Here is a 72089-nt window from a genome sequence, read left to right as displayed (position 1 = left end):
GCGCTCAAAAAAATGAAGAAGATCTAAAATAAACTGATCTTAAATATAACTGTGATAACAGGTGAATGCTGAGAATATATTAAACAATATAAGTGACACAAAGATGAAAGTGAAAAAAAGGAAAAGTCCCACTGCGTTAAATGAATGAAGAAACATAAAAAATAAAAAAAATAAAAAACGGTCCTTATGGAGTTTATCAGTCCTTATGGGGGTTAATCCAAGTGGGCACCCAAAGGAGAGGTTGAAAGATAGAGAAAACTTCATCCACCAGGAAGGCACCCTGAAGTGGTAATGTAGTCTCCTTACCCTATCTATGTGACCACCGTTACAGTGGTCTTAGCAAACATGGGGATTTTTTGTCTCCCTCCGGACCCTCTATGGAATGTCTGAGGTGGTATCTGTTATCTCAAGGATGAGTTAAAAACTCATAGAAAAGATCTTGTATTCAAATCCTCCTGATTTCTTTCTTTTTTTCGGCTTATTGATGGTAAGAATCTTATGCTCCTTAGACTGCCTGTTTACGCTGATGGCTTGACTACAGCTGATTCCAGGGAACACCCTCCTTCACGCTCTCACTCTGGTCCAGCTCCTCCACAGTGACTAATGTTTTCTCACAGACTCGGCTTCTCCCCTTTATTCGCGATTCACCCTCTCATTGGGCTTCCTAAAATTGAAAAACTAGAAATTCCGATACACGAGTAGGATTTTGACTCTGTGGGAATATCAGAAACATGGTTTATCATGACTGGCTTGCGCCTATCCAAGGTACTCCCTGTATCAGCAGGACAGGGTAGTGACAGGAGCGACTTGATAGTGAATAAGAGGGAAAACATTTCTGACGGGGCTAGTGATGAGGTGAAGTCTTGGTGGTTGGAGTTTCAAAGGGACGTAATCAGGGGTCAAGTCCTGGGGAAAAAAGTGTGGGAACTCCCACCCAAGATCCACTCCCCCACCAAAAAAAAAAAAAAAGATACGTTCATATGCATAATTACTAAACCGCATGTTTTTTTTTTCCGATCCACTGTACCTTAGTAATCCTTTATGTTACTGGCCGCTTCCTGTATATGGATTCATTGTGTAGTGTGCGGGTATTCCTTCACTTCCTCGATGCTGCAATGTCTCCTGGGAGCTTTTGACATTGCAGCATCGAGGAAGTGACGGAATACCTGCACACTACCTGATGAATCCATATACAGAAAGCGGCCAGTAACATAAAGGATTACTAAGGTTCGCCTGCCCCTGACAGTGACTCGAGCTGGGCATCACCGCTTAGTGAAGGATTGGCTCTGGCGGCTTGGCTGCTCTCGGCTGCTCTAGTCCTGCAAAGGGAACTGAGTTCCTGCTGTGAAAAAAGTGCAGGAACTCAGTTCCCACGTGTTCCCGCAGGACTTGAGCCCTGGACGTAATAAATAGTAAATTTATTGTGGATGTATTGGCTCTTCTAAGGATGAAGAGGAGACCCATCTGCTTTCACAGTTAGTGATGCCTTGGAGGCAGGGCAATGTTATATGGGGACTTCAATTATACTGACATTCATTGGACAGATGGAACTGTACACTCTTATAAGGCTGGCCAGAGAGGAGTCTTTTGTTTTTTCATTCAATCTGCTGAATTGACCAAGTTTCAATCCATGTATGGACAGCTTAAAGTATCGCCATTTCTTGAACATAATGCAGGAAAAGTAAGAAATAATTTAGGAACCAGTGATCACAGTGTAATTATGTTTGGCAAAAATTATAGGAAAAGGAGACACAAGGGTAGGACAAGAATTCTAAATTTCAAAAGAACCAACTTTGCTAAGCTGCTCCCCATATTACACAACGCTGAATAGGATTAGATTCTTGCAACATAGAACACAGAAGAAAAATTGGAAGGCTTTACAGACATATTAAACAATGGCATTCATCTGTGCATTCCATTGGACAACACATATAAAAGAACAAAAGTTAAACAAAAGTTGCTAAATACTAACTAATATTAACAAGAAGAAACGGGTCCCCAATAAATTTAAGGCCGAAGGGTTACCATCATCATTCCAAAACTACAAAGAATGCAATAAGAAAGGCAAGAGTGCAATCAGAGCAGCTAAAATAGATTACAAGAGACACAATGATGAGGAGAGTTAAAAAAAGATTTTCAAATACATTAATAGCATAAAATCTAGGTCAGAACATATTGGATTCAGAAAAGATGATCACTAAAAGTTGGTCACAAGTGACTGGGAGAAGGTGACTGTATTAAATATATTCTTCTTAGTTTACACAAGCAAAAAGGAGGAATATAATAAATAAAACAGTACCATTAATAACATTATATTGAATGTACTCTTGTGGCTGACAGAAACCAGTGTCTAGAAAGACTAGAAAAACTTATCGTGAATAAATCAATAGGACTGGATGGCATACACACAAGCGTTCTCAAAATACATAGCCATGTCTTAGTCAGATCATTATTCCCAATTTTTAAGAAAAGCTTACTGATTGGAATGTTACCAGCAGATTGGTGAAAAGAAAACATTGTACCAATATTCAAAAAAGGGCCAGTCAGCCTACCTATATTAGCATGTAAACTATTGGAAGGAATAAAGAGGGCTCATATCCAAGAATTTGCTGTTAAAAATAGTATAGTAACCAACATGAATTTATGAAAGACTGTTCTTGCCAGACCAACCTTTTAACATTCTATGAGGTGGTGAGCTGTAATCTGGATACAGGAAGGCCTGTGGATGTAATGTATGTAGATTTTACTAAGGCATTTGAAACAATTCCCCTAGAAATGCATTTATAAATTAGGGCAGGAGCACATCCGGAGAGTAGTGATTAATCACATATTTTGTAATTGTCTGGAATTGTAAGTGGGGTTCCCCAGGGCTCTGTCCTGAGACCAATTCTGTTTAACTTGTTCATAAATGATACAGAGGATGGAATAAATAGTTTAATCTCAGTGTTTGCTGGTGATACAAAGCTAAGAAAGGAAATAACTTAACAACAGGATATAGTAACTTTACAAGAAGATCTAGTTAAAATAGAGGGGTGGGCATCTATATGGCAGATGAGCTTTAATATAATGCACTTGAGAGCTAAAAGTAAGAAGGAAAGTTACTCACTAGGGGGAGAACCTCTGGGGGAATTGAGGACGAAAAAGGATCTGAAGGTCCTGGTGGATCACATGCATGCAATGCCAAGCCAAGTCGCAGCAAGCAAGGTTAACAGACTATAAGCATGAGATACAAAGGGTGTTTGTTTACACTCAAGAGATAAAAATTCTATCACTTTACAAAACTCTGGTTCGGCCACATCTTGAGAATGCCATCCACGAACTATGAGTATGTCCTCAAGAAGGATGTCTTTGAACCGAAGAGAGTTCAGAGAAGGGCAAGAAAGCTGGAGGACCTCAGTTATAAGGAACATCTACAAACATGAAGTTTATTCTTCCTAGAGAAGAGATGCTTAAGAGGGACTATGTTTGCAATATACAATTCTTTAAATGATGACTCTGGCATGGTGAGAAAACATTTTAAAGTAGACATGTGGCCATGTTGGTCGAGAAGTGGTTCATTCTTAAACTGCGTAAGGGATTCTTTACTGTTAAAGCAGTAAGGATGTTGCACTAACTTGCACAGTTGGTGGTGTCAGTGGGCTTAGAAAAGGTCAAACAACTTTCAGATGTGTTTCTTAATGAACACAATTAGCCAGATTCAGAGAGACTTAGGCTGGCGTATCAGTAGATAATAATAATAATAATTTGCATCAGCGCTAATTTAAGCATATTCTGGTAACCAGATACGCTTAAATTAGGCTCAGATACGAGCGGCGTAAGTGTCTTACACCCTTGTATCCTAAAGTGTAATTTTTAGGCTGGCCGCTAGGTGGCGCTTCCATTGCGGTCGGCGTAGAATATGTAAATCAGTAGATACGCCTATTCACGAATGTACGCCCGGCCGACGCAGTACAGATACGCCGTTTACGTAACGCATTAGCGGCCTAAAGTTATTCCATCAAATAGATGGAATAGTAATGTTAAGTATGGCCGCCGTTCCCGCTTCGAAATTCGAAAATTTTACGTCGTTTGCGTAAATCGTCCGTGAATAGGGATTTACGTCGTTTACGTCCACATCGAAATCAATAGGCCCGTGCGGTGGACTTAGCCGCAATGCACACTGGGAAATGTAGGCGCACGCTGCATACGCAGTAAAAAAAAACGTCAATCACGTCGGGTCAAGCCTTATTATCATAAAATACGCCCCCTCAGACAAATTTGAATTAGGCGCCCTTACGCCCGCCCGCTTTAGGCTACGCCGCCGTAACTTAGCAGGCAAGTACATTGTGAATCATGTACTTGCCTCGCTAACTTACGGCGGCGTAGCTTAAATGCCTTAAGCTACGCCGCCGCAAGTATACGCTCGCCATCCTGAATCTAGCTATATGTACAGCAATATGAAAAATGTAGTTACATACAACCACACACAGGTTGAACTGGATGAACTTTTTTTACCAATCCTTACCATATATGTAATTTGAAATTGAATGCCACCCCTGAAACTTCCAGAGGGCTGCAAATTATCAGTGTGTTTTTGTGCATTAAGGTGTAAGGTTGCGTAGATTCACACCTATGCATTTTTTGTGCTTTTTGCATTTTGCACTACAGAATGTGTTCCATAGGAAACCATGTAAAATGGACTGTAGTCCAAATCTACAAAATGCAAAAAGCACTAAAAATGCATAGGTGTGAATCCAGCCTTAGGCAGTGAATAGGCTATAATGCACCCCAACTCTCAAAAAGTTTGGTCCTGATGCACATTTTGCAGTGTATTGCAATGCACACTGAAGAAATTGGAGTACAATAACCCCCAACACTGGTATCAGTGGCAGTAATAACCCCCAGCACTGGAATCGGTGGAAGTAATAACCCCCAGCACTGGTGTTATGGGATGCAATAAGAACCCTAAAATTCTGGATGAACCCTCTGCACACTGCCATACTGCCTTTCTACTTTGCATAAAAACAGGGGTTTTTACTTCACATGCATTGCAATACATGTTTAATCCCTCTCTGGCCAGTCCCTACTCTACTCTACAAAATGCAAAACACTTACCGCAACTTCCATAAAGCATATTTCATAATGCCAATATGGGGCAAATAGATACAAGTTGCAGGAGAGTTACAGGTCTATGCAATAGAAACATACCTGTGCTCAAATTCAAATAGCTTATATACTGTACAGTGCATTCATAAAGATCCCCTTCACTTTATTACAATTTTGTTTTGTTGCAGCCTGATACTACAGTTGTTTAAATTATTTTTTTTCTCATTAATCTACACTCAATACCCCATAATGACAAAGTAAAACAGAATTTAAGAAATATTTGCAAATGTATGAAAAAGGAAATATCAGTATTCAGACCCTTTTAATAACAATTAATAACTTGAAATTTAGCTCAGGTCCCTCCCATTTCTCTTGATTGTTGCTAAAATGTTTCTGCACTTTGATTGGAGTCCACCTGTGGTAAATTAAATTGATTGGACGTGATTTGGAAATAGGGTTGCCACCTTTTCTTCAAGTCAAACCCGAACACTTCAGCGTCGCAATTTTCTTTTCATAGATAAACTATGCATAGATGTTGCTATTAAATAACATTTCTAAAAATATGAAATTAATCACAAGAGTCCCCCTTTATATCAGAGGCCACAGAGTTCCCCTTTTACACTCTCAGGGTTCCCTTTTACTGTAAGGGGGGACTCTGCAGACTCTGATGTAGGGGAGAACTCTGCGGACTCTAACACAAGGGATGCTCTGATGTACGGAGAGGATTCTGATGTAAGGGGGAACACTGTGGCCTCTGGTGTAAAGGGGAGCTCTGATGTAATGATCGTGATCTGAGATACCTGATTTACCCTAGTGTACTCACTTAGAGGCAGGAGGGAGAAGGGGAAGAGGGGGGAGACTTCCGTTACAGACAGGGATGGATGGTTATCTCACTCAACCCTTGGCAGTCAGCACCTCTCATCCAGATGTATCTGAGGCTGCTGGGCTTCAAATTTCCTGTCCCCGCTTTCCTTTTCTGAGTTATAGTGCTGGTTATTGGAGTGTGGGCAGACACAGAGGGGTAGGGGCAGGAGGAAGTGGTGCAGATCGAGCCCTCTCTCCTTTCCCATCTGTGTGTGTGTTTGGGGGGGGGGGGGGGGAATTTATAGTGCTGGCTTTGAGCAGTGTGAAAAAAAGAGTGTAACGGACACTCTGGGGCATATTCTTATACATCTAAGGCGGCGGAACGTATGTCCTTTACGTTACGCCGCCGCAAGTTTAAGTGGAAAGTGCCTGATTCCCAAACCACTTACCTGTAAACTTGCGGCGGCGTCGCGTAAAGTCCACCCGCGCAAGCCCTCCTAATTCAAATGATCCTGGTAGGGGGCGTGGATCATTTAAATTAGGCGCGCTCCCGCGCCGATCGTAATGCGCATGCTCCGTCGGGTAAATTACCCGACGTGCATTGCGCTAAATGACATCTCACGGACGTCATTTGTTTTGACTGTAACGTAAATGGCGTCCAGCGCCATTCACAAACGACTTACGCAAACGACGTTAAATTTTCAAATTTTGACGCGGGATCGACGGCCATACTTAACATTGAGTACGCCACCTAGGGGGCATGTTTATCTTTATGCCGCGTATCGCTTACGGAAACGACGTTAAAACACTACGGCGGGCAAGCGTACGTTAGAGAATCGGCGTGACTAGTCATTTGCATATTCTACGCTGACCGCCACCTAGCGGTCAGCGTAAACATTGCAGCCTAAGATACAACGGCGCAGGCCGTCGTATCTTAGGCATGTTTAAGTGTATCTCAGTTTGAGAATACACTTAATCATAGGATCTGACTTACGTCGGCGTATCTGCTGATACGCCGGCGTATCTGCTGATACGCCGGCGTAAATTATTTGAGAATATGGCCCTCTCAGCTTAGACAACTGCAGCCAGAAACCCTGCTGGGAAGCCATAGTCCAGTCTGAATAATGTGTCCGGCTCCCATAAAGACAAAGTTGATTTATGGGTTGAATATGGGTAAAGGTGGTGTTCAGTATGCACACAACAAAAAACAAAAATGCCCTTGGGACTTTTAAAAAGCACACCTCGAGTAAAAAGTATAAATGATTTATTTAACAAACATTTAAAAACAACAATTGATACAGAAAATAAATCACATTAAATGTCCACATATAAATTAATATTGCATTTTTGTAATAGACCTTTACATGAGATCTGATTAGGTCATGCAGAAGTCTAGGATGACTGTGCTAGGTCTTGACACGTTTCGCGAGAGGAGTCTCGCTTCTTCAGGAGAAGCACAGATAGATGCCTGGAGATCAAAGGTAAAAATAAATAAATATGTATAAAATTACCCAAGGAATCTTCTTTTTTTTTTTTTTTATTCACTCACGGATGGAAAATTCCTGGCCTGTTAGCTGGTATGAATCACTCTTTTTAAAAAAAAAAAATAAGTGTATACATTAGTATATAAACAAATGGGCAAGATACAATATACTTATAAAGAAAGATTTAAAAAAATGTAATAAACTGTCCGTAAAAATGAATGGATGAATGCATACACTGCCACCCATGCCACAAAGCTGATCTCACCCCCGGGAGCTGAGTGGGGAGATGGAACCAGTGGTAAACTGCAAAACCAAACTGGGAAAGCGCACACGTGTCCAATCAAGAAAAATGAACCATGAAATGAAAACCTGGCGTAATAAATGAACAATTCAATGGTGAAAAATGCTTAAGGCCCCTTTTACACTGGGGCGTTTTTCAAGCGTTATTCGAGCGTTATTTGAGCGAAGCCTCATCTGCAATCCCAATGTGAAAGCCAGAGTGCTTTTAGAGCCCTTTCACACTGCCAGCCCCGAAAAACGCTGATAAAGCACCGCTAAGACCCTAACATTTTAGGGCGTTTTTGCAGTGCCTCAGTGTGAAAGGGTAAGGCGTTTTTACAGCTCTTTTAATTCATTTCAATGGAGAGGGGCGTTTTTGGAGCGTTTTTTTCAGCGCCCAAAAGCTGCTCCAAAGATGCTGCTTGCAGTGTGAAAGGGTCCATTGAGATGCATGGAGAGCGCTTTATGAGCGTTTTAATAGCGCTATTTTAAACGCTAAAACGCTGTAAAAACGCTTCAGTGTGAAAGGGGTCTAACTGTTGTGTGATAAATGCTAGTATGTTCACATATACAGGCTAATGTCATAGCTAGTTTAATAGATCAATCTAATCCCAAAAACATTGTCTGTTCTATATAGCCCAGGACATGGTGGTCCGGATTCAGAGACGAGTTACGACGGCGTATCTCCGCATACGCCATCGTAACTCTGAGTGTGTGGGGTCGTATATATGCGCCTGATTCATAGAATCAGTTACGCATAGATTTCCCTAAGATCCGGCTGGCGTAAGTCTCTTACACCGTCGTATCTTAGGCTGCATATTTACGTTGGCCGCTAGGTGGCGCTTCCGTAGATTTACGCGAGGAATATGCAAATTAGGTAGATACGCCGATTCAGAAACGTACGTCCGCCCGGCGCATTTTTTTTACGTCGTTTGCGTAAGGCTTTTTCCGGCGTAAAGTTACCCCTCATAAAGCAGGGGTAAGTCATGTTAGGTATGGACGTCGAAAACACACGAACAGCGTCGTATTTTACATCGTTTACGTAAGTCGTTCGCGAATAGGGCTGTACGTAAGTTACGTTCACGTCGAAAGCATTGACAGTTTGCGGCGTAATTTGGAGCATGCGCACTTGAAAACGTTCATGGACGGCGCATGCGCCGTTCGTAAAAAACGTCAAATACGTGGGGTCACAAGTAATTTATATAAAACATGCCCACATCATCCACATTTTAATTAGGCGGGCTTACGCCGACACATTTACACTACGCCGCCGTAACTTAGGGCGCAAGTTCTTTCTGAATACGGAACTTGCGCCCTAAGTTACAGCGGCGTAATGTATCTGAGATACGTAACGCCCGCCGATAGATACGCAATTGTATCTGAATCCGGGCCGCTGTGTTTCCAGTGTAGCCGGCCATATACCAGTCACTGTTGGGTTTGTCGCCTCCCTCACAGGGTAAGCTCTTTTCATATCCTAACAGGTTTTTGATACACCTTTCAACATGAAGAGTGATGCCTGGATCCATGCTGGAGCAGTCGGTGGTGATGTTGATGTTTTGGCGTATTTAACCACCTACAATCTAGTGGTCCAATTGTGAGGATAAGAGGCTTGGCTCACTGTGGTGTTGGTGGAAGATTACTGTTCTTCACCTTTTAATCAAGATCAGTTCACCTATTGGGTGCCTCTCGGGATTGATGGACTTTTTTTTTTTGTTACCAAGGACATTTAAACGCAGCATTTCTCTATTTCATACTTGTACATTGTTGCCCACAATTTTCGCTAGTGGCTGTCCGCCTGTTTTTTTTTAACCTGAGTGCAGTATTATTTATTTTTATATTGTATGGTCTTCAGTAACACTGCAGAGAATAATGCAGAGCAGGTTATGGTATTTGTGATCTGTGATAAATTGGCCACATACTGTAGTGTATGTACAGACACTGACAGGGCTTTTTTTCAGCAAGAACATGGTGGAACGCAGTTCCAGCACCTCCAGTACTGAATGTATGTCATGGTAAGGGGTGATGGTGTGCAGGGTCGGCCTTAGGTTATCAGGCACCCTGTGCAAGCTAATCCTGTGGCGCCCCCCCATCTTCACCCCTCACCCCCTGGTCACCTAAACATACACAAAGAGGAAAAAAATATTTGTAACAAATAATTTGTTTTAATTTAACTTTACATTACACAGCACCCTGCATCTCTGGACCCCTTTTCATTATACAGCCCCCTCCACCCCTTTACATTACACAGCACCCTGCGCCTCTGGACCTCTTTACATTACACAGCACCCTGCACCTCTGGACCCCTTTACATTACACAGCACCCTGCACCTCTGGACCTCTTTACATTACACAGCACCCTGCACCTCTGGACCTCTTTACATTACACAGCACCCTGCACCTCTGGACCCCTTTACATTACACAGCACCCTGCACCTCTGGACCCCTTTACATTACACAGCACCCTGCGCCTCTGGACCCCTTTACATTACACAGCACCCTGCACCTCTGGACCCCTTTACATTACACAGCACCCTGCACCTCTGGACCCCTTTACATTACACAGCACCCTGCACCTCTGGACCCCTTTACATTACACAGCACCCTGCACCTCTGGACCCCTTTACATTACACAGCACCCTGCACCTCTGGACCCCTTTACATTACACAGCACCCTGCGCCTCTGGACCCCTTTACATTACACAGAACCCTGCACCTCTGGACCCAAATACATTACACAGCACCCTGCACCTCTGGACCCCTTTACATTACACAGCACCATGCATCACTGGACCCCTTTATATTACACAGAACCCTGCATGTTACACAGACCCCCCTTCAGTGTATCCACCCCTTCAATGCACCCCTTTAACCCCCCCTTCAGAGTAGCCTCCCCTGTTCAGTGTAACCCCCCCCCCTCCGTTCAGTGTAGCCCCCCTCATTCAGTGCAGCCCCCCTCGTTCAGTGTAGCCCCCTCGTTCAGTGTAGCCCCTCCGTTCAGTGCAGCCCCCCTTCAGTACCTCAGATCAGCGCAGCGGCACATGCACAGGAGGTCCCCTCCCCCTGTTTACACATAAACAGAGAGGAGGGGGAGGCAACTTCACTCGGCTGTGCCTGTGTGACATCTGGGATCGCACAGACAGGTAGCCCGTGGCCGCAAGAGGAGGGGATGGTAGGTGCAGCGGTGTCACCCTGCACCCCCCCGCACACCCTCTCCCCCTCGCCACTGTAGCTTGCCTCTCCCTGCCTGTGCCAGTGTGCTGCTGCCTATAACCGCGGCGCTGCCACCGCGGGTGTAATACAATCGCGGAGGGGGGTGCCGGTCTGACACCCCCCCAGTGCCCAGTGTGTGGTACTCGGGGGTGGCCCGCCCCCCCTTAGTACGCCTCTGGATGGCCGCACGGCGCCCCTGTTGCCCATGGCGCCCTGTGCGGCCGCACAGCTCGCACACCCCAAAGGCCGGCCCTGATGGTGTGTGCCGAATGGTCTGTTGATGCTGGGGGATCTATTGGCGTTGGAGGAGATCAATTTTTTTGTGTGGGGGTCTGTTGTTATTCGGTGGTATTTTGTTGCAGGAGGTCCATTGTTGTTTGGGGGTCTATGGGAGGGGTCTATGGGAGGGATCCATTGTTGGTGGCTACTTTTCTTGATATCATTAACAAATTCCATACAAATTGGAAACTTGGTTCTGTGTTCTCTAAAATAGGTGGCATTGGGAAGTGGGTAGGGGGTGGAACCAAGGGACAGTGCGCAGAGTTGGGCAGGGTACAGAGATGAGGGGTGACTCAAAAGAGAGTTCCTGTACCTATTGAGAAAAAAAGGCCTGTGTACAGACAACTAGAGATGCATGTGCTCCTGCACCCAGCTTAGCTTTATTAGGTTCTGTATGTGACAGGTTTGCTTTAATCACCCCATCTCCAAAAATAGGGGCAGTGCTGTGTGAATAGAAGATGACAAGGAACTTGTTAAATGACAAACTGATGGAGAATGAACCTGACAGCAGAGATTGGTCCGACTCGTGTGCGTTTAGTAACATATTAATTTGAGTTTAATTAATTATGCGCCATTCAAAATGCATATATTCACTTTGCAATCAAATATTTAAAGTGTATGCAACCTTAATTTATTTTGATTGTAGGACCGATGTTTTCTGCGACACTGGATGAGGATATTAGCCTCTTATTGTACAGCGGTTCATTTATTTATAGCCGTCTAGATGTATAGGAAGGAATAAAAGTGTCTTGGATAATTTACTACCATGCCATTGAACAGTACATGGAGGAATAATTAAAAGGTATTCCAGTCAATAATTTAAAGGAATTGCAAAGTTTTTTTTTCAAGCAGGTATTAAAGGCCACTGCTTATATATAAACAGGCTTATTTTAATTTATGGACAGGCCTTCAAGTAGTAGTAAACCGCCATGTTTTTTTTTTGTTTAAACCTGCAAGTTATAAAGTGCTAGTATGCATCGCATACTAGCACAATGTGTGAAACTTACCTTAAAACAAAGCCCTCCAGTGCCACTCTGCCACCGCTGACAGGGCTTTCACCTTCACTCAGGCTTCCTTCCGAGTTTGCTTCCTCCACCCATCTGATTGGCTGTGCTGCAATGACATCACTCCTGCACATGTGCGTGGGAGCCGCTATTCATGGCACAGAACTCTGAAGGCTCCTCCAGAGCAGATGCGCCGGTGATGTGATGTCACTGCATTCACAGCTAAATATCTCTTAAACTGCGCACATTTAGGAGATATTTACTGTACATATAGCCTTATTATAGGCCTGCCTACAGGTAAATGTCAACCATGGGAGTTTACTCCCACTTTCAGATATCTGGGCTATTTTTGGATGATAGATTGGACAATAGTCTTATGTAACTACATGTGCCTGACCACTCAGTGGGGGGTGGGCACTAAGCAAGTGAAAAAAAACTATCCCGGTCACTATTGTATTATTGTATTTTCATGAGATATGTAGCTCAGTTGAAAAGGGAGAGTATAGCCTCATTTAGAAAAAATGGTAGGGGTAGTATAATGTGCCAACATCCCATTTAATATATAAAATGGTGAGACCTACTTATAGATATGTAGTTCAGTTTGCTTTCACCACTTAAAGGAGTTGTAAAGGTACAATTTTTTTTCCTAAATAGCTTCCTTTACCTTATTTCAGTCCTCCTTCACTTACCTCATCCTTCCTTTTTGCTTTTTAATGTCCTTATTTCTTCTGAGAAATCCTCACTTCCTGTTCTTCTGTCTGTAACTCCACACAGTAATGCAAGGCTATCTTCCTGGTGTGGAGTGTCGTGCTCGCCCCCTCCCTTGGACTACAGGAGAGTCAGGACGCCCACTAACACACAGCTCCTTTCTCTATCTGCAACATAGAGACTCTCCCGTAGTCTAAGTGAGGGGGCGAGCACGACACTCCACACCAGGGAGAAAGCCTTGCATTACTGTGTGGAGTTACAGACAGAAGAACAGGAAGTGAGGATTTCTCAGAAGAAATAAGGACATGTAAAAGCAAAATGGAAGGATGAGGTAAGTGAAGGAGGACTGCACTAAGGTAAAGGAAGCTATTTAGGAAAAAAAATGGTACCTCTACAACCCCTTTAACCACTTAACCCACTTCATGATTAGGCCATTTTTTGCTATTTAGCCTTGCGCTACTTTAACTGGTAATTGTACAGTCATAGAACAGAAGGTGTACTGTAGGCCTATAATACACCTCCCGGCGCCAAAATGGACAGAAACTGTACAATAATCAATAACAGAGGATTGTCAATAGATCGATCATCTGTATATTACAGTAAATTAAATTAAAAAAAGCAGCCGTTTAATAAAATACAAACATATAAAAAGAGATTTAAAATCTATAAAAACAGAAGTTGTCAGCATAGAAAAAATCACAAACAGCGCTAATAGTGGTATGTTCTAGCGTAAATCCCAAAAAGGAACCACTTATACACTCGGTGCAGAATAGAAGAGTGTGTCAGTAAAATAAAGAAAAGTCCATTGATACAGTGTCCGATATAAGGAAGAAATCAGATAGCAAACACCTTCCACCCGAATTCCTTAAAGGGCACCACGTGGGACAAAGTAAGCCCCCTCTGGGGTGCGAACTCACCGCAACACAATGAATACAAGGCGATGTATAATACCTCCAGACTGACAAAACTCTTCAGGTAGGGTAATCAGAAACATCTGCTAATAGTCTCCCAAACAGACCAAAAAAACACAGAGAAATGCCATAGCGTAATTCCGTTTTTAATGGTAATGTAAAACAAGAGCCCCACAGCACAGATTCCCCTCAATCAATGCACGTACATGTAAATAAAATCAATAGCGCAACATAGTCACCATCTCCAAGGACTGGAGTAGCATCATACTGGCCTGGTGTAATCTCGTGGGAGACAGACTGTCCTGGTTCCAGCAGAGGCTCTGGTGGAGCGCATAGGTCACTTCCTGAGCGTCGTGATAAGCCACGCCCTGACGCGTTTCGTCATAGGACTTCGACAGAGGGCGTGACTTCACGACTGCAGACGCTAATATAAATAGGCAAACCCATTGAGCACCGCTCCAATCGCCGTGTAGTGGAGGGCGGGCATTGGTGCTTGTCCCGCCTACCTCTAATCACTGCCAGCATATGGGAACGGGCAAACAACGGTCTCCACAGAATAATCTGTCTCGTACACCACAATGCAGCACAACTACTCAACAGAGCAGAGGGGCAGCATGTGGAGTAATAACAGACCTCAAAATACATCACATCAATACACAATGTATACTAATTATGCAAAGCGGAATAACTCTCAAATGCACAGCTATATCAATAATACAATATATATACATGTTCATGAAAGGCATACTCATGTGACACGAAGCAGCATAAGATCACACTTATTAAAAAACATGTATTGATCAATTAAACATCAATATGTAAAAGCCAAATCAACCAATATATCTATATCAATCAAAAGCATACATACATATATATATAGTAAATATATCTAAATTAAAAAACGGCTTTAAGATGAATATCATATTACAAATATAAATAAGACATTATGTATTGCTACACATACTATAGCCAAAAAAGAAAACATATATATAGATGCTCCATCTTGTGGTGGTTAAGTATATCTACAACTAACCTCAACATCAGGCAGAAGCAGGTCACAAACAGGTTGTTTGCAAAATGCCCCACCATGGGAAGCCAACAAAGAATGCCAGCTAATGGTCAAAAAACAGCTAAAAAAAGGACCATAAATGGGAGGCAAAAGTTGTATGGCAAAAAAATATATATATATATTATCCCATAGAGTCAGTCCCGAAAATATAAAACAGACATAACTCACAAATCGATAATCTCTCAATAATCACTAATAAAACAGTTGATATCTAAATCAATATTAAGGCCCTTCGGGGCCAGAGTGTCAGCCGAAATTATCCATTGGGTCTCTCTTTTTGATAAGTCCCTCACCAAATTAGAGCCCCTCCATGTAGGTTTCAAATGGTCAATGCCCCAAAACTTCAGACCACTCGGGTCTTGCTTATGAAAAAGTTTAAAGTGTAACGAGACGTTATGATCCTTGAAACCCAACAGGATATTAGCAATATGCTCCCCAATACGTACTTTGAGTTGACGTTTAGTACGTCCAATATAAAGTAAACCACAAGGGCACTGGAGAGCATATACCACATGGGTGGTATTACAAGTGATGAACTCACTAATCAAAAATTCTTTGTTATTGGCACTAGATGTAAAATTCTTTACTCCTCTCATGGGGCGTGTAATTTCCCGGCATGCTCTGCACTTACGGCAGGCATAAAAGCCATCACAGTCCCAGAAACTAGACGGTCTAGTGGGTGGATCAAGTACCTTACAGACTAGTTTGTCAGAGAAACTCTGAGCCCTTCTGTAGATAAAACCTGGTTTATCTGGCAACACTGCCATGAGGACTTTGTCCATTAGCAATACATGCCAGTGATTAGAGAAAATGGCCTCTATCTCTTTATACTGGGCATGATATCCCGATATAAAGTTCCATTCGTGACTCTTAGGGGATCTTGTCACTGTTCCATCTAGAAGAAGATGTTCTCTAGGTTGTAAAGCCAAATCTTTTATAATTGGATCCAACCTCTCTTTTTTATAGCCTTTCTCTAGGAATTTTCCTTTTATGATTTCAGCCTGAGCAAGGAAGTCCGTGGTGTTAGTACAGTTCCTCCTTACTCGGGTAAGCTGACCTTTGGGAATATTTTTCAGCCACATCGGATGGTGACCACTGCTAACTGGCAGGTAACTATTCGAATCAGTTGGCTTGAAAAATACCTTTGTTGACAATCCCAAATCTGTCCTGGAGATTTCTAGATCTAAAAAGTTGACCTTATCCTGACTAATAGTACTAGTAAGTACAATATTTTTAGTGTTGGAATTCAATTCATCTAAAAATATCTGTAAAGCAGTGAGTGGGCCGTCCCAGATAAAGAACAAATCGTCAATATATCTTTTATAAAATAAAAGAGATGGACGTGGAACCGAAAAAATAACTTTGTCCTCCCACTCACTCATGAACATATTTGCTATGCTTGGAGCAAAACGGGCTCCCATTGCTACTCCCCGGCATTGGGAATAGAACTCTCCTCCATACCAAAAAAAATTATGTCCAAGACAAAAATCTAATGCATTTCTTAAGAAGATTTTTTTATTATGGGAGATATCCTCACGTTGACTGAGGCTCCAGTTGAGTGCTAAGAGAGCATCATCGTGCTGGATCACCGTGTACAGCGATGTAACATCAGCTGTAACAAGGTATACCTCCTTCTTACTAGTAAGATCAATGGTTTGCAAAAAATTCAGGAGACTTTTAGTATCCTTCAAATATGCACGAGTATGTATAACGCTTTCTTGTAGATACAGGTCCAAATATTGGCCGAGTCTTGATGTCAGGGACCCTATCCCATTAACAATGGGTCTACCTGGGGGACAGTGCGTGCTCTTATGTATCTTTGGAAGCGTATAAATAGTCGGAATTCTATTGAAACTTGGTACCAAGTATTTTTTCTCACGACTATTCAAAACCCTTGATTTAAAACCCATATTGATCAGGTGTTCCAAATCAATCTCGTATTGGGGTGATGGATCTTTATCCAATTTAACATAGGTACTAGTGTCACTCAACATTTCAGTACAGTCATGCAACGCTATACTCGAACAAAATATATATGTATGATTTTGCCGCGATTGTCACGAAACAGTAGTGCATGGCAATCGCAGCAGAACGTATCGCGCAACAGTCCAGAACAATCAGACACTGCTCCTCTGATTACAAAAAAGCCATAAAGAAAACAAAATCTACCCATCAGCCTGGAACCTAACTATGAAGGTGCTACATTAGTGTTATTTTTTCTTTTAACTACTTTGACAACCCTATAGCACTTTTACTGCTACAGGACAGCAGCTGTGTGCCAGATCATATATATATATATATATATATATATATATATATATATATATATATATATATATATATATATACTGTACGTGACCCTTCACTTCCACCTGCAGGGCACTCAATGTCTGCTGGCACTCTCCGATCGTCGGGCAGAGACTCAGAACAGAGCTCTGTCTACGTAAACAAGGCAGAGTTCCGTTCTGACGGAGGAAGGGATTGATTCTGTGTTCCTGCAAAGCAGGGACTCAAATTTCTTCTCTTCTCTTTGTAAAAGCAGCACATAGAGTAAACACAAACACTGGCTAGGCACACAGTTAACCCTTTGATCGTCCTAGATGTTTAACCCCTTCCCAGACCAGTATCATTAGTACAGTGACCGTCTATATTTTTAGCACTGATCCCTGTATTAGTGTCACTTGTTCCCGCAAAGTGTCAGTGTCCAAGTGCCGCTATTATGCCGCGTACACACGATCATTTTTCAGCATGAAAAAAAAATGTTGTTTTTCAGCATGTCGAAAAAACGACGTTTTCCCAACTTCATCATTAAAACGATGTTGCCTACACACCATAGTTTTTAAAAAATGATCTAGCAAATCGCGGTGACGTACAACACGTACAACGGCACTATAAAGGGGAAGTTCTATTCACCTTGGGGCTGCTTTAGCTGATTCCGTGTTAGTAAAAGACGATTTGAGCTTTTCTGTCTGTTACAGCTTGATGAATGTGCTTACTCCATTATGAATGGTAGTTTTACCAGAACGAGCGCTCCCGTCTCATAACTTGCTTCTGGGCATGCGCAGGTTTTTTCTACGTCGTTTTAGCCCACATACGATCATTTTTTACAACCCGAAAAACGACATTGTTTAAAACAACGTTAAAAAATGCAGCATGTTCGGAAAAAAAAATTGTCGTTTTTCAGAACCTGAAAAATTATGTGAAGCCCACACACGATCATTTTAAATGACGTTTTAGAAAAACAACGTTTTTTTCATGCCGAAAAATGATCATGTGTACGCGGCATAAGTCTTTAAATGCTGCCATTTCTAGTATACTATATATATATATATATATATATATATATATAATAAAACATTTTCAGAATATATCCCTTTTTAAAGACGCTATTATGTTCAGTTAAACCAATCAATATATGCTTATTGGGATTTTGTTTTACCAAAAACATGTAGCAGAATACATATTGACCTAAATTTATGAAGACTTTTTTTTTTAATTGCATGTGTTTTTATAGCAGAAACACGGAGAGGCAGAAAACAAGGCATTTCCCTGTTCTGCCTAGTGACAGGACAGTGATCTAATGCTTCCTGTCATCGGGAGCAGTGATCACTGTCATGTCACTTGTAGCCCAGCCCCAACACAGTTAGAACCACTCCCTAGGACACACTTAACCCCTTCATCGCCCCCTAGTGTTTAACCCCTTCCCTGCCAGTGTAATGTACAAAGTAATTAGTGCATTTTTATAGCACTGATCGCTGTATAAATAACAATGGTCCCAAAAAAGTGCTAAAAGTGCCCGATGTGTCTGCCATAATGTCGCAGTCACGATAAAAAATGCAGATCGCCACCATTACTAATAAAAAAAAATGAATACAATTTTGTAGATGCTATATCTTTTGCGCAAACCAATCAATATTTACGCTCATTGCGTAGAGAATACGTATCGGTCTAAACTGAGGGAAAACAAAAGTTATATATTTTTTGGGACTTTTTTATTATAGCAAAATATCAAAATTATTGTTTTTTTTTTTCAAAATTATCGCTCTTTTTTTGTTTATAGCGCAAAAAGATAAAAACCGCAGAGGTGATCAAATACCACCAAAAGAAAGCTATATTTGTGCGAAAAAAAGGACGTCAATTTTGTTTGCGTACTACACCGCACGATCACGCAATTGTCAGTTAAAGCGACGCAGTGCCGAAGCGCAAATAGTGCTCTGGTCAGAAAGGGGGGAAATTATTTCGGGGCTAAAGCAGTTAAAGTAGCGCAGTGCTGTTTAGCAAAAAGTGGCCTGGTCATGAATAGGGTAAATCTTCCAGAGGTCAATCACTTAATTATGGGCAAATGGTTTGTTTGCAGATAGCTTTTTAAAACCATTAGTTGGGAAAAAAAAGAAGCAGACCTTCCGTCTGCCATGGAAGATCCGCTTTAACCACTTAAGACCCGGACCAAAATGCAGCTAAAGGACCAGGCCCCTTTTTGCGATTCGGCACTGCGTCGCTTTAACTGACATTTGCGCGGTCGTGCGACGTGGCTCCCAAACAAAATTGCCGTCCTTTTTTTCCCACAAATAGAGCTTTCTTTTGGTGGTATTTGATCACCTCTGCGTTTTTATTTTTTGCGCTATAAACAAAAATAGAGCGACAATTTTGAAAAAAATTCAATATTTTTTACTTTTTGCTGTAATAAATATCCCCCAAAAATATATAAAAAAAAAATGTTTTTCCTCAGTTTAGGCCGATATGTATTCTTCTACATATTTTTGGTAAAGAAAATCGCAATAAGCGTTTATTGATTGGTTTTCGCAAAATTTATGGCGTTTACAAAATAGGGGATAGTTTTATTGCATTTTTATAATTTTTTTTTTTTTACTACTAATGGCGGCGATCAGCGATTTTTTTTCATGACTGCGACATTATGGCGGATACTTCGGACAATTTTGACACATTTTCATTTTCACAGCAAAAAATGCATTTAAAATGCATTGTTTAATGTGAAAATGACAATTGCAGTTTGGGAGTTAACCACAAGGGGGCGCTGAGGGGGTTAAGTGCGACCTCATTTGTGTTTCTAACTGTAGGGGGGTGTGGCTGCAGGTGTGACGTCATCGATTGTGTCCCTCTATAAAAGGGATGACACGATTGATGATGCCGCCACAGTGAAGAACGGGGAAGCCGTGTTTACACACAGCTGTCCCCGTTCTTCAGCTCCGGGGACCGATCGCGGGACTCCAGCGGAGATCGGGTCCGTGAGTCCCGCGGCCGAGGTCATGGAGCTTCGGACCTTCGCGCCCGCGACCCACGGCTGGGCATTATACAATAAATTCTGAAAAATGCTTTGACTTGTCTGCACCAGACTGATTGTATCATCTCAACCTAGTTCACTAACTGGAGTTCAGTGACTGCTTTTAGAATGATAAAAGTTAGAACTTCTTTTGAAAAATGACACTGTGCATTGTGACAGGTCAGGAATTTATTCATACAGTCTACTTGTGAAGTTACAGAAAGGTGCTTTTCAAGCTGCTAAGATCACTAAAGGTGTCATGACTTTATTCAGGTCTGCACAGCTGTATAGAATCAGGACTTTTACCCTACTGAACCAAAAGTATATCTATGTCCATATACTTACATTGATACTACAAGTACCCTTTTCCTAATCGATACTCTGTTGTCACATGACCCAGCTCTCTCCCAGCCTGTCTGCAGGGAAACATAAGCAGGAGGAGCTTCTAGTCCCCTGCTGCTTATCACATGTTCAAAATAAAAAATAAATTAAAAAAAAAACAGCCTTTGGAATACAGAGTAAAAATAATAAATACTGTATATAGCCAAGTTTTTCAGCACTTTTTTTGTTATGAAAATGCCCCCCTCGGCTTATACTCGAGTCACCTTTTTGTGCCTGATCTCCTGGATTCTGGGGACCCGGTACTGGCCGGCCGTAGGTCCCCTGGTAGGTCCCCTTGGCACACATGTAGCCCCACTCTTCTTCTACAAGTGTGCAAAGTTTGTTGTCCGGGTGACCTATACGCGGGGAGCAGCGATTTTTCAAACCCGGGAACACCTTCCATAGACTCCCATGTTACACAGTAATTTCTCCGGTGAATTTGGAGACCGGGTACCAGACGGTCGTAGGTCTCCTGGACACGGAACTTGGCACACATGTAGCCCCATTTCTCCTCTACAAGTGTGCAAAGGTTATTGTCTAGGGGACCTACATCGGGGAAACACAGATTTTTCAAACCCGGGCACCCCTTGCATAGACTCCCATGTTAAAAGTCAGTCTAGTCATGGGCAAAGTGAGGCATGGGCACAGTGAGGCATGGGCACAGTGAGGCATGGCTTTCTCCCTGGTGTGGAGTGTCGTGCTCGCCCCCTCCCTTGGACTACAGGAGAGTCAGGTCGCCCACTAACACACAGTGACAAGTTTGAAAAAAACACAATATTTTTTACTTTTTGCTATAATAAATATCCATTTTTTTAACACATTTTTTCCTCATTTTAGTCCAATTCGTATTCTACTTTTTTTTTTCGAAAAAAAAAAAAAAATCCCAATAAGTGTATATTGATTGGTTAGCTACAAAATAGGGGATAGATTTATAGCATTTTTATTATTATTATTTTTTTACTAGTAATGGCGGCGATCAGCGATTTTTATCATGACTGCGATATTGCAGAGGACACATTGGACACTTTTGACACATTTGTGGGACCATTCACATTTATATAGCGATCAGTGCTATAAAAATGCATTGATTACTGTATAAATATGACTGGCAGGGAAGGGGTTAACACTAGGGGGCGATCAAGGGGTTAATATGTTCCCTAGGGAGTGATTCTTACTGTGGGGGGCGGGGACTGACTGGGGGAGGTGACCGATGGTTGTCCCTATGTACAAGGGACACACCATTGGTCTCCTCTCCCTGACAGGACGTGGATCTGTGTGTTTACACACACAGACCCACGGTCCTGCTCAGTTACTGGGCAATCGCGAGTGCCCGGCGGCCATCGCGGCCGCCGGGCACGCGCATTGGGTCCCCAGTGACGCGGCGCGCGCGCCCCCTAGTGACGTGTGAAGGCGCAACATCATATGACGTCCGCCCAGAACAAGAGAGTCTTCCTCCCGCCGTCATTTGATGGCGAGCGGTGGACAGGAGGTTAAAGGGATGTATAGAAGAGAGGGCTGCAGATAGACAGGTACGACTTATGTAGGAGGATTTGTTTCATCACCTGTGTATCATCTGAGTCCAGTCACTTCCCTGGGTATATGTGAGGGTTTACAACCACTTTAAGTCTTGTATACCACGTTCTTGAGACATGCTATTTGCATCGCGTCATTAAATATATACCCCGCAGCAAAAGGTTTATTTAGAAATGCTGGCAGCTATTCCAGTATAGATTTTTTTTTTTCTCTTGCAGTCCAGCATTGCTAATATGAAACTAAGTGCATGTTCAGTCTACACAATGCAGTGATACATCCACCTTCCATTAGCTTCAGTGATGCTCGGCTAATAAGGTTAGAAAGGTTATGGCTAATTAGCATACAATTTGCATCTCATTTGTTGTGTTGCTCATTATTTGTAATGCTAATTTCCTAATGAGATCCTGGCATGTATTAATGTCACATTATTTTGTTTATCGAACATGACATTGCCATTACCGGAGTAATAATTATCCTTTTCTTTAAGCTGTCTGGTTGGATTATTACATTATCCCAGCAGAGGGCAGACAGAGTGATAGCTGGGATAAGGAAACGCTATGGCAGAAATTACGCTTTATTTTCATTTTGGACAGAAAACCCCTGTTCGTTTTTTTACAGATTTAAAAGTTCACTGTTTTATTATAACACCTCCAGTCTCCTACTGTAGACCCCTTAATTAGGTTACAATGACAATCCCCCCACTTATCTGCATACTTATCTAATCCAATGACTATAACCTCCTGCGCCTTTTATTGCATGGTCTGAAAAAAATCGAAAAAAAAACTATTGTCCCTGTGCATTAATGACCCATAGGGGGTTATTTACGAAAGAAAAAGCTACTTTGCACTACAAGTGCAAACTACAAGTGCAAAGGGCCAGATTCACAAAGCAGATACGACGGCGTATCTGTTGTTCTATCTACACTAGGTGCACGTGATATTGTGTCAATCTCGCTCCCTTTCTCGGCGAGATTGAGCACCTACGAGCCCCATCGCGGGAGCCAGCGCCGAGCTGGCTTGCCGCGATAGAGACAAAGCCGTCATAGAAGCGACGGGAGATCCGACTTGGATTCCCGCCAATTCTACACGTGTGCGGCGTTTGTTATGAATCCTGAGGGGGAAGTCCCCGCCGGATTTTAAATAAAAACCCGGCATGGGTTCCCCCCTCAGGAGCATACCGGGCCCTTAGGTCTGTTATGGGTTGTAAGGAGAGCCCCCCCTACGCCGAAAAAACGGCGTAGGGGGTCCCCCTACAATCCATACCAGACCCGTATCCAAAGCACGCTACCCGGCCGGCCAGGAAAGGAGTGGGGATGAGCGAGCGCCCCCCCCCCTCCTGAGCCGTACCAGGCTGCATGCCCTGAACATGGGGGGGTTGGGTGCTCTGGGGCAGGGGGGCGCACTGCGGCCCCCCCACCTCAGAGCACCCCGTCCCCATGTTGATGAGGACAGGGCCCCTTCCCGACAACCCTGGCCGTTGGTTGTTGGGGTATGCGGGCGGGAGGCTTATCGGAATCTGGGAGCCCCCTTTAATAAGGGGGCCCCCAGATACCGGCCCCCCACCCTAAGTAAATGGATATGGGGTACATCGTACCCCTAACCATTCACCTGTAGGAAAAATGTCAAAGTTAATAAACACACCACACAAGGGTTTTTAAAATAATTTATTTTTCTGCTCCGGAGGCTCCCCCTGTCTTCTTTATTAGCTCTTCTACCAGGGGGAGCTTCTTCTTTGACGTCTTCGGGTGGGTGGGGGCCGCCGTCTGGTTCTCTTCCACCGCCGGGGGGGGGTCGCTTTTAAAAAAGCCCCCACCCCCCGGCGGGTTTCCTCCGGCGTCTTCGGCGGGGGGGCTTCTTCTTCCGCTATCCCGACGGGTCTTCTCCGCTATCTGAGGGGGTCTTCTCAACTCTCCGGGGGTCTCCTTCTATGTTCGCCGCTCTCCGCTGTGGGTAGGTATCACATGGGTAGGTACAGAGCATGATGGGACTGTGAGGCCTATATAGGTCCGATGAAAGCAGCGCACCTGCCATTTCAGCGAGAAGAGCCGGCGTGTCAACATCTGGAGAAGTGAAGAAGATGACGTCACAGCCCGGAAGAAGAAGAATACGTCGCAGCACGGAAGAAGAAGATAGACGTTCAGCGCTGAAGGAGAAGGCACCGGACAGCTGGAGGAAGAACCGGGGTGCGCCGAGTCAACAGCGGAGAGCGGCGAACATAGAAGGAGACCCCCGGAGAGTTGAGAAGACCCCCCGGATAGCGGAGAAGACCCGTCGGGATAGCGGAAGAAGAAGCCCCCCCGCCGAAGACGCCGGAGAAAACCCGCCGGGGGAAACCCGCCGGGGGGTGGGGGCTTTTTTAAAAGCGACCCCCCCCCGGCGGTGGAAGAGAACCAGACGGCGGCCCCCACCCGAAGACGTCAAAGAAGAAGCTCCCCCTGGTAGAAGAGCTAATAAAGAAGACAGGGGGAGCCTCCGGAGCAGAAAAATAAATTATTTTAAAAACCCTTGTGTTGTGTGTTTATTAACTTTGACATTTTTCCTACAGGTGAATGGTTAGGGGTACGATGTACCCCATATCCATTCACTTAGGGTGGGGGCCCCCTTATTAAAGGGGGCTCCCAGATTCCGATAAGCCTCCCGCCCGCATACCCCGACAACCAACGGCCAGGGTTGTCGGGAAGGGGCCCTGTCCTCATCAACATGGGGACAGGGTGCTCTGAGGTGGGGGGGCCGCAGTGCGCCCCCCTGCCCCAGAGCACCCAACCCCCCCATGTTGAGGGCATGCAGCCTGGTACGGCTCAGGAGGGGGGGGGGGGGCGCTCGCTCGTCCCCACTCCCTTCCTGGTCGGCCGGGTAGCGTGCTTTGGATACGGGTCTGGTATGGATTGTAGGGGGACCTCCTACGCCGTTTTTTTCGGCGTAGGGGGGTCTCCTTACAACCCATAACAGACCTAAGGGCCCGGTATGCTCCTGAGGGGGAACCCATGCCGGATTTTTATTTAAAATCCGGCGGGGACTTCCCCCTCAGGATTCATAACAAACGCCGCACACGTGTAGAATTGGCGGGAATCCAAGTCGGATCTCCCGTCGCTTCTATGACGCGCTTGCTGGGATGTGCTGTCACTATTCCTGTGAGTGCGAGATGTCGGCGAGATCTCGGCACCATGTCGCCGAGAATCAGCGCGATGCTGTCGTGCTAAAAACACAATATCACAAACACCTACTGTATGCGACTGATTCATAGAATCAGTTACGCATAGATAGCCATAAGATCCGACAGGTGTAATTGTTTTACACTGTCGGATCTTAAGATGCAATACAGCGGCCGCCGCTGGGGGGAGTTTGCGTCGTAAACCAGCGTCGGGTATGCAAATTAGGAGTTACGGCGATCCACAACGGTTTTCCGCGTTCGCTATGTCGCCGCTAGTCTAGTTTCCCGTCGCAAAGTTACACTTTTTTTTTGGTGCCTTAACTTTAGTCAGCAAGTGTATTGCTGTATAAAGTATGGCCGTCGTTCCCGCGTCGAAATTTAAAAATCAATGTCGTTTGCGTAAGCCGTCCAGGAATACGGAATTACGCTACGCACGTCGCCGTTCGAAAAAATGACGTCACGGCACGCAAAGCACGGCGGGAGTTCGGTAACGGAGCATGCGCGGTAGGTCCGGCGTGGGAGCGCGCCTAATTTAAATGGCATACGCCCATTTAAATTGGCCCGCCTTACACCGGCGGCGTAGGTTTTCATCGCAAGTGCTTGGTGAATCAGGCACTTGCGATGAAAACTTGCGGCGGTGTAACATATCTACGTTACGCCGCCGCAATTATTCGTGAATCTGGCCCAAAGTGCCCCTGAAATTGCACTTGGAAGTGCAGTCGCTGTAAATCTGAGGGGTAGATCTGAAATGAGGGGAAGCTCTGCTGATTTTATCATTCAATCACGTGCAAGCTAAAATGCTGTTTTTTATTTCCCTTGCATGTCCCCCTCAGATCTACAGCGACTGCACTTCCAAGTGCACTTTCAGTGCAATTTCAAGTGCACTTTGCACTTGTAGGGCCAGATTCACGTAGACTCGCGCAAAACTGCGGCGGCGTAACATATGACATTTACCTTACGCCGCTGCAAGTTTTACGGGCAAGTGCTTGATTCACAAAGCACTTGCCTGTGAAGTTGCGGCGGCGTAGCGTAAATCCCCCGGCGCAAGCCCGCCTAATTCAAATGATCCGGGTAGGGGGGCGTGGATCATTTAAATTAGACGCGTTCCCGCGCCGAACATACTGCGCATGCGCCGTCCCTAAAATTTCCCGACGTGCATTGCGCTAAATGACGTCGCAAGGACGTCATTGGTTTTGACGTGAACGTAAATGGAGTCCAGCCCCATTCACGGACGACGTAAAATTTCAAAATTTCGATGCAGGAACGACGGCCATACTTAGGGGGCATGTTTATCTTTACGCCGCGTATCTCTTACGGAAACGGCGTAAATTTACTGCGACGGGCAAGCGTACGTTTGTGAATCGGCGTAACGACTCATTTGCATATTCTACGCCGACCGCAATGGAAGCGCCACCTAGCGGCTAGCGTAAATATTGCACCCTAAGATACGGCATGTTTAAGTGTATCTCAGTTTGAGAATACATTTAAACATACGACGGGCTTAGATTCGGAGTTACGTCGGCGTATCTACTGATACGCCGGCGTAACTCTTTGTGAATCTGGGCCGTAGTTTGCATTTGTAGTGCAAAGTGGATTTGCCTTTCGTAAATAACCCCCCATAGACTTAAAGGGGTTGTAAAGGTACAATTTTTTTTCCTAAATAGCTTCCTTTACTTCAGTGCAGTCCTCCTTCACTTATGTCATCCTTCCATTTTGCTTTTAAATGTCCTTATTTCTTCTGACAAATCCTCACTTCCTGTTCTTCTGTCTGTAACTCCACACAGTAATGTGAGGCTTTCTCCCTGGTGTGGAGTGTCGTGCTCGCCCCCTCCCTTGGACTACAGGAGAGTCAGGACACCTACTAACACACAGCTCCTTTCTCTATCTGCAACGTAGAGAGCATCCTGACTCTCCTGTAGTCCAAGGGAGGGGGAGAGCACGACACTCCACACCAGGGAGAAAGCCTCACATTACTGGGTGTAGTTACAGACAGAAGAACAGGAAGTGAGGATTTTTCAGAAGAACTAAGGACATTTAAAAATCGAAGGATGAGGTAAGTGAAGGAAGACTGCACTAAGGTAAAGGAAGCTATTTAGGAAAAATGTTTTTACCTTTACAACCGCTTTAAATAGGACATACAAATCTTCGAAGGTATGAATAGGTTGCACTTAAAGTGGTTGTAAAGTAAAAAAAAAAAACCTTGCAAGGCAAAGGCATAATGAGCTAGTATGCATAGTATACTAGTTCATTATGAATTACTGAGATCGAAGCCCCTGCAGCTGTCCTTGTACACTGCTTCGGTGGACGATATCTGTCCCAGGGGTTAAAGTTAAAGTGACACTATAGTTATTATTTTAAATAATAAACATGTCATACTTACCTCCACTGTGCAGCTCGTTTTGCACAGAGTGGCCCTGAGCACCGTTTTCTGGGGTCCCTCGGTGGCTCTCTCGGCTCCTCCCCGCTTCAGATAACCCCCTATGGGAAGCCCTCTCCCAAGGGGGTTACTGACCGCCATTGGAGTGTACAGGCTGGGCTGTTTTTAATTATTTCATTATAGCCTGATAATGTATGTTTCTCATCAATGGTGTTGAATTCTGCCCCTGAAGAAGAGGGAACTCAAAGCACATTGGGCATATACTAAGACGCAAATGTTCTGCAGTGTTGCCAACCTACCAGATTGAAATTTACTGTCACGATACCCAAAATTTACTGGCACAGCCAAATTTTTACTGCCATTTTACAAAAGTTACAAAATTACAGTTTTAAGTGCAAATTTCAGTAATTAGGGTAGAAACTAGTACACTATCCGAATAGCAATGCAATTTAAGGTAGATATTAAAGGTTAAAAAAACATATTTCTGTTATTTTCAATATATGCCACCACCACCTCCTGCCACCACCACCCCCTGCCACCAGCTCCTCCTGCTACCACCAGCTCCTCCTGCCACCGCCAGCTCCTGCCACCTTCTGTCACCATCACCAGCTCCTGCCACAAGCTCCTCCTGTCCCCACCGCAAGCTCCTCTTGTCCCCACCGCCAGCTTCTCCTGCCACCACCAGCTTCTCCTGCCACCGCCAGCTCCTCCTGCCACCGCCAGCTCCTCCTGCTACCACCAGCTCCTCCTGCCACCGCCAGCTCCTCCTGCCACAAGCTCCTCCTGCCACCGCCAGCTCCTGCCACCTTCTGTCACTATCACCAGCTCCTGCCACAAGCTCCTCCTGTCCCCACCGCAAGCTCCTCCTGTCCCCACCGCCAGCTTCTCCTGCCACCGCCAGCTTCTCCTGCCACCGCCAGCTTCTCCTGTCACCATCACCAGCTCCTGCCACAAGCTCATCTTGGCACCAACAGCTCCTCCTGCCCACATCACCTCCTTTATGTATTACCTTAAATCAAGGAAGTCTGAGAATGCAGGCTTGCTCTGAGCTGGTCCGTTTGTGCTGTGGATGCCTGGGCAGCGGCTGGGCTATCACTGAATTGTCTGGGCAGACCACCGTTGGCACCACAAAGGCAAGACTCCTTCATTCCGCGTGCTCAGCTCCTGGTTATTATTTTTGATTGTATTTTTAAAGGCTGACGCGCCTGGCGGGATGCGCCATGACATCACTCACATCGCCACCAGTACACAGCCATACAGCCTCTGTCAAACCTGCCCCCCTGGGCGGATTGCAGGATCGGATCGACTCGGTGGCTCAGCTCGAAGCCGATCGCAGCTATTTTTTACGGACACTTTCTCCCTATCATGGACATTTACGGACAGGGAGAAAGTGCCTTGTTTTTACGGGGCTGCCCGTAAAAATACGGGCGGTTGGCAAAACTCATGTTCTGTTGTTGTTGAGTGTTTTCATTCAAACCTGTTTTATAAAAGACAGAAAAAAAAACAAGGACATTTTTTCTTTTCCTAATACAGTGCCAGATTTCCCCAAATAACTCAAGCTATTCTTATGTTGTGACAAGAGGAGAACAATTTGAGCAGCATGAATAATGCAGAACCATAGAATTTAAGTTAGACTTGGAATCTCATCATCTGTCAAAAGCAAAGTCCAGGGTTGGCAACCATAAATTTTTCATTGGATGTGCAAAACGAGATCTTCAGTAGGTGCCCGTTTCATATAAATTGTAAGACTTTAAAGTGTGCTGATAGAAAAATACACAACAATAAGTTCCATAAGGATGGCACCATGGTGATAATGTACTCAATAAACTTGGTCTTGTCACAAAAGAATATGGAAAGGGGAGCTTATAACAAAAGTCTATGTGACGTAGAGCACTGTAAACTTTTTAAAGTTGTCGTTTATAGTGGAAACTGAAAGGATCAATTCCAGGGGATCCCTAAAATACAATTCTGTCGTTTTTAAAGTAACTAAATTCAATTACATACTGTTTATAGCCAACGCTGTATCCTGGCCTAGGCCAACAAGGCCCAGGCCAGCACTTTGCAGGGGGGCAGCAAGTAAAGAGTCCCCGCCAGATTGCGCTACACTGTTAGTGCCAGTCTTATGGGGTGGACTGGGCTGAGAGGAAAATTAGTCTAGGGCCCCTCTAAATGCTCTGACCCAGTCCCATGTTATACAAGCGACAGGCATCATGTTTTTCCAGTGAGCAAGGAGTGGGCAGGGCCATGAGCTCCACTGACGCTCTGACTCCACCCCATGGTACACAAGCGACAGGCATCGCGCTTTCCCAGTAAGCAAGGAGTGGGCGGGGCCGTGAGCTTCACTGATGCTCTTACTCCACCCCATGGTACACAGGTGACAGGCAGGGTTGCTTTCCCAGTGAGCAAGGAGTGGGTGGGGCCGTGAGCTCCACTGATGCTCTTACTCCACCCCATGGTACACAGGTGACAGGCAGGGGCGCTTTCCCAGTGAGCAAGGAGTGGCAGGGACATGAGCTCCACTGATGCTCTGACCCCGCCCCATGGTACACATGCAACAGGCATTGGCACTTTCACAGTGAGCTAGCACAGTGAATAAAATGTGAATTATACAGTGTCAGCTTCAGTAACAATGTACACACAGCAGCAATACAAATGAATGAGAAAAAAATAAAAATGTGTTAGATATTATGGAAACATATCACCTGTGCAATTAAATAAACAAACCTATTAAAAAGCAATCTGTTAATAAAGTTCTTTCTGTAATCAAAAATCAAAGACTTGCATTAATATCCAACCCACAACGCAAAGAGATATATACAAACTGCTTATTATGATCTTTGTAATAATAAAGTAATATGTGGTGAAACGTCACTGTTTTAAACAAGGTTAGGGCTGTATGATACGTTACATACAGTTCTGTAAGCAACACCTTATTTTCTGGCAGTGCCCCTCCCGAGACTAGACTCTGGATCTGACCCTGGTCCTTGCTGAACCAGCCAAATTTCCCTCCATGTATGGCCGGCTTTAACCTGAGCGTTTTGTCGCCTGAAGCACAATACGCTAGAGGGGAAACAATACATTATTCGCTATGGAGATGGTTCACATCTGTACGCCAATACGCCTGTTGCCGAACGCCTGAAGCTCAAACAAGTTCCGGACCCTTTTTTAGTCGCGCGTATCGGGCGGTTTGGGCGTTTCCATTTCCCATAGAAAGTAATGGAAACGCTCGATTCAAGCGACTAGCGCGACAACGAGCGTTTGCTACGGGCGTTTCGTCGCTTTAATCAATAGAACTTTTCACCCAGGCAGAAGATTAAAAAAATCTACCAACATAGCAACAAGTGATGAAAAGATGATCGTTTTTCCTATTGGCTAAAATAAAAAACATCGAAGTACAAAAACGTCGGACGACGCTGTATGCAAACGCTCAAATAAGCATGAATATGCGCGACAAAAACGCCGGAAAAAAACGCCCGAACGACCGACGCTCAGGTGTGAATGCAGCCTTAGAGACACTTGGGGCCAGATTCACGTACTTAGCGGCGGCATAACGTATCACATTTACGTTACACCGCCGCAAGTTTTACGGGCAAGTGCTTGATTCACAAAGCACTTGCCTGTAAAGTTGCATTGGCGTAGCGTAAATCCGCCCGGTGCAAGCCCGCCTAATTCAAATGGGGCGGGGACCATTTAAATTAGGCGTGTTCCCGCGCCGAACACACTGCGCATGCTCCGTCCCTAAAATTTCCCGACGTGCATTGCGCTAAATGACGTCGCAAGGACGTCATTGGTTTCGACGTTAACGTAAATGGCGTCCAGCGCCATTCACGGACGACTTACGCAAACGACGTTAAATTTCAAATTTCGACGCGGGAACGACGGCCATACTTAACATTGGCTAGACCACCTAGGGGGCATGTTTATCTTTACGCCGCGTAGCTCTACGGAAACGGCGTACATTTACTGCGACGGGCAAAGCGTACGTTCGTGAATCGGCGTAACTAGTCATTTGCATATTCTACGCCGACCGCAAGGGAATCGCCACCTAGCGGCCGGCCTAGAATTGCAGCCTAAGATCCGACGGTGTAAGTCACTTACACCTGTCGGATCTTAGGGAGATCTATGCGTAACCTGATTCTATGAATCAGGCGCATAGATACGACCTTCGTATCTCAGAGATACAACGGCGTATCAGGAGATACGCCGTCGTATCTCTTTTATGAATCTGGCCCTTGGTTCCCAAGTGTCTCCGAGCACCCCCGCACCTCTGGCCACATACAGTACTGCATACACCAGCAGTGACTGTGGAGACAATTATCTGAGTTTCCATTGATTCCTATGGGGAAACTCGTTTTGATTTACGAGTGCTTTGGATTACAAGCCACTACCACTACGGATTATTCTCGTAATCCAAGGTACTATAGTTTTCCAGTAATAAGCTTGTGCCTGGACTGTCAACACAGCATGTCAGTTTCGCCTCCACCTCTCTATTGCGTAGCCTAACTAACACTTTTTATTTTATTTTCATGCATTCCCCCCCAGCCCCCCATAATACTTACCTGAGCGCCCTCTCCATCCAACGACGTGCACACGAGCATCTGCTCTCCGGGGACTCTCCCTCCTCATTGGTTGTCTCAGCCAATGAGGAGAGAGAGGGGCAGGTCTGAACTGCAGCTCCGTGTCTGAGTGCTTGAGTGTCCCCATTACAAACAGCTTGCTCTTGGGGGCACTCAACAGGAGGGAGGGGCCAGGAGCGCCAGTGAGCCTACACAGAGCAGGCAAGTATAACATGTTATTTATTTTTGAAATACATTTTTGCCTTTAATACTAGTGTTGCTCACGAATATTCGCATTGCGAATATTCGACTCGAATATAGCATATTCGAGAAATCGCGCTATATTTCGAAATTCGCGGTGAATATTCGCAATTCCGAATATTCGATTTTTTACAATTTTTTTTTTAAAACAGATCACATCCTAGATATCTCCATCGACGTCTAAAAGCATTGCTGGTATCATTAGAGACCCTGGGCCGAGTTGCTGAAGCGTTCATTGAATTTTCCAGAAAGATCGCAATGCGATTATTCGGCAAACGCAATATCGCGCGATTACTTTCCTCGCCCCGATCTTCCGCATCAGAGCGATTTTTACAGTTTCATTTTTAAAACAGATCACATCCTAGTGATCTCCATAGACGTCTAAAAGCATTGCTGGTATGATTAGAGACCTTGGGCCGAGTAGCTGAAGCGATCATTTTATATTGCCGAATAATCGCAATGCGAATATTCGGCAATAGGAATATTGCGCGATTATTTGCTCCGCCCTTTTGCATCAGAGCCAATCAGAGTTCTCCTTCCACACTCGTCAGAGGTTAGCAACCAATAGGAACCTGCCTGCATGGACATTATATAAGCTCACTCCCAGCACCATTTCATTGCAGATTCAGAAGCTGGCTATAGAGTGTGGAGGCTGTTTCTGTGTTCCTGTGTCTTTGTTCCTGATTGATTTAGATCATCACCAGCATTGCTATTTAGTGATTCCAGTGGATCTTTTCCAGAATATCAACTGCTTTTTTCAAAGCAATAGACCCAAGAGCTTTTTTCAAAGCTACGTTTTGTGCTGTTTTGTGCTGTTTTTTTCATTTGTGTTACTGTTTGATCCTGCATCCTCGCTGTTCAGTGATATTTGCTAGAGATTTCAGTACACATTTTGCTGAGCTTTATAAAAGAGCTTTTCTAAAAGCTAAGTTTTGTTCATCTTGTGTTACTGTTAGATCTTGCAGGTTCGCTGTTCAGTGATATTTGCTAGGCATCTCAGTTCACATTTTGTTTAGTTTTTCCTAAAGAGCTTTTCTAAAAGCTAAGTTTTGTGTTCAGTTTAGTTAAATTTTGTGTAGTAAGTGTACACACTGTTAGTGTACATTTATTTCATCTAGCTTAGCTTAGTGTGTGTTTAGTGTCTGTGTTTTGTGTTTAAAAAAAAAAAAAAAAAAAAGTTAGTGTTTGTTTAGTGCTTTTTTTTTTTCTTTAATTTTGTAGTCCTTGTCTTTGGTGTACTACTTTTCTTATAGTTTAGTAGCTGTCTGTGTACGTCTTTGTCTGCGTGCCTGTCTTGTAAAAAAAACACAAAAACACATTTTGTTCACATTCCCCCCCCCCAATAAAGTTTACCCCCCCCACACACATATCAGCAATAATGAGCGGCATCCGTGGCCGTGGCAGCAGGGGTAGGGGAGTTACTCCCAGTGCTGGATCGCTGCCAGCACGGGGTACCTCTCGTGCCCCTACTAGTGTTAGAGGATCGGGTGCAAGGGGAGTACGCCTGATCCGGGAGTTCTTCCCATCGGGCAGCCGCCCGATATTGCCATCTCAGGCTGAAGTAGTGGTGGACTACATGGGGCACAGCAGTGCCACTGAGTCGTCGGTCCCGACTCACAGTAGTACCACCATTACACCGGTGCCTGTAGTACCCCCCCCCAGCCCCCAAGAGTCCAGCATCTTACTGTTCGACAGCGACAGTGATAGGGATATCTTGGGGGAGGCCATGCATCAGGCAGACCTTCAGCTCTGTCCTGATGGTCAGGACCTTTTTGAAGGGATGGATGAGGAGGATGGGATACCTGCTGGCAGTATCCCAGAGACATCCCTTCAAACTGGTGCTGCTGTTTTGGTGCAGGAAACAGCAGCACCTAGTCAGACCCAGGCGTGGGTGAGGGGACAGCGGAGCCAGGCTAGAGGCTCCATGTCAGTTGGTTCCCTCAGACCAACACATTTCAGCCCTTGGTCTGACATCTCTGGGGGCGAAGAGGGTGACCCATCATGGTTGCCATCTGACGCGTCGGCTCACTACGTCAGTGACGACGGGGAAGGTAGGCACCCTGGTGAAACGGTGCGCCAGGTCACCACCAGGGAGACCATCGTCAGGGTCTCCACTGGTGATGGCAGCAGGAGGTGTCAGGAGGAGGAGCAGCAGCAGCAGCAGCAGCAGCAGCAGGCAGCTCCACCTGTGCGCACCGAGTCCCAGCAGGTGCAAGTAAGCGTCACCCCATCTGACAGGAGGGCGGTGCTGAAGTCACCTGTCTGGAATTACTTTACCCTGGTGGCAGACAACCCTACCGTGGCCATCTGCCGGATTTGTAAAGTGAGGGTGAAGAGAGGGAAGTGTTTGGCTCGGGTGGGTACCACAGCCCTGAACCAGCACCTGAGGATAAACCACTGGGCGGTGTTTGACGAGATGAAGCGTGGTGGTGGTAGCAGCGCCACCACCACAAATGAGCAGGGTACAGCAGCCCCTGCCACATCTTCATCTCTTTCCAGCAGGTCATGCCCCCCCGCTCCCTCTAGTAGAGGTACTGGTACCGGCAGCCAGACCTCTACTTCCACAGCACCCTCCGCGTCTGTGTCCCGCACTGCCGTCCGGCGCCAGGCGTCGATTTCAGACGCCTTTGACCGCACCACTCCCTTCCCCCCTGGAGACCGACGTGTGCGTTCCCTCAATGGGCTCCTGGCAAGGGTTATTGCCCAACATCTGCTGCCCTTCAACATAGTTGACAGCAACCCCTTCAGGCAGATGTTGGAGCAGGCCCAACCCCAATGGCGTGTCCCCAGCCGCCATTTCTTTGCCAGGACTGGTGTCCCTGCCCTACACCAGCACATTGTGCAGAATGTAACCCTGTCGCTGGATCACGCTGTCAGCGACAGGGTTCATCTGACAATGGATGGCTGGACCAGCAGGCATGGGCAGGGGCGCTACATCAGCTTCACGGCCCATTGGGTTTCCCTCCGAGGCGTCGGTGAGGGATCGGCGGCAACCGATCTTGTGGTGCCGCCCCGGGGTGTCCAGGGGAGAACTGCTGGTCTCCCTCAAGCCACTGTCTCCGCAGCTGCTGAGCCTCCCAGCAAGCGCCCCCGTAGCTACTCAAGTGTGGGGCACGTGCGCTGTCAGGCCGTGCTCCAGCTTGTTAGTTTAGGGGACCGGAGACACACTGGAGAAGAAGTGCTGAAAGCACTTCAGGCTCAGGTCCAGAAGTGGCTGACACCCCGAAGGCTCCAGGCAGGTATGGTTGTCTGCGATAACGGCAGCAACCTACTCGCCGCCCTTAGTGCTGGCAGTCTGACCCACGTGCCCTGTCTGGCACATGTCCTCAACCTGGTGGTGCAGAAGTTCCTGCGCACTTATCCAGGGTTGAGTGACATTGTGGCAAAGGCGCGTAGGATTGCCAGCCACTTCAGGCGCTCCCCAACCGCTACCGCGTCCCTGTCCAAGTTGCAGCGGAAGTACAATCTGCCCCTTCACAGGCTGATTGTGGACAGTGTGACGCGGTGGAACTCCACCCTCCACATGCTGAAGAGGTTGTGGGAGCAGCAAAGGGCGGTGAGGGAGTACCTGATGGAACTAGGCACTGAGAGGGCTTCACCACAACTCCCTTTCATCGCCTGTGCGGAGTGGGGGCAGATAAACCAGGTCTGCCAAGTGTTGTCCTCCTTCGAGCAGGCGACCAAGATGGTCAGCAGTGAGCAAATCGGCCTCAATAGCGTGCTGCCAATAGTGTTCATGCTGGAGAGGACACTAGATCGCCTGCTCGAAGCTGGGGAGAGTGCCTTGGTGGAGCAGGAGGAGTCAGCAATGCTCCACCGAGACCAGGGCCAGGACGAGGAGGAGGAGGAGGAGGATGATGATGAAGAGGAGGAGGAGGTGGTTGCTGGTGTCGTCCCGGAGTCAGGGCCTGGTCAGGAGGGAGAGCCGGTGTTGGGGGCACCGATAGTCCGGGGGTTGGGCATCTCTGAGTTTGACCAGCAGCGCCTCAGGGATGAAGAGTCGCACCTCATTCACCTGGCCAGCATTGAGGAGTCACAGCGGGCTGTGCTCTTCCCCATGGCTGCCCACATGCTGAGATGCCTCAGGAGGGACCCCCGGGTTAAGACCATCAAGACGAGGGATGATTTCTGGATGGCCACCCTTTTGGATCCCAGGTGCAAGGGGAAACTGGAGCAGTTCATCCCAGCCAGCCGGAGGCAGCACCGGATGGAGGAACTGCAGGCAGGCATTGTCAGACGGTTGGAGCAGGCAACTCCCCGGCCTCCAGTTGTCCCCCCTCATCTCACCCAGCAGGTGGCTGCACCCAGCAGCAGCCGAGCAGGGGACCTAATGGAAGAGATGAGGATGTTCTTCCAAACCGAGCGACCCAGTACCAGCACCAGCAGCAGCAGCAGTCACCACCAGCGGCTGGCCCACATGGTGGCAGACTACATGGCGTCCGTCGGTGCTTCTGACAGTATGAGCACCAACGACCCCATGGAGTACTGGGTTGCCAGATTGGACACCTGCCGCGAGCTCGCTCAGTATGCGCGGACATTCAGCGCGGCAGGTGGGGTGGTCAACGACAAGAGGACCCGTCTGTCCACAGACTCCGTGGACAGACTCACATTCATAAAGATGAATGAGTCCTGGATCGGTGGTGACTTTCTGGCACCCGTCGTCGGTTCAGGGCGCTGAAGGGTCCCTTGTCATGCATTCCCTGATAAAGCCCTGGACCTGATGTATTTACAGTGCTGAATATAACTATTTTAACATCAGAGAAAATCAATGTTAATATTTGGTACAGTAGGCTTTCTTTGCAATTACAGCGGTCAAACCTTTCTTGTAGTTTTACACCAGCTTTGCACACACTGGAGGAGGGATTTTGGCCCACTCCTCCACACAGATCTTCTCTACATCAGTCATGTTTCTGGGCTCTCGCTGAGAAACACAGAGTTTGAGCTCCCTCCAAAGATTCTCTATTGGGTTTAGGTCTGGAGACTGGCTAGGCCACGCCAGAACCTTGATATGCTCCTTACAGAGCCAATCCTTGGTTATCCTGGCTGTGTGCTTTGGGTCATTGTCATGTTGGAAGACCCAGCCTCGACCCATCTTCAAAGCTCTAACTCAGGGAAGGAGGTTGTTGTCCAAAATCTCGCAATACATGGCCACGGTCATCCTCTCCTTAATACAGTGCAGTCACCCTGTCCCATGTGCAGAAAAACACCACCAAAGCATGATGCTACCACCCCCATGCTTCACATTAGGGATGGCGTTCTTGGCATGGTACTCATCATTATTCTTCCTCCGAACACGGTTAGTGAAATTATGATCAAAAAGTTATATTATAGTCTCATCTGACCACATGATTTTCTCCCATGACTCCTCTGGATCAGTCAAGACACCTATGTCAGCAGTTATTTCACACCCTATATACTCTTATTAATACTGCTGTTCATCATGGCACCTCCTGCCCATGTGATATGACTCTGTATCAACTACTACTGTTAATACTACTACTGCTGCTTCTGCTGCTGCTGCTGCCCAGTCAAGACACCTATGTCAGCAGTTATTTGACACTCTATATACTCCTATTCCTACTGCTGTTCATCATGGCACCTCCTGCCCATGTGATATGACTCTGTATCAACTACTACTGTTAATACTACTACTGCTGCTTCTGCTGCACAGTCAAGACACCTATGTCAGCAGTTATTTCACACCCTATATACTCTTATTAATACTGCTGTTCATCATGGCACCTCCTGCCCATGTGATATGACTCTGTATCAACTACTACTGTTAATACTACTACTGCTGCTTCTGCTGCTGCTGCTGCCCAGTCAAGACACCTATGTCAGCAGTTATTTGACACTCTATATACTCCTATTCCTACTGCTGTTCATCATGGCACCTCCTGCCCATGTGATATGACTCTGTATCAACTACTACTGTTAATACTACTACTGCTGCTTCTGCTGCTGCTGCTGCCCAGTCAAGACACCTATGTCAGCAGTTATTTGACACTCTATATACTCCTATTCCTACTGCTGTTCATCATGGCACCTCCTGCCCATGTGATATGACTCTGTATCAACTACTACTGTTAATACTACTACTGCTGCTTCTGCTGCTGCTGCTGCTGCCCAGTCAAGACACCTATGTCAGCAGTTATTTCACACCCTATATACTCTTATTAATACTGCTGTTCATCATGGCACCTCCTGCCCATGTGATATGACTCTGTATCAACTACTACTGTTAATACTACTACTGCTGCTTCTGCTGCTGCTGCTGCCCAGTCAAGACACCTATGTCAGCAGTTATTTGACACTCTATATACTCCTATTCCTACTGCTGTTCATCATGGCACCTCCTGCCCATGTGATATGACTCTGTATCAACTACTACTGTTAATACTACTACTGCTGCTTCTGCTGCTGCTGCTGCCCAGTCAAGACACCTATGTCAGCAGTTATTTCACACCCTATATACTCTTATTAATACTGCTGTTCATCATGGCACCTCCTGCCCATGTGATATGACTCTGTATCAACTACTACTGTTAATACTACTACTGCTGCTTCTGCTGCTGCTGCTGCCCAGTCAAGACACCTATGTCAGCAGTTATTTGACACTCTATATACTCCTATTCCTACTGCTGTTCATCATGGCACCTCCTGCCCATGTGATATGACTCTGTATCAACTACTACTGTTAATACTACTACTGCTGCTTCTGCTGCTGCTGCTGCCCAGTCAAGACACCTATGTCAGCAGTTATTTGACACTCTATATACTCATATTCCTACTGCTGTTCATCATGGCACCTCCTGCCCATGTGATATGACTCTGTATCAACTACTACTGTTAATACTACTACTGCTGCTTCTGCTGCCCAGTCAAGACACCTATGTCAGCAGTTATTTCACACCCTATATACTCTTATTAATACTGCTGTTCATCATGGCACCTCCTGCCCATGTGATATGACTCTGTATCAACTACTACTGTTAATACTACTACTGCTGCTTCTGCTGCTGCTGCTGCCCAGTCAAGACACCTATGTCAGCAGTTATTTGACACTCTATATACTCCTATTCCTACTGCTGTTCATCATGGCACCTCCTGCCCATGTGATATGACTCTGTATCAACTACTACTGTTAATACTACTACTGCTGCTTCTGCTGCTGCTGCTGCCCAGTCAAGACACCTATGTCAGCAGTTATTTGACACTCTATATACTCCTATTCCTACTGCTGTTCATCATGGCACCTCCTGCCCATGTGATATGACTCTGTATCAACTACTACTGTTAATACTACTACTGCTGCTTCTGCTGCTGCTGCTGCCCAGTCAAGACACCTATGTCAGCAGTTATTTCACACCCTATATACTCTTATTAATACTGCTGTTCATCATGGCACCTCCTGCCCATGTGATATGACTCTGTATCAACTACTACTGTTAATACTACTACTGCTGCTTCTGCTGCTGCCCAGTCAAGACACCTATGTCAGCAGTTATTTGACACTCTATATACTCCTATTCCTACTGCTGTTCATCATGGCACCTCCTGCCCATGTGATATGACTCTGTATCAACTACTACTGTTAATACTACTACTGCTGCTTCTGCTGCTGCTGCTGCCCAGTCAAGACACCTATGTCAGCAGTTATTTCACACCCTATATACTCTTATTAATACTGCTGTTCATCATGGCACCTCCTGCCCATGTGATATGACTCTGTATCAACTACTACTGTTAATACTACTACTGCTGCTTCTGCTGCTGCTGCTGCCCAGTCAAGACACCTATGTCAGCAGTTATTTGACACTCTATATACTCCTATTCCTACTGCTGTTCATCATGGCACCTCCTGCCCATGTGATATGACTCTGTATCAACTACTACTGTTAATACTACTACTGCTGCTTCTGCTGCCCAGTCAAGACACCTATGTCAGCAGTTATTTCACACCCTATATACTCTTATTAATACTGCTGTTCATCATGGCACCTCCTGCCCATGTGATATGACTCTGTATCAACTACTACTGTTAATACTACTACTGCTGCTTCTGCTGCTGCTGCTGCCCAGTCAAGACACCTATGTCAGCAGTTATTTGACACTCTATATACTCCTATTCCTACTGCTGTTCATCATGGCACCTCCTGCCCATGTGATATGACTCTGTATCAACTACTACTGTTAATACTACTACTGCTGCTTCTGCTGCTGCTGCTGCCCAGTCAAGACACCTATGTCAGCAGTTATTTGACACTCTATATACTCCTATTCCTACTGCTGTTCATCATGGCACCTCCTGCCCATGTGATATGACTCTGTATCAACTACTACTGTTAATACTACTACTGCTGCTTCTGCTGCCCAGTCAAGACACCTATGTCAGCAGTTATTTCACACCCTATATACGCTTATTAATACTGCTGTTCATCATGGCACCTCCTGCCCATGTGATATGACTCTGTATCAACTACTACTGTTAATACTACTACTACTGCTGCTTCTGCTGCTGCTGCTGCCCAGTCAAGACACCTATGTCAGCAGTTATTTGACACTCTATATACTCCTATTCCTACTGCTGTTCATCATGGCACCTCCTGCCCATGTGATATGACTCTGTATCAACTACTACTGTTAATACTACTACTGCTGCTTCTGCTGCCCAGTCAAGACACCTATGTCAGCAGTTATTTCACACCCTATATACTCTTATTAATACTGCTGTTCATCATGGCACCTCCTGCCCAAGTGATATGACTCTGTGTCAACTACTACTGTTAATACTACTACTGCTGCTTCTGCTGCTGCTGCTGCCCAGTCAAGACACCTATGTCAGCAGTTATTTGACACTCTATATACTCCTATTCCTACTGCTGTTCATCATGGCACCTCCTGCCCATGTGATATGACTCTGTATCAACTACTACTGTTAATACTACTACTGCTGCTTCTGCTGCTGCTGCTGCCCAGTCAAGACACCTATGTCAGCAGTTATTTGACACTCTATATACTCCTATTCCTACTGCTGTTCATCATGGCACCTCCTGCCCATGTGATATGACTCTGTATCAACTACTACTGTTAATACTACTACTGCTGCTTCTGCTGCTGCTGCTGCCCAGTCAAGACACCTATGTCAGCAGTTATTTGACACTCTATATACTCCTATTCCTACTGCTGTTCATCATGGCACCTCCTGCCCAAGTGATATGACTCTGTATCAACTACTACTGCTAATACTACTACTGCTGCTTCTGCTGCCCAGTCAAGACACCTATGTCAGCAATTATTTCACACCCTATATACTCTTATTAAGACTGCTGTTCATCATGGCACCTCTTGCCCGAGTGATTTGACACTCTATTGTCAATGTCTACTACTACTATTACAGCTCAGTCAAGACACCTGTGTCCCAATTTTTTGGTACACTATTGACTACTATGACCACTACTGATGCTGTAAAGTATTCCCCAAGTGTTTTTATGCTATGTATTACTATTACCACTACTGCTTGTAAATCATGCCTGTGTGATACTTAGTGGGAATGCTTTAATAAGCATTCCCAGTATGGATACCCGTAAATGTATTAATCTTAATTAGTGTGAATGCTTTAATAAACATTTCCAGTATTGATATACGTAAATTTAGTAATCTTATTATTCCTTACGTTTTTTGGTTCTGCGTAACTTCGGCATACTTTCAGCTATTGAGACCATTCAACTGTAAAAATGTTCGTCTCGTTCAGCTAATGATGGGACTTCTTCAAGTTTTTTTCTACTTTTTACACTTTTATAAATTTTAAGCTTTTAGACCCTTTTTTTTAACATTGAAGTCAATGAGAACATCCTTTTCCCCTTTGAATTCACATGCCCTGCCAAAAGTTTCAGCTACTTCATACTTTCACTTACAGACACTGAAAAAACTTTAAAGCGGTCACAAAATATTTAGCTATCCGGCTATGACTTTTCAGATCGTTATCGTTTACAATTTTTTGGTGAAAACGCAATTTACGTTTTGCGAATTTTTCACAAAAATGCAATAGGTTATAATGTAATCCTATGGAGGGGATTTAGAGTCTGTCATGTGACCTTAACATTGGAGATCTTTGTAATTAAAAATATCTTTACAAAAAGGGGAAACAAATTGGTCTCACGCCCACAAGATCTACTTTTCATACACAATTTTTATATCAAAACGTAGCTATGCTTGTCTGGTTTATGGCAATGTGACCAATTCTGCGATACGTATTTTAGTTTTAGTTATTGGAGCAACAGCCAGAAATTATGTCTCATAGACTCTCATGTGAAATTATCTAAAAAATGTTGCTGCAGAACTCACAAAGACGCTCTTTTCTAAATCGCAGACATGGCCACATTTTTAAGTTTATCTACATAAATTTCATATCGATGCGTTTACAAGGGCCGTGTATTTCAAACGGTGTAGTCGTTGTATCAATTGCATGTACGTTTGAGGATTTATTAAGCTTTGTTTGGAGGCTTAAATCATGTATTAGATCTGTGAATTAAAAGCGTTTGTAATGTTATTTCTTTCCATAAATAACTTTCCTGACCTCAGTGCAATATTCCTCCTCACTGACCTGGGGGGGAGGGGAAACCTATTGAGGGGGGAGGGGCGACCAGGAAGTCAGCATACTCTATACTTTGCAGATAGAGAAAGAAGCTGTGTGTCCTAAAGATAGTGTAGTGGTTATGGTGAATGTCTTTGGCAAGGGGCTCACCAATTAAGCTATTCAGCATTCCCACTCGCATTTTCCTCAGGAAATGCATTGTCTAGTTATATTATATTTTAATACTCCTGCTGCTGCCTCCATGCTGAGTAAAGCTTCATGACCTCTCTGGCACAGCGGATCCACCAACAGCCTCCGCTACAAGCTACCAGACCGGATCTAAACAGCAAGTGTAACTATAACAATGAACCTTATGTTAAACCCTGTTTTGCGGCATTTATACTGCAACCATTGGGCTGTCTGCAAGAGCTCATCTGCATTCTCTCTCTTTCTTGCTCTCCCTCTCTCTCTCTTTGTATATATATATATATTGTTGCTTTTGTTATGTTCATTTTTCAACAGTTTATTTTGTGTTCGTCGTGTCTGTGTCGTGTGCTTTAGTTTGTCCTAGGTTAATGTTAAATAAAATAATAGTATAAAATGTTTTTGCTTATTATGAAGTTAAATGTGTTGATGTTGATTTGTTTGATGTGAAGTTAGATGTGTTGAAAAACCTACAACTCTATCTCAAAAAGAAATGAAACATTTCCAAAAAATAAGATTTTTTAATACAAAAATAAATTTAAATATAGCTATCAATGCGTTTCTGAATGCGGTGCAGTTCCGCAATATGACCCGATAGCTGCTGCTCTAGCAGAGCATTTTGTTGGGTGAGGTAGCTCATCTTCCGCTGGTTTTGCAGGATCCTATGGTGGGTCTTTTCGATGAGTCTGTTCTGCCTCCTCAGATCTCTTGATGCTTTTAGGATATAATAAAAAAAGATTTGGATTTCAAATAACGTTACCAAATAAATAAAATATTTTTTTTGCTTATTAATCAATCATTATCATGTGTATACACTTGTTATGTGTCTAACACATCCCAGGAGTGCAGAATTATTAGGCAAATGAGTATTTGGACCACATCATCCTCTTTATGCATGTTGTCTTACTCCAAGCTGTATAGGCTCGAAAGCCTACTACAGATTAGGCATATTAGGTAATGTACATCTCTGTAATGAGAAGGTGTGTGGTCTAATGACATCAACACTCTATATCAGGTGTGCATAATTATTAGTCAATTTCCTTTTCTTTGGCAAAATGGGCCAAAAGAAGGATTTGACAGACTCTGAAAAGTCCAAAATAGAGAGATATCTAGCAGAGGGATGCAGCACTCTTAAAGTTGCAAAGCTTCTGAAGCGTGATCATCAAACAAAATAAGCGTGTGGAAAAACAAAGGTGCAAAATAACTGCCCATGAACTGAGAAAAGTTAAGCGTGCAGCTGCCAAGATGCCACTTGCCACAAGATTGGCCATATTTCAGAGCCGCAACATCACTGGGGTGCCCAAAAGCACAAGGTGTGCAATACCCAGAGACATGGCCAAGGTAAGAAAGGCTGAAAGACGATGACCACTGAACAAGACACACAAGCTGCAACGTCAAGACTGTGCCAATAAATATCTCAAGAAAGATTTTTCTAAGGTTTTATGGACTGCTGAAATGAGAGTGAGTCTTGATGGGCCAGATGGAAGAGCCCGTGGCTGGATTGGTAAAGGGCAGGGAGCTCCAGTCCGACTCAGACGCCAGCAAGGTGGTGGTGGAGTACTGGTTTGGGCTGGTATCATCAAAGATGAGCTTGTGGGGCCTTTTCGGATTGAGGATGGAGTCAAGCTCAACTCCCAGTCCTACTGCCAGATTATGGAAGAGACCTTCTTCAAGCAGTGGTACAGGAAAAAGTCACCATCCTTCAAGAAAAACATGATTTTCATGCAGGACAATGCTCCATCACACGTGTCAAAGTACTCCACAGCGTGGCTGGCAAGAAAGGGTATTAAATAAAAAAAAGTAATGACATGGCCTCCTTGTTCACCTGATCTGAACCCCATTGAGAACCTGTGGTCCATCATCAAATGTGGGATTTACAAGGAGGGAAAACAGTACACCTCTCTGAACAGTGTCTGGGAGGCTGTGGTTGCTGCTGCACGCAATGTTGATGGTGAACAGATCAAAACACTGACAGAATCCATGGATGTCAGGCTTTTGAGTGTCCTTGCAAAGAAAGGTGGCTATATTGGTCACTGATTTGTTTTTGTTTTGTTTTTAAATGTCAGAAATGTGTATTTGTGAATGTTGAGATGTTATATTGGTTTCACTGTTAAAAATAAATCATTGAAATGGGTATCTATTTATTTTTTGGTTAAGTTGCCTAATAATTCTGCACAGTAATAGTAGTCACCTGCACACACAGATATCCCCCGAAAATAACTAACACTAAAAACAAACTAAAAACTACTTCCAAAAAAATTCAGCTTTGATATTAATGAGTTTTTGGGGTTCATTGAGAACATGGTTGTTGTTCAATAATAAAATGAATCCTCAAAAATACAACTTGCCTAATAATTATGCACTACCTGTATACTTCTAGCATCAATACCATATTATGGTTCTACAATCTGACAGGTGCGCTTTATATGTTGTCCATTTTTATATCTACATTTTATTGTTGAAATGTTATTAATCATTGTGCACATATTTACCTTCCTGAACGAGGCTCACAGGACCGCTCTCTTCCTCCTGCTCTTCTGCTTGAGAAGTTGGGGTGGTGGGGGGGGGAAGCTCCTCAGCTTGCTCCTCAACAGGAGCTGGGGTTGGGGAGTGGGAGGGCCCTGGCTGCTCCTCCTCATCCATCTCCTCCTCTGCCGCATCCTCCTCTGCCGCATCCTCCTCCTCCTCCTCATCGGCCTGGCGCCTTCTGCGCTTGGCGCGCACAACTGGCATTGGAGCTCCTATAATAACACAATGTTCATATATTATAAAAATGTTTTCTAATGACGTATGCAAATTCTGTGTACTCTGCTGTATTGTATATGAATACAAATTGATTTATATAGACAGTTAACCAATGGGACAATGTTATATTAAAGGGTCTTGTGGGCACTACAGGGGACTGAGCGTGAGCTGGGATGCCACCATGTTAAAATGAGCTGTTTTTGTCTCCTTTGTTTTGTTCAGACGATCTCATGTTAAAAAAAGGGCCTGATGGAGCACACGGGATTACTATAACAACCCCACTCCTAACACAGGAATTTAGTGGTAATCTATATATATAAAACTCAACGTGTGTGTGCATAAATGTATGTATGTATGTATGTATGTTCCAGCATCACGTACAAACGGCTAAAGATATTTATATGAAACTTGGCACACAGGTTACTTATATGTCAGCCACAAACATAGGATAGGTGGTTTAAACCTTACCCACCCCCATTTGCCATGGTCGGGGTTTTTCTTTAAAGTCCCATGCAAAGCAATGGGAAAAGTATGTTCCCACATAACTTCTGTGTTCCTGTCTGCTGTCCCATGTCTTTTTTCAACAGTACTATGAATACCTTGCCTGGTGGTGATATATGTTAGCACAACATGGCATATTGGTTAACAACATCTGACCTTACATGAATTACATATGACCTTACATAACTGTCACCAAAGGAGCTGCGGTGGCTCCACGCGATTGCCACTGCACTGACAAGTGATTCACCTCTGCAGCTAGGGGTTCGGATCCCGCTCTCGGCTACCTGTGAATTGAGTTTGGTGGTCTCAGCCCCGCCCCTGGTGGGTGTGCTATGCGAGGTTGGGTTGGGAGGACCCCCTCACACCCGCCATTGCCAACCGGGGCATGGAGAAAGGTGGCAGATTGCCTCTGGGGGAGGCCTCCCAACTCCTGCAGGCCGGCTCCTCTCTCTTTCGAGTTCACGCACAAAATACACTTTTGAAAAAAAAAACATAACTGTCAACAATAACTTACCTGGATGATATTTAGCCCGAAGACGTCTGACCTGATCCATTTGGCGCCTCTTCAGGTCAGACCACTTCTTCACAATCGCATTGTGGTCGTGTTGGCCGCCAAAGTCAGCGATTAGGGCGCTGACCACAGCCCTTTTCTCTGGCTGCCTCCGCAGCTTATCGTATCCTGTTTCCAGGAACTTCTGCAAGATGAAGAACAAAGTATATTGTAATACTTCTGTTGACAGCCTTATGGATATATGACGTAAATGTATGCTATTCAACAATTGGAAGCATTCTCGCCTTATTAATCAATGACAGGGGTAACATGACAGATTTTATATCCTGCCATTTCGGTCGCCACCTTTTTTGCATAAATATAGCAGCCATTATCATTTGCATAATTATGAATATATTATTAACAACACAGGATACACGTATAGGGGAGATATGCGTTGCTAACTCTTTTCCCTGTCAGGAGCCTAACGCCCCGGGGGGTCAGAGACGGGACCTTTTCGGAGGACCACTGACGTATGTACCCGTCGCAGTTTTTTGTGATGTCACTCTTTAGGTGTGTGTACATTTTTCACTGCATCCGGGTGGAGTTTTTGGGTTGTGTTTTGCACGCCACAGGCTTTTCAACAGGAAAAAAACAGCTGGAGGCAGAATGGTTGCAAAACACTACGGGTTTGTTACCTAACTCTGGGTTTCAAGACCAGTCCACCTCCAGCTGTTGCAAAACTACTACTCCCATCAGCCACGGTCTGTCAGTGCATTCTAAGAATTTTACTTTTGCTGCATCTAGGGTGCCACAGTTTAGAGACCCGTGCATAAAGGCCTGAAAAATGGGGGCCTGCAGAACTTACAATACTAGAAGTGCCAGCATTCCCAGGCATGCTGGAAGTTGTAGTTCTGCAACATCTAAAGGGCAATATGTATTCGAACGTCCTTGGGCCTTGAGGACACTGAAGTCAGGACGTTCGCATACGTCCTATGTCCAAAAAAATGTTAAATTCATTATGCTAAATAACAAGGAAAAGTGCCTAAATACACATTTGCCAACCAGGGTGTCTGCAGCTGTCCAGGCATGCTGGGACTTGTAGTTTTGTAAAAGTAGGAGACACATTTTTTGTGAAATACTAATATCTGATCATATATACTAACTTTTAAACTAGACTAAAATGCAGTTGAAGATAATGAAATAACAGTGGTCGAAATACTTACACAAATCAGCAAATTTTCCTCAGATACAGTGAAATTACTTCCAACCATCTTGCTCTGCGATTGCGTTGCGATCAAAAAGTTGGAAACTGGCAAGGGTCCAGGAAATGGTCGCGTGTTGTTCGCGTGTTGATTGCGCTGCTTGGACCGAGATGGGTCCATATGGCTTCGGCTGTATGGACCACAGTAACTCTTTTCCCTGTCAGGAGCCTAACGCCCCGGGGGGTCAGAGACGGGACCTTTTCGGAGGACCACTGACGTATGCAACCGTCGCAGTTTTTTGTGATGTCACTCTTTAGGTGTGTGCAAATTTTTCCTTGCACCGGGTGGAGTTTTTGGGTTGTGTTTTGCACGCCACAGGCTTTTCAACAGGAAAAAAACAGCTGGAGGCAGGATGGTTGCAAAACACTACGGGTTTGTTACCTAACTCTGGGTTTCAAGACCAGTCCACCTCCAGCTGTTGCAAAACTACTACTCCCATCAGCCACGGTCTGTCAGTGCATGCTAAGAATTTTACTTTTGCTGCATCTAGGGTGCCACAGTTTAGAGACCCGTGCATAAAGGCCTGAAAAATGGGGGCCTGCAGAACTTACAATACTAGAAGTGCCAGCATTCCCAGGCATGCTGGAAGTTGTAGTTCTGCAACATCTAAAGGGCAATATGTATTCGAACGTCCTTGGGCCTTGAGGACACTGAAGTCAGGACGTTCGCATACGTCCTATGTCCAAAAAAATGTTAAATTCATTATGCTAAATAACAAGGAAAAGTCTCTAAATACACATTTGCCAACCAGGGTGTCTGCAGCTGTCCAGGCATGCTGGGACTTGTAGTTTTGTAAAAGCAGGAGACACATTTTTTGTGAAATACTAATATCTGATCATATATACTAACTTTTAAACTAGACTAAAATGCAGTTGAAGATGATGAAATAACAGTGGTCAAAATACTTACACAAATCAGCAACTTTTCCTCAGACTTAGTGAAATTGCTTCCAACCATGTTGCTGTGTGATTGCGCTGCGATCATAAGTTGGAAACTGGCAAGGCTCCAGGAAATGGTCGCGTGTTGTTCGCGCAATTGCGCATGCGCGATCGAAAAATCGCAATCGCAATATGTTTTTTGGTTAAAATATCATACATATTCGATTTCAGAGTGCTGCTACAGCAGTTTTCGAAATATCTGCAATCAATTTCGCATTCGCATTTTGTGAAATTGCGTTAAAATATCTCGAATATTCGATTTCAGAGTGAGCCAATCAGAGCGCTCCTCCAGCATTTCTCTAAATTGCGCAATAAATATCGCAATCGCATGTTGCGATATTTCGATAAAATATCAGGAATATTCTGAGCCAATCAGAGCGATCCTCCAGCATATCTCGAAATTGCGCAATAAATATCGCATTCGCATGTTGCGATATTTCGATAAAATATCACGAATATTCTGAGCCAATCAGAGCGCTCCTCCAGCATATCTCGAAATTGTGCAATAAATATCGCATTCGCATGTTGCGATATTTCGATAAAATATCACGAATATTCTGAGCCAATCAGAGCGGTCCTACCGCAGTTATTAAAAAAATCGCAATTATTTTCGCATTCGCAATAGCGAAAAATCGCAATCAATTAATTTCGATAAAATATCACGAATATTCGAATTTAGCGAATATATCTCGAATATTCGAATATATATTCGAGATATATCGCGAAATCGAATATGGCATATTCTGCTCAACACTATTTAATACCATTTTAAGTGTTAAAATACATATTATAAGCTGCCTGAAAAAGTTAAAATCAGTTACAATCTATGGATTAGGTTAAGAATAATAAACAGATAGAGATACCTCAGTCGCATTACCATTAGTATTCTATAGTCATAAAAATCCATTGAAATGCATCTTTCACACTGAGTCAGAATAAGGTTAGATCTCACCCAGAGAGAAACCAGCAGCGAAATTGACTTGTAATAATCAATGAAAGTCTTTGGCCTCATTCACGCGGCAAAATGTTCCAGCTATGCCACGAATCCAATGGTTTCCTGCTGCTTAATGTATAGGTGGATGCAGACAGTTGTGGCTGCTGGGCCTGTACAAAGCAATGACAGGCTGGCAGCAACCACAGCCGTCCTCCAGTGTTTAGATGTAATCACAGAGCCGGCAATTACCTGCCGTTAAGGTCAGATAATTACTCCTGGACGCAAACAAGTTTCACCTAGGGGCGATGATCTGTTTATTCTTTCCATGAACTATTTTTTATTTGCTTGCAATGTGCTAGTGAGCTTGCTTGAAAAATCGATTACTCCAGGAAAAGAAAATTCTACATCCCCCTTTCTTTTCTGGGAGCGTCAAATTCTTGTCTGTTGAAAAAGGATAAAGCACAGCGTCAAAGGTCATTAACCACTGTAACGGAATGACCCGGGACACCCAGAGACTTTGTGAGGATGGGGGATACTCCTGTGTCAGCGTCACTGATAACTCTTGGGTCTGAGTCCACCCTGTGCCCTTTGGGCATGGGGTGGCAAGTGAATCATAATTCATGTATTACATGAGATGGGACATTAATAATAAATCATGTTTGCAGGATGTCTTGAGATATCACAAGTTGTTGGCTATTCAATGTGGTGACTCATTCTATGATTAGCCCTGACTAGTGACATGCTAATTGAGTCAGGGCCTGGAAGACATTTCATTGTCCTTGTGAAAGGTGTTAATTGCATAGACTCCTAAGATATTCCATTAACCATTGTGTAAGGCCTTTAATTGTGTGATAACACTAGCTAAAACCTATTGATGCTCAGAGGTGTGAATAGGTGTCAAGCTGTATGCGGAGACGGAACATCTGCCTAGGGAACTCAGTGTGTGATGAGGTTTTGTTTGTTATGCTGTTAATGAATGAATGTGCAGTGATTAGACATGATAATTATGGGCCGGCTCCGACCTGTCTAGAATGGTTAGTAATTAGCCTTAGTGTGTGGGTGGGGAGTTTATTGTTCCTTTAATGCCTTGTACTGTATATAAGACTGAAAGAAACCATTAAAGTTATTATATTTGAAACCAGAAGCACAGAGCTGTGTGTCTCGTGTCTGGGGGGAATTCTTATGGATGGGGTCTTGTTGGTTGGAGTGTCGATAAGCTGTCGTGGATGGGATGGAAGGTCGTAAACGGCGGTGACCGTTACAACCACTTAACCCCCGGACCATATTGCTGGTCAAAGACCAGAGCACTTTTTGCGATTCGGCACTGCGTCGCTTTAACTGACAATTGCGCGGTCATGCGACGTGGTGTCGAAACAAAATTGGCATCCTTTTTTTCCCACAAATAGAGCTTTCTTTCGGTGGTATTTGATCACCTCTGCGGTTTTTTGTTTTTGCGCTATAAACGAAAATAGAGCGACAATTTTGAAAAAAAATAATATTTTTTACTTTTTGCTGTAATAAATATCCCCCAAAAATATCAAAGTTTAGGCCGATACGTATTCTTCTACATATTTTTCGTAAAAAAAAAAAAATCACAATAAACGTTTATTGATTGGTTTGCGCAAAAGTTATAGCGTTTACAAAATAGGGGATAGTTTTATGGCATTTTTATTATATTTTTTTTTACTAGTAATGGCGGCGATCAGCATTTTTTTTCGGTACTGTGACATTATGGCGGACACTTCGGACACTTTTGACACATTTTTGGGACCATTGGCATTTTTATAGCGATCAGTGCTATAAAAATGCATTGGATAACTATAAAAATGCCACTGGCAGGGAAGGGGTTAACACTAGGGGTCAGGGAAGGGGTTAAGTATTTTCCCTGGGTGTGTTCTAACTGTAGGGGGGGTGGACTGACATGGGGAAATGACTGATCGCTGTTCATACATTGTAAGACGGTCAGGCATTTCTCCCCTGACAGGACCGGGAGCTGTGTGTTTACACACACAGCTCCCGGTCCTCGCTCTGTAACGAGCGATCGCGTGTGCCCGGTGGTGATCGCACCCGCCGGGCACGTGCGTCGGGATCAGGGACGAGCGGGGGGGGCGCGTGCGCCCCTAGTGGCCGCATCGTGAGGTGACGTAGAGCTACGTGCTCTCGCGCAGGGGAGCCGACCTGCCGCCGTATAACTGCGGCGGCTGGTTGACAAGTAGTTCATGGGAACTGAGATGAGGAGAATGCGATAAAACTGCAGATCGCAGCTGCCCTGATTTTTGGCGAACCAAAAACTGAAGTTGGAAAAAGGAAAGCAGCGCTGATCCAAAAACACTATAAATAACCCCTCTAATGCTCGAACATTCAGACAACAAAACTGTGGATTTTTTTCCGACGGATGTTCGCTCAAGCTTGTCTTGCATACAAATGTTGACGGAAATTCCGAACGTCAAGAACGCGGTGACGTACAACACTACAACGAGTCGAGAAAAATTAAGTTCAATGATTCCGAGCATGTGTCGAATTGATTCCGAGCATGCGTAGGATTTTTGTGCGTTGAATTGTGTACACATGGTCGGAATTTCCGACAACAAGTTCACATCGAACATTTGTTGTCGAAAATTCCGACTGTGTGTACGCGGCATAAGTGTCTATTGCTGAAGTGAAGAAGATGACTATAAATCAGACCTAAAATAAATCCAAAATACAGTGCAATAGTGCAATACAGGGCAAAAATAAAGTGCAAGCAGTGCTCAAAATGAATAACAATCTATGACACATACAGTATATTTCATAGTATAAATATATAATGAAACAAGTCCATTATCATAGTGATCCAAAAAATGAAAAAAAATATAAAAATATGAATATATATATATATATATATATATATATATATATATATATCGTATAGTATAAGTAATAATCATACATGTCATCAATGCAGAAAATGGTGACACTCAGTAATATCTTGTAAGTCGATCAGTTTTGTTGCCATGCCACCCAGTGTAATCCTCCACCAGTCGCACCAATTAAACTCACCAGAAAAAATGGCTGGTAAGGTTATAAACCAGCAGCTGTGCCTTTAAGCAATAAATGTTTTAATTCAAAAAGCTGTTTAAACTGCACGCTGTCCTTTGCAGATCTTGTGCCACGACCCACATATGTATAAAATGGAAGAAAAAGACTCCAATAGTGAGATAACATTTTTAAAAGGATTTATTATGAAATGTGAGTGAATTTTTATTCAATTTTTTAAGTGTCAAACCCGACACTAGGGATTAAATGCAACTGTGTGTTCCAAATCGTCTCCGGCCGCTATGTTCAAACGCGAGACGCGGGTACGATCCTGGATAGCGAGTTAACGTTAGCGTCCTTGCCCCACCGTACATGTTTCGTCATACGGCGGCTTTCTGGAGCGGACCCAGGATCAGTGCCGCCTTTCAGTGCCACCTGTTAGCATCCTTCAGTGCACCTATCAGTGCCTCCTCATTAGTGCCCACTAGCGCCGCCTCTTCAGTAGGCATGTGCAATTTTTTAAGTTACGAATACGTTTTCCGTAATTTTTCGTTATTTTAGTTGACTCGTTAACATACGAATGAACGAACGGTTTAGCGCAATTAATAATGAATAACGATATTTTCAAAATTACGAATATGAAAAACAACGAAGATACGAAAGATAAAAGAAACGAAAACATAGAAACAACGAAAATACCGAACCCAAAAAAAATAATAATTACGAAAAACAAAATGAACGAAAATGCAAACTTACTAATATTCGAAGACCGAAAAGAAAACAACCGAAATGCCGAACAAATAATAAAAAACGAAAATCAAAACTAACGAAAAATAAATTACGAATCTTCGGAAAACAGAAATGAAAACAACGAAAATACGAAATAATGTAAATTAGCTTTCGTTAGTACTGAAATATTTCTGGACATTGACCAATAGCCACTGAGCGCTGTCCCTTCCCTCTGAAGACGTTTGTTCCTTCCCCCAATGAGCTTCTTTCTCATTACCTCCTGGCTCCTTGTGTCTTTTTCTGTGTTAGACTGCAGTGCATCTAATTTCTAGATTTGTATTTGTAATATCTGACATATTTTAGTTTTCTTCTACGTCAGACTTCATTCTAGACAGGGTGTGTGTGCTAACTAAGACAGTCAAGTCAATCGCAGTAAAGTACGAATTACAAAATGACGACGAGTAGTGTGTCGAATAAACGTAAAATGTATTCTAACAGAATTACGAATGCAATAAAATCTACAAAAGTACGTTTTTACAATCAAAGGAAATTAGACACGAAAATACGAATGACCATAAAGCAACGAAGATATATTTCTTACGAAAATACGAACGCGGCATGATGGAAAATATAATGTAAATACGAATAGCAAAACAACGATAATTAAACTAACGTAAAAACGAAGGAACCTACTGTATAAAATCATTTTAAAAATACGAACGCGGCAGAATACAAAATGTAACGAAAATACGAATCTCGATTCAACGAAAAATAAACTAACAGAAAAAAACGGAAACGGAAAAAAGAGTGTTACGAAAATACTAAAGAGTACGAATACGATAACTAACGTCTTACGAAATTACGACTCGTTACGAATCACGATAAAAGAACAGAAACTAAACAGAAATAAACTAAAATTTTTGCTGTGCACATGTCTACTCTTCAGTGCCGCCTATCAGTGCCCGTCAGTGCAGACTCATAAGCGCATAGTGAGGGGGAAAAAATTACCTGCAAAATTTTATTACAAACTATGAAAAATTATATATTTATTTATTTTTTAATTTTTAGCAAATAAAAATAAAACAGTGGTGATTAAATAACACCAAAAGAAAGCTCTATTTGTATTAAAAAAAAGAAAAGAAAAATATAATATGGGTACAGTGTTGCATGACCGCGCATTGTCATTCAAATTGTGACAGCGCCAAAAGGTGAAAATTGGCCTGGGCATGATGGGGTAAAAATGCGTAGCAGGAAAGTGGTTAACGCTCAGCCTGCACCCTAGCACTTAATCTATGTCCAATTACTATTGTTCCCCTGTGATAAACGTATGCCTAGACTAACTAGGCCATGTCAGTATCACCTCTCCCTCCCTGCTGCATAGCCTACGCATTACATTTTATGGCCAAGGAAATGGGTAAAACATAGGATCCCAAATACACACCAAACTGTTCTCGATATCCATTTACCGTGCTAGCTCCTAAACATTTCTAGCTAGTAATGAACTGAATGGGTTTGGTTCATCGAACATTATAAATGTTTTTCTTTAAAATAACAAACATGTTATACTTACTTGCTCTGTGCAATCGTTTTGCACAGAGCAGCCCTGATCCTCTTCTTCTCGGTCCCCCACCAGCGCTCCTGGCTCCTAACCCCTGCCGAGTGCCCTCATAGCAAGCCAGTGATGAGGGAGCGGGCTTGCTCCCAAGCCTTGCCATTTGCATCACTGGCTGCAATTGACAGCAGAAGGAGACCATGGCGCTCATTGCTATCTCTGAGCCAATGAGGAGGGAGAGAGCAGTGAGAGCCTCTGCTCCTATGCAGATCGCTTGATGGACATCGAGCTCAGGTAAGTATAAGGGGGCACTGCATGTATTCAGCGCCAATTAAAGCGGCCGGCGATTGAGAGTCTGAAAATGTCAGCAGTTGGGTGGGGAGCTCGGGACATTACTGGAGCTTAGTTGAGTTTAGTTCTGCTTTAACCACTTAAGCCCCGGACCATTTTGCAGCTAAATGCTCAGGCCAGGTTTTGCGATTCGGCACTGCGTCGCTTTAACAGACAATTGCGCGGACGTGCGACGTGGCTCCCAAACAAAATTGACGTCCTTTTTTCCCCACAAAAAGAGCTTTCTTTTGGTGGTATTTGATCACCTCTGCGGTTTTTCTTTTTTGCGCTATAAACAAAAATAGAGCGACAATTTTTGGTAAAAAAAATCACAATAAGCGTTTATCGATTGGTTTGCGCAAAATTTATAGCGTTTACAAAATAGGGGATAGTTTTATTGCATTTTTATGAATTTTGTTTTTTTACTACTATTGGCGGCGATCAGCGATTGTTTTCGTGACTGCGACATTATGGCGGACACTTTGGACAATTTTGACACATTTTTGGGACCATTGTCATTTTCACAGCAAAAAATGCATTTAAATTGCATTCTTTATTGTGAAAATGACAGTTGCAGTTTGGGAGTTAACCACAGGGGGCGCTGTAGGGGTTAGTGTTCACTTAGTGTCTGTTTACAACTGTAGGGGGGTGTGGCTGTAGGACTGACGTCATCGATCGAGTCTCTCTATAAAAGGGATCTCTCGATCGATACGCCGCCATCGTATCATTTACATACGGCTCCCCCCGTGCTTCAGCCTCGGGGAGCGATCGCGACGGAGCGGCTATAAACAAATAGCCGCGCCGTCGTCCCGGATCGCTCCCCGAGGGAACCCGCCCGCCGCACGCAGTGGGGGGGGGGGTCCCGATCGGACCCCCCACCCGCTAGAAGGCAAGGACGTATATATACGCCCTTCTGCCTGTCCGTGCCATTCTGCGGACGTAAATAGTCGTGCGGCGGGCGTTAAGGGGTTAAGGTAAAAAACCTTCTGCCTTTAGAACCCCTTTAACCATGTGCGGACTGCCTGCCTTCCTGCAATTTACTGGCCCCTTCCCTTTCTGAATGAACATCGTGAGTGATCGGTAGAGTGTGGTTATGAGCTTTGGGGTGCACACCCTAAGGCCAAAGGCTGCGCACACCTATGAATCAGAGGTTTCCAAACACAGCTCATCACATGGTAACCAGGAAGTGCCCTTTATCAGCTTTTCTTCTACTCGCACTAACAGGTGCAAGTAGAGGAGAGACGATCGGCTGCTCTCTTGACAGGGATGGTCAGCGCATTGATTATCAGTGCAGACCCATCAAGACTGCCCACTGGAGACCACCAGGGATGCCCACTGGAGACCACCGGGTATGCTTACTAGAGCCCACCAGGGCTATCAGTGCCACCTATGAGTGCCCATTAGTGCCACCTATGAGTGCCCATCAGTGCTACATATAAGTGCCTCATCATCAATGCCCATCAGTGCCACCTCAACAGTGCCAATCAGCACTGCCTCATCAGTGCCCGTCAGTGCAGTCTAATCAGTTCTCATCAGTGAAGGAGAAAACGTACTTATTTACAAAGTTTTGTAACAAAAACAAAGAAAAACTTTTTTTTCCCCCAAAATGTTTGGTCTTTTTTTTATTTGTAGCACAAAAAATAAAAACCCCAATGGTGATAAAATACTGTACCACCAAAAGAAAACGATTTGTTGGGAAAAAAAGGTAAAAACTTTGTTTGGGTACAGTGTTGCATGACCGCGCAATTGTCATTCAAAATGCGACAGAGCTGAAAGCTGAAAATTAGACTGGGCAGAAAGGGGGTGCCCTGTATTGAAGTGTTTAATATTGATTGCACCCTGGACAAACATTTTCTTGGGCTCTCCTAAATCATCTTATCAACTATTTCAAGGGGCAGCTGCTTTGGGCCCCACAACAATTACTGGGTGTGGGGCAGCTGTCCCTTTTGCCCTGTGTTAGACGGCGCTGGATACCGAACATGTGACTGCTGTGACAGGTTGAGTGAGAATTTGTGAATCCTGGGTCAAAGCTGTGTGAATCTTATGTAGAAACATTGATAAGTAGATCCTTAACGCGATAGTAAAGTCTCAATAAGAAACTAAAAAAATGTGCCCCCCTGCAGGTTTGAACCATAATGCACTTCACTGCATACTAGTACATTATCTGCTTGCCGACCAGCCACCGCAGTTATACAGCGGCAGGTCGGCTCCCCTGCGCGAGAGCCCGTAGCTATACGTCGGCTCTCGTGCAGGCCACTAGGGGGCCCATGCGCACGCCCCCCGCTCACCCCTGTATCCCGTGCGAGTGCCCGGCGGGCGCGATCGCCGCCGGGCACTAGTGATCGCTCGTTACAGAGCGAGGTCCTGTCAGAGAGAGAAATGCTGATCTTCTGTTCATACAATGTATGAACAGAAGATCAGTCATTTCCCCATGTCAGTCCACCCCCCCTTCAGTTAGAACACACCCAGGGAACATACTTAATCCCTTCCCTAGTGTTAACCCCTTCACTGCCAGTGGCATTTTTATAGTAATCCAATGCATTTTTATAGCACTGATCGCTATAAAAATGCCAATGGTCCCAAAAATGTGTCGAAGTGTCCACCATAATGTCGCAGTACCGAAAAAAAAAATCGCTGATCGCCGCCATTACTAGTAAAAAAAGAATATTAATAAAAATGCCATAAAAATACCCCCTATTTTGTAAACGCTATAACTTTTGCGCAAATCAATCAATAAACGCTGATTCCAATTTTTTTTACGAAAAAATATGTAGAAGAATACGTATCGGCCTAAAAAAATTTTTTTTTATATATATATTTTTGGGGGATATTTATTATAGCAAAAAGTAAAAAATATTAATTTTTTTTCAAAATTGTCGCTCTATTTTTGTTTATAGCGCAAAAACTAAAAACCGCAGAGGTGATCAAATACCACCAAAAGAAATCTCTATTTGTGGGGAAAAAAAGGACGTCAATTTTGTTTGGGAGCCACATCGCACGACCGCGCAATTGTCAGTTAAAGCGACGCAGTGCCGAATCGCAAAAAGTGCTCTGGTCTTTGACCAGCAATATGGTCTGGGGGTTAAGTGGTTAAGAAAGACTTACCTACAAACGGAGCCCTCCGTCGCTGAGCTGTCACGGCTCCCCCTGGTTCCCTATACTTCCATGGTAACCCATTTTCCTTCAAAATCCTGACTGGCCGGGCTGCATGCGCACAGGAGTCCCATCGTTGTGGGCTTTAAATGCGTTCTGAGCTGCACATGCGTGGCTCAGAATGCATTATCTGCTGACAGACAGAGGGGGCCAGATTCACATAGAATTACGCCGGCGTATCAGCAGATACTCCGACGTAAGTCCGAATCTAAGGCCGTCGAATGTTTAAGTGTATTCTCAAACTGAGATACACTTAAACATGCCTAAGATATCGTCGTATCTTAGGGTGCAATATCTACGCTGACCGCTAGGTGGCGCTTCCATTGCGGTCGGCGTAGAATATGCAAATGACTAGTTACGCCGATTCACGAACGTACGCTTGCCTGTCGTAGTGATTTTACGTTGTTTCCGTAAGAGATACGCGGCGTAAAGATAAACATGCCCCCTAGGTGGCGTACTCAATGTTAAGTATGGCCGTCGTTCCCGCGTCGCAATTTGAAAATTTTACGCCGTTTGCGTAAGTCGACCGTGAATGGCGCTGGATGCCATTTATGTTAACGTCGAAACCAATGACGTACTTGCGACGTAATTTCGCGCAATGCACGGTGGGAAAATTCGAGAAGGAGCATGCGCAGTACGATCGGCGCGGGAACGCGCCTAATTTAAATGATCCACGCCCCCTACCTGGATCATTTGAATTAGGCGGGCTTGCGCCGGTGGTCTTTACGCTACGCCGCCGCAAGTTTACAGGCAAGTGCTTTGTGAATCAAGCACTTGCCCGTAAAACTTTCGGCGGTGTAACGTAAAGGAGATACTCTACGCCGCCGCAGTTCTACGAGGATCTGGCCCAGGGACATTTATGACAGAAGAGACCTCTAGTGTCTCTTATGTTATACGATCCCTGCCTGTCAACGAGTTTTAAAAAAAAAGCGAGCGTTTACTACCTCTTTAAGTGTTAAAAATACCATGAGGTACCTGAAAAAATGAAAGTCTGGGAAAATGTTGGATTTAATAATAATAGACAAAGCTCATACCTCAGTCACATTAACATTAGTATTCTATAGTCATATAAATCCATTGAAATGCTTCTTTCACACTGAGTCAGAATCAGGTTAGATCTCACCCAGAGAGAAACCAGCAGCGCAATACACTTGTAATATTCAATGAAAGTCTTAGCTTAGTATTCAGAAGTTCTTAAATGGAAATATAAAACTTTCCGCAGAATAGGTGGGCAGAACAGAATGAAAAACTGGAACTTATTTTTAATCTTTTCAAAATATAACCAATTGGACCACCTGGGGAGGGAACCTCTGCACCAATCACACCCACACAATCACACATCGCCTCGCCTGACCGGTGTTGGGTGAGGGGGATGTATTGCGCTTTGAGGCAATAATATGCAGAGGCATTGGCAGGATTCCAAAACTTCTGAAAATGACCAGGGCATCCTTAGGGCTCGCTCAGACCTTTCGCATTGGGCTGTGTTGCATAATGCATTCACAAGGACAAGGAACATTGTCTTATTTTCATTTTTGAGCACCCGGATGTTAAAGGGTTCAAATTAAAATAAACATCACACTTACCTGCTCTATGCAACGGTGTTGCACAGAACAGTCACTTACCTGCTCCTTTGGAGTTCCCAGCCGGCGCTGTTGCCCCTCCTCTATGGAGTCCATAGCCAAGCCATGTACTGGACAGGAGGGAGCAGACACCATGCTTTTGAGCCCCATAGCAATTACCTGATCTGTAGTTACACCCATAGGTGTGCGTGTTACCGGTCCCAAAATATAGATTAAGGGAACTGATGATTGTAGACGTACTGATGTGATGTGATCATCTCCGCGGGTACTGCAAGAATACACGAACAGGAAGATATATGACCATGCTCTTTTTATGACTAAAATGTGTTTCACTGTTACATAACAATACATACAGTTTTTTTATAGTTATATGTTCATAATTGCCAACATAACAACAGTACAGATTGGACTGAAATACTTTAAAACATAGTTGCAACAATGAATACCATTATATTTTAATACACATACATTTTCCTTTTATTCCGTGTTATAGACACTTATTTTTATCTCTATGGCACACTCCAACTTTGCCATAATGAGAGTTGCATTGCATTGCTATATAAATATATACATCTCCTGAAGCAATTCTCTCTTTTGACCACTAGATGGTGCACCTTGCATAAATGTACAAGCAGTGTATAACCTTTCCATGTGGCTATTAATCATCTCATGTAGTTTTAACATGTGCTTCTAATATATGTAACTTTGCATAAATCAGGTTGAAATATACCCATATATAACAGTCTAGTGCTTGCAATAAACAGTTGCTCCGACCAGTACAATAGTTTTATGGTTTTGCGCTATTTTCACTGCTCTCAACACATGTCTCTCTGAAAGTCTTATCACAGCAAAACCATTGCACAAAATCTACTAAAACTTTCTCCTGCATCTGCTCTAGATGTTTAGGAATCTTTCTAGTACAGTTTAGTAAGAATGAGAATGATTTAAAGTACATACCTGCAAGAATACACGAACAGGAAGATATATGACCATGCTCTTTTTATGACTAAAATGTGTTTCACTTAGTCACATGATGCCTGTGGCCTTATATAGACTCTGCTCGGGTACCCTCTCTGCCATCTACTGGTTGTTTTATAGAATAGCAGGATAGCAAAAATAAAGATAAAAATAAATGAATGTTGGCTATGGGGTGCCTGTTTTGTCTTTCATGTGATACCCCAGCCCGTCACATGCGCAGCCTATTGCATTAGGGTGTGCACCTCAAAGCTTCAACACACATGCGTGTGTGAGATATTTACCGGCCTCTTCCCAGCTCTCCGTCCTGAAGCAATAGGGGGAAGGGGGAGCAAGGGAGCTCACAGGGGGACCCAGGCAGCAGAAAGAACTGGGACGGGGGGTTGGCATATATAGGTATGGTATTGGTATTTTCCTCTTGTGGCAGCTGAATGTCGGCAAGAGGGAGAGGAGGTGAAGCCTACTTTCAGCTGCTGCAGGAGGAAAATACAGATTGGTTCCACTAAATTCCACCTCCTGTCTAGGTTCTGGGGGTCAGCAAGGAAGGGTTGCAGTTTACCTGTCACCTGCCCATGATCACTGGGGAGATCACCATTGATGGGTTGCCAACCCTAGGATTAGGGTGTGCCTAGGCACACCTGGCACCCCCCTTGCACACGCCTATGGTTACACCTTTGGAAAGAGGAAAAAATATTTAAACACAGGTACAAAAGCATTTAATGAAAAACAAAAGGGTTTTCTGGTATGGATCCACAAGAAGTGGATTCCGCTCAGAAAAAAGGGGCTACTATAGGTGGTGATGGACAATATACAGATCCAGGGAGTTAATGAAAAAAATATATGTTTAATAAATGATGTTGCTACATTCATGCTTTTTTGTTTGACAAAAGCATGTAAGCAGGAGGTGCTTAGTAAAATGTTATACTGTATCGGATTCGGCACCCCTGTGGACATATATTTTTGGTGCTGGATTGCCCTTTCCTTACCCAAAAGCTCTGTTCATGGCTCAAATATTGCTCTGGCAATTGCCAATGAAGGAATAGATGAGAAGATGAGTGTTTTGCTTTGTGGAGTCATTAGTGATCTCATGAGTGACAACACAGTATGAAACCATACTTTTCTTTGGATTGGTTGAAGCTGTAGCAGAAAATAATCCACCTGCCCACTGCCAACAGTGACTGGATGGTGGTTAGGGACCACCTGATATAGCCATAGACCACAGCTGGCCTGCAACCAGCAGTGTGAAAAACATTAATCTAGGATTATATAAATGTTCCTATTTCAACTACTTTCTTACCGGGCACTTAAACCCCCTTCCTGCCGAGGCCAATTTTCAGCGATGTCACACTTTATATGACAATTGCGCGATCATGCTACATATGACATTTTTATAATTTTTCTCACAAAAATAGAGCTCTCTTCTGGAGTTTTTTTTTTATAAAAAAAAAAAACAGTTTTCATAGGTTTGTTATAAAATGTTGCAAACAGGTAATTTTTCTCCTTCATTGATGTGTGCTGATGAGGCTGCACTGATGGGGACTGATAGGTTCCAAACATTGGCAAACAAAATGTATCAAGAATCATTTTTTGGGGCAGGCGGGGTCCCTGAATGGCAGTTGGGAAATGTAACGAGACCCTTGCTCGCTTGCTTCAGCTCTCTCCCGACACTCCTCTGCTACTATTGAGTCAGCTTGCAGATTGCAATGTCTGATGGTTCGGTCATCCAAGGCTACGGGATCCGAACTACAGCTATGTGCCGTTCGGAATCCATTAGAACAAACACCAGGCAGGCTGTATGTAAGTTCAAACAGGAAGACCTTTATTGGAAGCACACAACACACTTTTATACAGAATTTGGAACATCCCACCCCCAACAACCGATTTCCTATTGGTCAATTGTAAAGTACATGTAGTCCTCCTTCAGGTCCTCTTTAGCCATGCAAATGAGGACTTGAAAATGAGTCAGCAGGTATGGGTCCGGTAGCTTGATTAGACAGACTGTAAAAAAGAAGAATAAGACAGATTAGACAGACTGTTATGTGTAATGAGACAGAAGCCCCAGGGGGCAATCAATGTACACAATAGCCAGACACAGAACAATGGAGCCGTCTGGTGCCTTAAGACAGGGCAGAAGACCCCCCACTGTGTAACAGATTTCAAGGAGGAACACTTCCGCATTCCAAAGTCCATGACAGGAAATGTGGTCACCCTACAAGCTGTCCCCTCCTCCCACCCAGGGGAGGCAGTGGCATCGCTATGGGGATCGATTGTGCCAAAGCAGCTGCAGCACGGGACTTCCCATGTAAGCTCTCCCCTAGTAACCCTCGAGCTCCCCCAATCACTGAGCGCCTCACCCTCCGTCAGTCCAGCTAAGAGAGAGTTAGGAAGCCGGGACAGCAAATGGGAGGTGAGCAGCAGCTGTGTGGAGGGAGCTGGTGTAGGATTGAAACAGACAGAGGTGTGAGTGGGAGAGAGCTGGTGAGTGTGAGGACAGTGCTCCCTACTGTCATATACACTGCAATGTCTCCTCTGGCAGCCCTGTGTTCCTACCTGGCTCTCTATGTACTTCCACACAAAGCCTGGTGACCGTGCAGGCAGGGTGATGTACCATGAGTAATGTATACACATGGTGGGAGCATGGGAGCTATAGAGGACTGCTGGTACCTAGGAGGCAGGTGAATCAATTTGGTGGGAAATCCTGACTGGGGGAGTACAAATTTCAGGTGATTTCTCCATTTCTCTGTATGCATCCAGCTCACATTGACCCTCCCCAATGTCTGTTGGCAGGTTGGCTGAGCCCATTTACTGTTTCCGCTTCCCTGATGTAAAGGGAATCTCCTCAGACTCTGAAGGTGGGGGTTGCGAGGAGAGGCGGGCCACGCGGCACCACCTCCCTAAAAAATGGTGTTGCCACCTCCCTGAATATAGTTTTTGCAGGTTGGGATGTCTGCAGTATTGACTGTTAAGGATGAGCTCCGGCGTGTTCGCATAGAACACGTGCAGAGCCCGCCAGGAAGTCGGCACCCGCGCTGCGCTAATCACAGCCAGGCAGACATTTCCCGATCTCTGCAGCCGAGCATCGGACAATGTCTGCCTGGCTGTGATCGCGCAGCGCGTGTGCCGACTTCCTGGCGGGCTCTGCACGTGTTCTATGCAAACACGCCGGAGCTCATCCTTATTGACTGTCAGCACACACACTGAGAACGACACTAGAAATAACATTGGGCGGCATACATCCGCAAAAATGTTGATTTGCGGCAGAATTCCTGGGGACCACCAACATTTTCTCCATGGACAATTGGTTGGGTACCACTGGTCTAGAAGATTGTGTCTGAACTTACCTCCTGTATACTAGTTTATGCTCAAACCATCATTTGCTCTAACCCATAGCAATACTGTAGCGCTACCCCCTCAGGAGCCGCTGATTGATTTGGGATGGGCGTATTAAGTTACCTCTATGTAGTGTCTAGGGGTGAAGGTAGTGAGCAGAGCAGTAATCGAATGTCCAATCTGTAGTTGAAGGTTTTGAATGCTTTGTTTTCCTGGCCCAACACGACCAACATCAACTTGAGGTAGACAGGAAAGGTTGATGAAAATAGAACAAATTCGCAGTATCAGGCTTTGGATAAGGAAAACAGTCCTGCCTTCTGTAATTGTATCAGTACGTCGCCACTCTAGCCAGAGTGGGTGAAGTGCCCCCGGACAGACATCTGCCACAGGCCTGGCAGCCAGAGCGCCACTTAAGGTTGCTGGGAGGAACAAGTCTCTGCCGCAGACTTGGCTCTGATTAAATGTTGAGACCTCTGCCACAGGCCTAGTGCAAGGTTAAGTTGAATGATAGAGCGAATCCTCACAGTAAATCACATTAGGGTCACCGGTTGACAGTGTGAGTGTACCTGTCAATGTCCAGTCACCAGATCCCCGATGGTTCGTTCAAGCCCTTTTGGATAACCTGCCTCCGGGTTCTCCTCAAGTCGATCCCCCACCGAACAGCATACAGCCTGAGATCTTCTCAGTAGAAGTGGGGACCCAGTTAGTCACTGGGGCCCCTTGGTAGCATCAGTCGCTCCAGGCCAGGAGGGCACAGAGTCAGGAACTCCACGTAGCACGCGACCCCAGGCCAGGACGGCCATAGTGGTGGGGACCGTGATGTGCGCACACCCTAAAGGTGGGTGCCACACCTGGAACCAGGAACCCGCGAAGAACCCAGAACAACGGCTTCCGCCACAGAAATACCCCTCCCAGCATGCCCCGCGAGGGAAAACTCCTCCAATTGGCTGCTGGGAAGAAGCGGCTCCACCTGGACCTCTCTGGCGCCACCTGCCGCCCATAGATGGAACTGCATCCCTGGAACGCAGACTGACCCACAGAACAATCCAGATTTGGCGACAGCAATATTGGACAAAAATCAAGAATGAGAGCAACATAACTCTCTCATTCCCCCCCCTAAATTTAACATAGCGTCCTTTCTGAAAGTAAAGGGGCGCTACAATACATTGGGCTCATTTGCCACTAAACGGTCTTGTGTCTATTTCCTGGTACTACTGTAATGCACAGTCAAGTTAAAAGATATCCACACTTGTGTTCCTATAAGTGCTTACAGTAACTTTCATTCAACCAGATAGCCCCAGAGGGTTCCAGCCCAGCACCTCAGGCAACACCCTGTAGGCAAAAGACCCATCCAAAAGTATGTTTGTAAAATCTATGGCCAGTCCACCAATTAAAAGCTTATCAGTGATTGGCTACTTAACAAAGATGCAAGGCCAACCCTTAGGGGACATATCCCTAAACTAGAAAACGGCATGTAATGCAACTTCATGTAATTTTTTTCTGAAAATATCATCCCTAAGTTAAAAAAAAAAGAAACACAGAGGTTGTGTACTTGATATAATGCTGATTCTCTATTTTACATTTTTTGAGTTACTGACCTGGAATAATTATGCAGACATTTGACTTTTCTCTTACTTTTCTGATCTGCACACATATTCTGAGCCTGCAAAGTCAGCATAACAGCCAGAATTTTCAGAAGGAGGTTAGCAATATCATCTGCCACATTTCTTCCAGGAAAAGTTTCTTACAGGACTTGTATTGGCATGATAAAAAATGTACTCTGTGGGCTAGATTCAGGTATCTGCGCCTGATCTTACGGCGGCGCAGTGTATCCTATTTACGCTACGCCGCTGCAACTTACAGGAGCAAGTGCAGTATTAACAAAGCACTTGCTCCGTAAGCCTCATAGAAGCAGGCACAACGTTACGCCGAAAAAGCCTTACGCAAACAACGTAAAAAACGAATGCCGGGCGCACGTACGTTTGTGAATCGACGTAACTAGGTAATTTGCATATTCTACTCCGAAAACAACGGAAGCGCCACCTAGCGGCCAGCGTGAGAATGCACCCTAAGATACGACGGCGTAATAGAATTACGCCAGTCGGATCTTAGGCTAATGTCGGCGTATCTAGCTTTCTGAATACAGAAAGTAGATACGCCGGCGCAGCTTTGAATTTACGCGGCGTATCTATGCTTTGAATTCTTTGCTGAATCTAGCCCTTTGTCTAGATTTACACTATGCTGGTTTCCCCGTTTGTTTGCTGGCACAGCAGCTAATTAATTTGATTGGGCCTCTGTACCTATGGAAAACATAAGAAAAAGATCCCGGCACTTTTTCCAAAAACTCATCAGCAGGGAAACAGCATAATGCTGTGTGGTTCTCAGCGTGGGAATCAGTGCATGGGGGTGCCATTAAGATTAATGGTACCCCCATGCATCTGCTAAACAGCAGTGTGTTTTCTGCAGGTGGGGGAAGGCATGCGATTTACAGGTGTGAAACCTAGCTCACACACTCAAGATCATGTCCCAGGATAAAAAAAAAAAAATTGTCTTGATTCTACACTGGTGTTTTATTACTGCCTATGATGCAATGAACAGGCTTGTACAATTCAATTCCTACTGACGTAGCTTTTCTCCCTGAGAACTACATCCAGGGCTGGACTGGGACAAAAATTTGGCCCTGGACTTCATCCAGACCGGCCCACTTTAATTCAATAAAATCACGCCCACATCCATCATTGTATATCATGAGAGGGTGAGAGAGAGGGAGGGTTGAGGGAAAGGGGGTGAGAGAGGGGGGTGAGTGTAAGAAAAAGAGAGTGAGTGTAAAAGAGAGGGGGTGAGTGTAGGACCCCTTTTTACACTGAGGAGTTTTTTAGGTGCTTTTGGGCTAAAAATAGCGCCTGTAAAGCGGCTGAAAATCGCTCCGCTGCAGTCCAGTGTGAAAGCCTGAGTGCTTTCACACTGGGGCGCTCCAGGGCGTTAAAAAAAGTCCTCCAAGCAGCATCTCCCTTTTAAAAAACGGCCCACTGAGCCATCGGCCCACCGGGAAACTCCCTGTAGTCCCTATGGCCAGTCCATCCCTGACTACATCTTCCAAGAGCCTGTTCTTGATGTAGCACCGTCCTAGTTCAGAGTATGCTGCTAGGAAAATCTCTGTAAGGCTGCTTTCACACTGGGGCAGGCAGGTGTTGACTGCAAAACGCTGCTAGTTTTAGCGGCGCTTTACCGTCATACTTGTAACTGTAATGCCCCGTACACAATCGTTTTTTTTAGGGCTGTGCAAATTAACTTTTAATTAATCGATTAATCTTAAATTTTTTTGATCGATCAAAATCTTTTTGATCGATTACAATTCTTTTGATTGGTACTCGCCTCTCCGCCGGCTTCTGAGCCTTCAGGGAGTTCCGTCGGAGATCCAGTAACGTCACGGACACCGGCGGGGCTTGCCGTGTCCATCTGAAGGGCTCCTTTGCTGTGCCTTCATATCTGCATGCCGGCGGGACATTACTATCTGCCACACGCAAGGGCTGTTACACTTCCCTCTATCACTTCCCTCTATCAACCTGGGATTCTACAGCCATCCACTGGGAGTTGTGATAGTTCCCTTCACGGGACATCAACATGCCGACGGACTGATGTTAACCTCTCCTCATCTGGATTCAGCAGTGGTATTGTTGTACACATTTTTATACCAGTATCATACTTGGCTACATGTTTTTATAACTGCTTTTGGTACTGTTTGGTATTAGTCGCACCATTTTTACAGTTTATGTAGCTACATCGATTTTATCTCCAGTGCAATATTTATTTTGTTACCTACTTGAAGACTATAAAAGTTTTATTGCTATTCCCATCGAGCGCTGCCTTTGTGTGTTATTTGTATCCTGCTATCCATTCTTCCAGTTGTTGGTAGCTGCACTGGGAATCAGCCCGCAAGGAGATCAGCTAAAAGTAGTTGGACCTGTATGTGCGTTATAATTAATCGAAATTAGTCGATTAATCGATAAAAAAAAACGATTGATCGAACAGAAAATTTTTCATCAGTAACAGCCCTAGTTTTTTTGGTAAAAAGTCCCCTGGGAAAACTGGGGGGGAAAGCCGAGAACCTGCTCGGCAGCTTTTTCCACCTACACACAGCTGTTTTTTCTGGCAGGAAAACTGCCATGAGAGCTTTGGCCGGGAAACACGACCGTGTGTATGCTCAACTGCAGTGTTTACCATAGGATAATTGCTGGGAAAAAGACCGCCAGGAAAAAAGAAAACATGTTCTAATTTTTCCCTCCGGGACTCCCGGCGGTTTTCCTGTCGGGAAAACTGCTATAGAGCATACACATGGCCAGTTTTCCCGGTCATGGCGGTTTTCACGACGGGAAAACTGGTCGCGTGTACGAGGCATTAGTCTTGCATTGCCTCATGGGACTTGTAGTTTTGCAACAGCTGGGGGGCCGTCAGTTTGAGACCCCTGCTCTAGATGGTATGCATCTGTAAATTTGCTGCTGAGAAAATATGAAGGGGTACCAGTGGCTGAACTGTTCTAGTTTACCGTGGCTTCAGCTTACAGTGGGCACAGATATTCTCCTGTAGACATGTGCGTTCCCATTCGTAACTAATGGATTTTCGTACGAATTTGTTAGTTTTCGTACATTCGTAACAAATCGAGCATACGAAAAGCTGAAAAAAACAAAAATACGAAAATTACGTAATTACGAATAAGCAAAATAACGAACAAGCGAAAATACGAACGTATGATTGGACAATCTTACTAAAATACGAAACATCGAAAAAGCAAAAGAACATCTATAACGAACGATTTGCATTCCGTATTTTAAATCCTTTGTGTGTTCGTATTTTCATTTGTGTGTTTTGTAAATCCGTTTCTTTGTTTGTTTGTAAATTTGTGTACTTGTATCGTTCTTTCGAATGAGCACTGGGCAGTGTAGTTAGGCCCCTTGCACACTGGGGCGTTTTTCATGCAGTACAGCGCTAAAAATAGCGCTGCTATACCGCATGAAAAATCATGCCCTGTAGTGTTCAATGTGAAAGCCCGAAGGCTTTCACATTGAAGCGGTGCGCTAGCAGGAGCGCACCAAAAGTCCTGCTAGCCGCATCTTTACCGCGGTATAGGAGCGGTGTGTTCACCGCTCCTATACCGCGCCTTCCCATTGAAATCAATGGGAAAGCGCGGTAATACCACGGTATTAACCCTTTTTCGGCCGCTAGCGGGGGTTAAAACCTCACCGCTAGCGCCCGAATATCGCGGTAAATACGACGGTATAGCCGCGCTACAAATAGCGCGGCTATACCGTCACCGCGGCTGCGCGCCTCAGTGTGAAAGCAGCCTTAGTGAGTGATTACTTAATATATCTTAGCCAATCAGCTTATCTCTTTTGTGCTGAGTCACATTGGACAGTGTAAAGCCTCGTACACACGATCGGACTTCAAACAAACTTTTCTGTGGATTTTTGTCTGAAGGGAGTTGGACTTTTGAAACCGAAAACGTTTGTCCGATAGAGCGTACACACGATCGGATTTTTTGGAAAACGCTCATTTTGACGTTTGTTGGCAAAAAGTCCGACCGTGTGTACGGGGCTTAAGAGAAAGTATATCTTAATATGGATTAGCCGCGTGTTGCTATGTATTTACGAAAGTGCAAAATTACGAATCCATTAAACGAAAATTATTATCTATCAAAATTACGAATTTCGAATCAACGAAAATAAATTAGACAGAATTACGAATCATTCAAGATGAACGAAAATAAAACTGTTACGAAAATACGAACGGGTCCGAATAGGAAAACTTGCGTCTTACGAAATTACGAATCTTTACAAATCTACGGAATGAGGCGAAACAGAACAAAAAAAATACGAACATTTTTGTTGTGCAGACAAAACGGAACAAAAAAATCCGAAAAATGTTATTGTGCACATGTCTATTCTCCTGCTGCTCTCCATGGGCTGCTAAAAGGGGAAACTGCAATGATTTCAAGTAAAAAGCTTTGGGCTTCATAGGTAATAAATATAATTCACAACAAACTGGCATATAAATATAACTTTATTGAGGTGGTCACAGACAAGCTTTAAGTGCTACACTGTGAGTTCATTTAACTTGATTTGCTTCACTACACTGCAGAGCCGGATCTTATATGCTTGTGTCAAGTCTAACAAATGTGCACATATTCTTTTACACTTGCCTTAATAGCGATGCTCATGTTTGCTGTATGGTGGGCTATATGTGTTCCCTGATTGCATTGATTTTTCCATAAAATTCCTATGTTATCCTCCTGAATGAAAGAAAAATACTTGTTTATTGACCCCTGGAAATGTTAGATGTTGATTTAATACGCCTATTAATAGCATCAATTTAAAAACTCGCCTCCGTTGATTTACTTCTTGTGAACCATTAGCAGCACACAATTACGCACAATTCAAATGGGGGTATTTATGAAGGAGTGAATGATTGGATTGCCAATTTCCCACTTCTTATTAATCATCGTTGGATCTTTCGCTACAATTATAAAGATTATTTGCTGCCCCCTCATTTGCTGATTAAGTCACAATGTCATTGAGCTTTCAGTACAAGGACCATAACAAATATTGCTACCGTTATCTGTATGAGGTTAAAGCGGTGTTCCAGCCGCAATTTTTTTTTTTTTAAAGTCAGCAGCTACAAACGCTGTAGCTGTTGACTTTTAATAAGGACACTTACCTGTTCTAGGTGCCTGCAATGTTGGCCCCCTGAGGCCAGGGCTGGACTGGGGCAACATTTTTGCCCTGGACTTCATCCAGACCGGCCCACTGACAGGTTTCTCCAATGTGGGCCGCCGGACAGGGAGAGGAGGTGAACGCTGTGGGGAGGGAGAGGAGGTGAGCGCTGCGGGGAGGGAGAGGAGGTGAACGCTGCAGGGAGGGAGAGGAGGCGAGTGCTGCGGGGAGGGAGAGGAGGTGAGCGCTGCAGGGAGGGAGAGGAGGTGAATGTTGAGGGGAGGGAGAGGAGGTGAGCGCTGCAGGGAGGGAGAGGAGGTGAATGTTGAGGGGAGGGAGAGGAGGTGAATGTTGAGGGGAGGGAGAGGAGGTGAGCGCTGCGGGGAAGGGAAGACAGAGGAGCGGAGGGGGCGGCGGTCTGCTGTCACTGAAACCGGCCCACTGAGCCATCGGCCCACCGGGAAACTCCCTGTAGTCCAGATGGCCAGTCCATCCCTGCCTGAGGCCGATCCCTCGATTGTGGCAGGTCTCTGCGCCGCCATCCTCACTAAGGGAAACAGGCAGTGGAGCCTTGCGCGTTTCCTACTGCGCATACGTAAGTCACGCATCGCTTTATGAATGGGTGGCTGTACTCTGGGATGTACACAGTTCCCAGAAGACAGCGTGCCCCATTGCCCAGAAGACAACGCGAGG

The sequence above is a fragment of the Rana temporaria genome, chromosome 5 (assembly GCF_905171775.1).
Source record: "Rana temporaria chromosome 5, aRanTem1.1, whole genome shotgun sequence".
Lineage (NCBI taxonomy): Eukaryota > Metazoa > Chordata > Amphibia > Anura > Ranidae > Rana > Rana temporaria.
The sequence above is the reverse complement of the archived record's forward strand: the minus strand, read 5'-3'. Positions refer to the sequence as shown.